Source organism: Capra hircus, chromosome 5, assembly GCF_001704415.2.
Source record: "Capra hircus breed San Clemente chromosome 5, ASM170441v1, whole genome shotgun sequence".
NCBI classification, from domain to species: domain Eukaryota; kingdom Metazoa; phylum Chordata; class Mammalia; order Artiodactyla; family Bovidae; genus Capra; species Capra hircus.
Window position 1 is genome coordinate 25,369,440 of NC_030812.1, and position 55,767 is coordinate 25,425,206.

The 55,767-nt window shown below is 50.1% G+C and overlaps 2 protein-coding genes across 2 annotated transcripts in view; both read left to right on the plus strand.

The window, feature by feature from the left end:
- The window catches only part of GTSF1 (gametocyte specific factor 1), a 14,105-nt gene extending 13,639 nt beyond the window's left edge, over positions 1 to 466 (plus strand). Inside the window, exon 8 of the mRNA XM_018049089.1 lies at positions 371 to 466. The gene's annotated coding sequence lies outside the window, so the exon portion shown is untranslated. The remainder of the gene's footprint in view (positions 1 to 370) is intronic.
- On the plus strand, positions 33,067 to 54,133 carry ITGA5 (integrin subunit alpha 5). Its single transcript, XM_018047641.1, has 30 exons — positions 33,067 to 33,532; positions 39,774 to 39,904; positions 41,471 to 41,583; positions 41,716 to 41,836; positions 42,019 to 42,080; positions 42,171 to 42,216; positions 42,483 to 42,608; positions 42,831 to 42,875; positions 43,011 to 43,054; positions 44,934 to 44,990; positions 45,165 to 45,217; positions 45,499 to 45,707; positions 45,983 to 46,174; positions 46,397 to 46,442; positions 46,616 to 46,717; positions 46,915 to 46,970; positions 47,102 to 47,256; positions 47,571 to 47,708; positions 47,839 to 47,906; positions 48,259 to 48,409; positions 48,495 to 48,587; positions 48,706 to 48,785; positions 48,876 to 48,956; positions 49,069 to 49,174; positions 49,526 to 49,678; positions 50,801 to 50,887; positions 50,998 to 51,111; positions 51,719 to 51,820; positions 52,331 to 52,453; positions 53,042 to 54,133. Exons 1-30 carry the CDS (start codon positions 33,168 to 33,170, stop codon positions 53,123 to 53,125), a joined length of 3,303 nt encoding a protein of 1,100 aa, XP_017903130.1. The 5' UTR covers positions 33,067 to 33,167; the 3' UTR covers positions 53,126 to 54,133.

The following is a 55,767-nucleotide window of genomic DNA, read 5'->3' on the forward strand; positions in this document are numbered from 1 at the left end:
AGATAGAGTATATGAAAAGAGAAAAAAAAATAAGTTAATTGGAATTAGTCCAGAATTGTCTGAAGAAGTCAGTTGCCTGGATGGTCAATTCTGATTTTCTCTTCACCCATGATAACTATTGATACAAGGACTGTATATTGATCTCTGTATAGAATGTTTTTAAATCAATGAACAAGTTTCTTTGTGATTAGTGATACTAAAGAGCTAAGGGTCAGAAGGTACTTGGTGTTCTGTCCTTGACAACAGATTCTTCCAGCAGACCAAGAGACCTTAATTGGGCTATAGTTTTGTGGCCTGTTGTCAGATGTAGTTGGTGCTTTTGTCACTGAAAGGAACTAAGAACTCTACTTTTTTTCTTGTTTCCTCACAGATGCCAGACCCTGGAAGACTCTTCTTCCTGCTACAGTGGGTTCTTCATTTTTTTTTCTCCTAATCTAATTATAGAAAGATAAACTGTCTGTGACTTTCAAACTGACAAGTACCTTTTTTTTCCCCTCCCCACTTTGAGTCCTTACTCATTTGATGCAAGAAAAAACCCTCATGCTGAGAAGAAATGTTTCAAGTAAACCATCATTGTAGATAGGTTGATAATTTGGTTAAGTGCCTGCAACCGCAAGATCAGAATTCATATCCCATTCCTCATTAATGAAACAGATCATCTAAAGTTACCTTAAAGGATCCAAGCAGGCAAGAAATTTGGACTGGAAAAAGTAACTGTGTTTGTGTTCTCTGACTCACAGGAACCAAATTCCTGCTAGCATTTATAGGAATGGACCTTTTCTGATTAGTGCATCTGTTTACTGAGTCTTTGATGTTGATAGCATTTATATATAGAAATATACCCCATTCTTATTTAGAATCCTTAGGACATCTTGTTCCCTAAACTTTTCTAACTTAGGATAGGTTTCTTTTCTCTTTCCCACATTCCAGCTAGAAATTGTATTAGCTGTCACGGTAGGTGTGGATTATGTAGGAGTGAAGATTAGAATGAAGAGGAGGAAGCAGTGTACATGTGGAGAAGCGATAGGCTTTCCACCTGTGTGTGAAATTTGATTAAGCTCAAAGTTGAAATGTGTGAAGGCCCTGGGACGTGTGTAAAAAGTTAGATTTCTGAAATACCCAAGGCTCTGGCTATCCTAGCATCTTGTTGGCTCTCAAAAGGAGACTTTATAATCTCCCGGGCTAGTTCTTTATTTGGTTGCTTGTTTGCAGATTTGGTGTGGTTTGAGTTTAAAACTGTCTGGCATGGGAAGGGATTTGCGATCTGGAATAGATAGGGACTCAGAGGAAGCATACTGACAAGTAATTCCAAAAGTGATCTCTTGAGCATTGTTTGTAGGGGAAATAGGCTCGTATGGAATGCTTCTTCCACAAGTTTCATGCAAAACAGGATTCTCTCCTGATGAAGCAAAGCTATCTTGTTTATTTAGTTCCAACTTCTGTAGACAGATTCAAGATAAGCCCTAATACAATAGTATTTCTGCTTCTGCTTCTACTGGTATAAATAAGTGAATAAGTAAACTATTTCTTCTGGAGAGGGTGGTGTGGTATTAAGGAGGAGGAAAAAATACCCATTATGCCCCTAATTCTGGTCACTTAATGTTTGTCAGTCAGCAGCTCACAACAGTTCAACTTTATTTAAAAATAGTTTTAACTGGAAAATATAAAACCCTTTTGATTTCATTTATTTGGGTGATGACAACCCAAACTGTCTGTACTACACTTGAAACCCAGAACTCCTACCAAGTTTAGGAAAAACAAGTATGAGTCTATTGCAAAGAATTAGCTAGTTGAGTATAACTCAAAGAAGGGATTAAATAGAAAAGAGTTACTTTGTGCTTTTTAAATATCTAGAGAGGCAAATTAGGCTAGCATCTGTCATTCATGAAAAACCTTATGTTGTTATTTTAGAAGGACACCTCTTTGCTCACCAGTTCTAGAACTTTACCAGCAATACATCTGACCTGTCAAAGTGTGAATAACACTCACTATAGGTGAATGCCTGCCTATATTAATTTTGTTAGCTCACAAAATAGACCACCCCATTGTCTCTTTAGTAAACTAATGATTAAAGCAGCCAGTTTGCTTAGGATTTTGGGGGGGCCTAGGATACACTGATTTGGATTTAGTTTGCTGGAGATTTAGGACATTCCCAAAAACTAGAGTAAAGAAGTGCCTTGAATTCTACTACTACTGTCAGAAGTTGGGAGGTGAAGCTTACTTATTTTTGAGACCTTTTTCAGAGGCTACCTTCTGTTTGGAATATAAACAGTGGAAAGTAAACAGTTGAATATTCTACCCTAATTTCAGTGAAGGTCAAGTGTTACGGTTAAAGGTTAAATGTAGACATGTTTCAGAAGCTTATCTTAGCCTTTGAGTCCTGCATTTTGATCTTATCCAGGAAGAAGAACATTTGCTTTTGGGAAGGTTGCCTTTCTCTGTGGGTATTCTAGAAGTGCCACTGTGATTTGCGAATGTTCTTACCAGGAATAAACGAATGTAGGTAGTAAATGATGCTTAGCTCTCCCGATAGCTGTACTTGAGGTAAACAAGGAGAGTATTCGGATTCAATTTCAAATAGCGCACTGCAGTACCCTTCATTGGTGAGACAGAACAGTAGCTGCTTGTGTTAGTTTCTTACACCTCTCCTGGCATTCCGAGAGTCCTTTATTGTACTTTTCACAATTCATATTACACTCCAAGGTAGACAGAAACTAAAGGGATGATATTATACTTCTTTTTACCATTTTTAAAGAGGCAGGTTATAAAAATCAAGGTGATTTGTATACTATGTTTTAAGTGATTGAAGCAGGACTGTCCTTGGGGAGAATATACCTCTTAGAAAATACATTTTCTTATGCCAGTTCAATGGGTAGAATAAGGAAAATGACTTAAATTCCATGAGAAAATTACTATAGTGACTGCTCATTCTTTTGACCACTGTCTTCCTGGTACTGTTCAGGTTCAGAACATACTCACATCCTACTTTATAGCTGTGGCCTCTTCATAAGCCACTGAAAACACATTAATCTGTTACCTTGTACCAGCAGTCTCAGCTGACTTTTATTCCAGCCATACCAAAGTCTGAAAAACACAGACCTGTGTATGGGGTGTGGGGGTGAGTATTTATTTGCCCTTGACACAGCAGTTCTACTGCCTGGTCCAATTTACTTAACTCTGATCAACTTGGTAACTGCTATAACAAATATAAAATCTCAGGTTGTTTACAGCCAGGAAGACCAGCGTCCTAGGCTGGACAGTAACCCTGGAGAAAAGCCATATGGTCAGCAGATTTGCATTCGTGTTTACCTTATTTAAAGGTGGTTTTTTGTGAAACAAATAATGTGAGCACTGTTGATGAACATCAAAAATATTCAATTGATTTACTTTCATCTACTTACATATACACATATATATGGAAGAAATAAATCTATGTTGTATTAAAAACTATTTCATATGAACCCAACCACGCCTCTTAATTTTTATTAAAATACTTGTCATTGAAATAAAGTATACTTTCCCAGCTCATCTGTTTCTGTCCTGTTTCCTCAGGCTTGAGTTTCAGGATTTCATCGGACAGGGTTAGGGGCTTAAATTATTTCGCTCCTTGTGTTGGTTTTCTCTAGAGTAGAACTTTATAGCAGAGGTGCAAACTGAAAGAAAAGTCTTGATCTTTAGACGTTTCACTGAGATATGCTTTTGTCGAATTGGAAATTTCAACAGAAGAGTCGGTGTTTTAGCTTTATAAAGCCTTGAAAAACAAACATTGATACGATTCTACTAGGTGTGTACATTTGATATCCACCTGTCATACCTCATATACTCAGAGCTGGAGGGGAGTTCAGAGAGCACTGATCCAAAGCTTCATCTGGCCTGTAAAGAAATAGGCCCTGTACCAATGTGTAACAGGACATATTTTTTTAGGAAAAAGAAGGATAAACACAAAATCCAAGATAGTTGTTATCTCCAGGGGAGAAGTCAGAAGGATAAGATCAGGAAAAAACACAGTGGTAGTCAGTTTAATTGGGTTTTGGGTTTCCCAGTGTTGACTATGCTTTATACGTGTGTATTAAACAATGTAATTTTAAAACATCTAAGAATAATTGCTGAAATCATTGCAGAAGGCTTACTGTAAGCAAACCACCGTTCTTACTTAACATTTTGAGTATTTTTAACCAACGGTAGGGGAGATAAAGGCCTTGAAAATTTTCTGTTTGCCTAGAATACCAAGTTTGTTAATAGTGTGCCATGACCATAACCTGGGACTTCTGATTCCTAAGGAGTTACTGCTTTGGGCTTCTATAGCCATTATGTTTCTCTAAATGTTGATTCTGCACTCAGCCTCTTACTCTCTCAGGCCACGTGTTTCCTCCTCAACTTGTTTCCATGTCTACCAGCTTGGACTGTGTGGTTAGTCACTTCAGTGGGCTAAGTCAGCACCCTGAGTTCCCTTGACCCTGTTGTTTTTCTGCTATCTCTGCTTCACCAGTTGTCAAATCAAGCGAAACGTACCATCTCTTACTCTATTCCCTCTGGGTTATCAAGCATAGTGATAGGAAATCACATAATATACCAACTGACTCCACTGCAGATGTCTGATTTTTTAACTCAAGCACTCATTCCTATTTGGCTTTTTTCAGCTTTACCTGGTAACTATTGTATTCTTTTTATTGTTCTCAACTTTATAGTCCCTACTTCCCACCCTTACAGATGGCTTTGCCTCTTTTCTTTGTAGAGAAAATACTGGTCATCAGACTTAAACTTCCTCTTTTTCCCACCCCTAGATTTGAATGCTTGTGACATATCTCAGAGGCACACTTCATCTCTAAAACTAACCTCATCCCTGTAAGATAGCCCTGCTGTTGATGCATAACAAATTTTCCCATAGCACCATGGATTAGAACACATATATGGCAAGTTACTTCAGTCGTGTCCGACTCGGTGCAACCCCAAGGACTGCAGCCCACTAGGCTCCTCTATCCATGGGATTCTCCAGGCAAGAATACTGGAGTGGGTTGCTGTGCACTCCTCCAAGGGATCTTCCCTGGGTTTAAACAAGTTTCTAAGGGTGAAGAATTCACAAGTGGCTTAGCTGGGTAATCCTGGCTTGGGATCTCTCTTATGGTTGCAGTCAAGATGTCAGGCAGGGCTATGGTTTTCTGAAGACTTGAAGTGAGGCTGGAGGATTTACTTCTGACGTGGCTCACTCACATATTTGGCAAGTCTGTACTGGTTGTTGGCAGAATGCCTCAGTTCCTCTGCATAACGGGACTCTCCATAGCGTGTTTGAGTGCCCTCACATGTCAGGTGCCTTCCCCCAGAGTGAGTGAGTTAAGAGCAAGGAGGAAGCTATAAATTCTTTAATGACCTAACTTTAGAAGTCACACTCCATCGTTTCCACAGCATGCTTTTGGTTAGGCTGGTGAGCCCTTTTCTTTGTAGGAGAAGTCGAAGGAGCATGAATACGAGGAGGCAAGAATTATTGGGGCTGTCGAAGGATGGCTCTCCTGCCTAACTTTTTCTGTCTTCCAATATCTTCCATAAGTTATTCCTTCTTTTCTCTCAATTCAATTTCTTTCTCTTTGTATGTTATATTTTTCAGTAATAAGTAAGTTGTCTTTAACTCTTTAAGCTACAAAATGGTACCGTTATATTCATTAAAAAAAAAAACACATAGCCTCTCCACCATATTAATCAGGTTCAGTTGCAGAAAACATCCATTTGAGCCAGTCTAAGCAGGAAAGGATTTGTCATAGGGCATTAAATGGATCACAGAATTGTTGAGGAGACTGAAGAAATTAACTCTAAACTGGACTTCCAGAAATAACAGCCAAAGACTGCTCCAGAAGGTGCTGCTTCTACTAAAATAAAGAAGCTGCCTGTTCAAGAAGCACACCACCTCTGCCACTGTCAGCATCCCCAAATGGATGCCCTGCACCCTCTCTTAATCCTTGCTGACTTTAGAAACATATGATAATGCATCTGATTGGCAGATCTGAAATAGTACCTGACCCCTAGCTACAAGGGATTGTGGGAAGTGTAGTCCAGATTACCAGTACCGTACACTAGACGAGTAGCATGTTGAGCAAATCAACATGTAGAAGCCTCCCCACTGCCTCTCTAATGTTGGCTTGCTTCTTCCCTTCAGTGCTAGATTTATTGAAAAAGTCTATACTTGGTCTGAAGTTCCCACTTACTCAATCCATTGCACTCTGCCCACTCTGTTCTGTCTCCACTCAACCTACTAATTTGCAGGACCAGTGGTCTATTTTAGTCCTACTCCTTTGAACATTCAAGGAGAAGCAAGTTGTTGCTTGTGGTAAGAGCCATATCAGTGTTATGCACAAAAGAATTACTTAAGGCCACTTTCTTTGGAACAGGCCTTGGACTTGGAGGCACTTAGAGCCTTGAGCTTCAGCTACTATCTGGACTTGCTGTTCCTCATATGTAACCTAAGTTAATGATGTTACTGTTTGTCTAGTCTTTTCAGAATTCTTCATTCAGTTAATCACCAAATTCTGGAACTTTGGTACCAAAGAAGCCTTCTGAAGCCAACCAGTTCTTTGTATCTCTACTGTCACTGCCTTATTTCAGAGCATCATCCCCGGTTAGACTGTTACGGCAGCCTCCTACGTAGTCTTGGAGCCACTCAGTTCTTCCCATTTCAGTTTATCTTCCACCTGCCTTCAAGATATTTAGTAATCTGTTTCCAGTTTACCTAATAATAATAGCAAAGGCTTTTTGAGCACTTGGTCTGTGCCAAGCACTGTACAAAACACTTCATATGCATTATCACATTCAGTTCCCCTATGAAATAGATATTTTAGGTCCCCACTTGGTAGATAAGGAAAGTGAGACTATTCAAAATTTGTGTATAGGCTATACAAGATTTGGGGAGAAGGCAATGGCAACCCACTCCAGTGCTCTTGCCTGGAAAATCCCATGGACAGAGGAGCCTGGTGGGCTGCAGTCCGTGGGGTCGCAACTGAGCGACTTCCACTTTCACTTTCCACTCTCATGCATTGGAGAAGGAAATGGCAACCCACTCCAGTGCTCTTGCCTGGAGAATCCCAGGGACGGGGGAGCCTGGTGGGCTGCCGTCTATGGGGTCGCACAGAGTTGGACATGACTGAAGCGACTTAGCAGCAGCAGCAACAGCATACAAGATTTGACCAGAATTACTTAGTTTCTACATGGAGGAACTGGAATTGCAGTCAAGTCTGCTCCCCTGCAAAGACAGTATTTCTTATTCCCACTACATTTCACAATTGCTCCAGCCTCATCTCTCCTGACTCTGTTAATAGTCTAGCCATAGTGAACACCCCATCTGTCTAACACACTGTACTCTTTAATGACCACACCTTGGTACATCTTGCTTCCTGAAATGTACTTGTTCCCTCGCCTTCCCAATGATTCTCCATTTAGCATATTCCACCTTCAAGTTCCAACTCAAATATTATTTATTTGGGTAACCTCTAGGCTCTCTGACCTAGGCTCCTGTTGTTCTCTGTTAGTACTAATTTTGAGTTGCATTATGATTAACTTCTAAATGCCCATATCAGCCAGTTTAGGAAAAAAAACCACTCAGAATTCCCTGGCAGTCCAGTGGTTAAGACTAAGCTTCCACTGCAGGGGGCACATGTTCAATTCCTGGTAGGACTAAGGTCGAAGACCGTGGTGCAGCCAAAATAAACGCTCTCAACATCTCGGTATTTTAAGCAGAAATGTAAGACAGTTATGGAGTGCGTACCAAATCCTTTGAATAGTTGGAGAAGCAGGCTGTAACTGGGACCTCTAGGAATGACTCCCAGAACACTACCAAACTAACACCAACAGAACTACAGCCTTGATGGCCAGGGGAATGCTGAGTGTGAGAACACGGCACCATAGTACCACCCAGGGATCCGGAAGCTGCTGACAAACAGGACAAATGACCCCACAACATATATAGTATCAGATTTTTTGCAGAGCTACTGACCAACATAAACATCCAAATGCATGGTCAGCAGAGGGAGGAAGAAGGAAACTGGATAATCAGAACCTGGAGGGTTGAGGGTTTGCTCTAGGGTGTGTTGGGGTTTTTGAATGTTTGCGTTCATAAAATAAGATTGAGGTAAGCCCTTTTTTGTTTTTTTAAAGGAAATAGTTATTTTCAAAGTTCACAGGAAAAGACACCATATGCCAAACTCTCCCCCTCCAAAAAAAAAAAAAGCCAAGACTTTTGTTGCTACTGTACTTGCATGAGGGGTTGGGGGAGTTGGGGGGCAGGCACAAACCTCTTGAGTAAAGTAGTTATGAAAGGAGTTAGAGAGAATGTTGAACTAGGAGTCCACACAGACTTATCTTGAATCTAAGACCAGCCCTTTGACCTTAAAACGTCCTTTTAACTCTGTGCTTCATTCCTCTCTTCTCTGACCTCCAAGATTCAATCCAACCCTAATTTTTGATTTGTTAGTTATTCAATTGAAAAAACATTTTGAAAATAAAGAGGAAGAAGATTATGCAACCATCTCTAGGGATTTCTTTATTTTTGATCATTCTGTAAAATTTCCCTGTTAACCTTAAAACATTCTTTGAGGCTATCCAGATGTGAGGAGAGACGCAGTGGGGAAAAAGGAACCTAGAAAGTAGAAGGGATTTTGCCTTCACCATATTGAATCAAATACAGCCTTTTAAAACACACAGAGCAGCTTCGGAGTTCCCTAATTTCCCAGTTTGGAGTTTTAGTTAATCTGTCGCCAGGAGTTGAAGGGGGAAAGAAATTCTTCAAAGAGCCATCACTGATTCTAGAGCTAGAAGGGCTCATCACAACCTCAAAAGGCAGGCTTGTTATAAAGACTGCATTAAAAATCATCCTCCTGGCTATGGTAGCTAGACCAAAGATTAAACAGAGCTTTCCCCAGGTCCCTGCTACCTCCTTTGGGCTATTTGAGGTGCTTGCTGTATTTTTTGGCCTTTTTTTTTTTTTCTTTCCCTGCAAGACTTGTCCTTCATTCTCTTGCTTCTCTGATGTAAATGGCTTTTCAGAGCACAATTTCCAGACAAATCTTCAAGTGTTAGCCAAGGGTCAGTTTGCCAATACTGTTTTTTGTTGTTGTTATTTCCTTCAAAATAAGAGACACCCGGCAGCGACTGATGCTGTCTTCAGGGAATGCTGTGGCATTATAGGAGCCCTGTGCAGCCCTTCATTTCTCCCCTGCTAATATGCTTCCTTAGTTTGCTTCAAAGCTTGTTTACCAACTCTATCTTAGTCCCCAGACTCTCCTCCCTTCACCCCGCCCCCTGCATTGTGCATTTCAAAAGGTAGAGAAAACTAACAGCCTCTTCTCAGCCCTCTCCAGTGAAGGCAGCAGAAACAGCAGGGTCAATATGTCAAATTGTACAGCCTTCTCCAAACCTTTGCCCAGAGATATTTCAGGTTAGCAAAAGGAAAAGCCACTTAACATATAGCCTCTTTTCCAAGGGCCTTTGACAGACTGGGAGGCTCAAGGCTGCCTCTTCCTTGTGTGCACGCATGTGTGCACGCATACACACACACACACACACACAGAGGTAAGAGTAAATAGACAGGGTTTAGTTCTTCACCACAGATGATAAACACCAGTATCACATCTATTGCTACACGCAGCCAAGATGGATGTACACATGAAGATTTGTTATAGTTACAGCCCTACCCTCAAGCCATTTATAGTCAAAGGCAGTGTTCCTCAAAGCATAATCCAAATATCACCTTCATCATAATTACTTGGGTGCCTATTTTAAAATGCAGATTGCTGGGCTTTGGTCCAGATTTCCTGAATCACGGTATCTGGAAGCAGCACTCAAGAATCTATTCTTCAAACACACCTTGTATAATTCTTAGGTACAATAAAGTTTCTGAAACCACATATTACTTTGAATAAAGGTTTTTTAGGAATTTACAAGGAAGATAATTACACTATTTGAGTTTTAAGGACCCAGGTCCTTAAAATCTGCACATTCACCACAAAGAGTATAGCCTAGTAGCGATTAAGAACAAGAGTATAATAAAGTGCAGTACCCAAATCATAAGATCATTTAAAGGTATAAATGGAAAACGCATTAAAGTGTTTAAGAGTGTCAAGTCAGCACTCAATACATTTCAGCCATAACAAGTAAACTGAGGGCACCTAGTACGCAGATGACATGATGTACACGACACCCGGCACAGGATTTTCCCCATCCACCGTCTTAACTCCTCTATTTCTTCCTTCTAAAATAGCAATTTCAAAGACACTTAAAGGACATCCTCCTCAGTCAAGGTCAGGCATCCAAAAAATAAAAAAAAAAAATGGCTGCTCTTAATCTGGGTAAATCACAATGCCAGCTGGGAAAAGAAAGTAGATTTCTAGATCTGCTGCCATTTGTTTGCCTGGCCCTATACCCTCCACAGATTGATATTATATGTCCTGATCAATTCTGAGCGTATTTATTGATGTCCCATTTTACCAATAAAAGATTCATTTGAGAGTTGTCACTACTTATAAAGGGCTTCCCCAGTGCAGTGTCTCAGTGGTAAAGAATGTGCCTGCAGTGTAGGAGATCCAGGTTTGACCCCTGGATCAGGAAGATCCCCTGGAGGAGGAAATGGCAACCCACTCCAGTATTCTTGCCCGGAGAATCCCATGGACAGAGAAGCCGGGTGGGCTACAGTCCATGGGGTCGTGAAGAGTCGGACGCGACTGAGCACACACACACTGCTTACAAATGACCTTCACCTCTGAAGATGCAGCCTGGGGACTCTAGGAGTTAACTCACCCAAGATTTCAGCATGGACGGGGTGATTGCTAGTGGGTTCTAGTGGCATTGTCTCTGCTAGGACATGGGAAGAGGAGAACAGCCAGTAAGTATGAATAGCACAGTGGAGGACTCCCCCACTTCCCCCCATAGCTCGATCAGGCAGGGGAGAGTCAAATAAGGGCAATCTAGGATTTCCTTCCGCCTCTGAGGCTAACAGGGACCCTGTGATCTAGAGCCAAGCATAATCCCATCTGCCTGCTGCTTTCTGTTTGTGGACATAGTTAACCTATATGAGGAGGGACATAAATTGCAACCTCCCTCCACCTCATGCAGCTGAGTGAGGGCGCAGGACTCTGTATTCAGCCTCTGAGAGAATTTTTGATAAAGGACAGCACATGGGGGAAATTAGCCTCCCTAGAGAACCAGTCCTAGGGAGACTCCCAGGTCTCCCTAGACTCCAGTCCTGAAAAGGCAGACTTCCAAGAGAGAAAACTGTAACCTCAACAGGTTCTGAGAAGGAAGAATTTAACCTTGGAATAAAGGTGGCATAATTGTGCAGTTTTAGTTAACTCTCCATCTGAAGAGATGACACAGGGTTGTCAATCTCCTTCGTGTCCAGCAGGTGGCAATACAGTCTAAGGTTGCCTGAGACTGCAGTGGAAATTACTGGGCAGTAAGTTCCTTCCAGAGAAGGCAATGGCACCCCACTCCAGTACTCTCGCCTGGAAAATCCCATGGACGGAGGAGCCTGGTGGGCTGCAGTCCACGGGGTCGCCAGGAGTCGGACACGACTGAGCGACTTCATTTTCACTTTTCACTTTCATGCATTGGAGAAGGAAATGGCAACCCACTCCAGTGTTCTTGCCTGGAGAATCCCAGGGACGGGGGAGCCTGGTGGGCTGCCGTCTCTGGCATCACACAGAGTCGGATACGACTGAAGTGACTTAGCAGCAGCAGCAAGTACATTCCAGAGTCTTCTGAAGCCTATGGCAGAGTAAGCAGGATGCCTTTGCTGCTCTCCACCCCCCAGCCATCCTAACCCACATATTTCACTTCCTTTCCTTTCACAGAAACTTTAGCCTGAGACTGTGACCTGTCATCTTCTGGCTAGGAAGGGGTGATACAAAGGACTCTATAGTAGGGGAAAGATGGGAAGAGGAGGATCATGGAGACATTTGAAATCCAGGATCTGTGCTGTTTACCACAGATTCTATGTTGACAGTGAGGTGTCATTCCTGCCCATCTGGAAATGCCAATATCCTTCTAAAACTCCCACACATACATGAATCTCAAAGGGACACAAACAAGAACTGGAAGACCAGGCAGGATTTAGCATAGGTATCCAACCAACTGTCTATCATCTGTGGATGCCAGGCACCAAGTTAATATATGGGTGGGCACCCTCCCTGCCATTGGGCACCAAGCCATGACATCCAGTTGGGTACAGTCAGCCTGCTAAGGCAAAGGGCATCCCAGAACGTTGCGCCCGTCAGCTTCCCCGGCACAAACTGAATGGAGCCCAGAACTTATGAAAGCCCTCCTCCGCACTGTTAGTTCCTCGCTGAGAGCAACAGGAGAAAGGGAGGCAGGGAACGGGGGTAATGCCCTACTTTACCTAAAAACAGTAGCAGGGGCTCTTTACTCTTCCGCTGGAAAAAGGAAGTCTGGAAATGGACCTTTCTGAATATGACCCAGAACTTGAAGTCAGAAGTTAAAAGGATAAAACAGTGTAAGATGGAAGTCAAGTAAAGGCAGTGCGATGTGACGGAAGGGGCTGATTTGGAACAAGGACCACCTGGATTCTATCCCTCATTAGCTGCATTTCCTTGAGCAAGTCATTTCTTTTTTTCTGGGCTTCAGTTTCTTGTCTGTAAAATGAGGATGTTGGGCTAGATGATATTTAGACTATCTTCCTCTTCCAACATGTGCTATTCAATTTCAAGAAGTCATTGACTTTCCCTTGTTGACCGTGAACAGTCTAGCATCAGAGACCCCCATGTGACCAGGCACAGTTTTGTCTAAGCTAAGGGAAGCAAGTACTAGAGGAGGGGGAAGTGAAAGTTCTGGGTTCCCAATGTCCCTCCAGATCCACTGTCTCCACTGCCACCACTAGGCCACAGGGATTTCCCACCATCACAGAGACTTGAAGATCAGAGGTCCAGACCTCCCAATCTCCTGTATACTGAGCAGGCTGGAGACTCTTGTCAACTTTGTGACTAAGAGAGTCTAAAACTTGTGTGTCAAAAAGAAAGTGGTGCTCATCTGGGTGACATCCATTGTATTACTATCTACGGAGTTTGGATCTAATGCAGATCTGTGTCTGACCCCTGCCCCACTGCCCCCAGAACTGCCCATCCTCACTCAAGTCCCCTCCTGCCCATCCACTGGGCTGACTGCTGGCTCTCTGGCTGCTGGTGCAGGGTTCACCCGGTCCCTAGAAAAGGACCTGTGCCTGAATTTATTCTGTGAAGAGAGGTATCCCTTTTCTTTTACTTCCCCTCCAAACACTATCTCACTCCTTTTGCCCAAGTGAGTTTCCGTAGGATATTGGAAATTCCTCATTTACCAAAGGAGATATACTTTCCAGTATACCCAGACTTAAGAAAATATTCCTTTGCAGAATGGAGAACAGGGAGTCTGGGGAGATTCCAAAATGACAAATAGCAGTATTTACTTGAGGCCTGAGTCTTACTCTCTTGATTTCCCCTCCACCTTGTCAGTGAGTGAGTGGTAGTCAATCAATCATGTCCAACTCTGCCACCCCTTGGACTATAGCCCACCAGGCTCTTCTGTCTGTGAGATTCTCCAGGCAAGAATACTGGAGTGGGTTGCTGGGCCCTCCTCCAAAGGAAATTCCTGACCCCTTGCTTTGCAGGTGGGTTCTTTACCACTAGCGCCACCTGGGAAGCCCTTCACAGCTCATACTCCATCCCATATTTGAATATGTTATAAGCTTTGGGGGAGGGAGATGTAATAACTTGAAGGAAAATAGGTAAAAACATGAATCCCTAAGAACAAATTTACCAAAAAAAAGAGTTTCACTTTCAAGGAATTGATAGCCTATAATAGTTATTTATTAACAATGGAAACAGTGACAGACTTTATTTTCTTGGTCTCCAAAATCACTGTAGATGGTGACTGCAGCCACAAAATTAAAAGACGCTTGCTCCTTAGAAGAGCTATGACAAGCCTAGGCAGCATATTAAAAAGCAGAGACTTTACTTTGCTGACAAAGGTCTGTCGGGTAAAAGCCATAGTTTTCCCAGCAGTCATGTATGGATGTGAGGGTTGGACCATAAAGAAGATTGAATGCCAAAGAACTGATGTTTTTGAACTGTGGTGTTGGAGGAGACTCTTGAGAATCCCTTGGACTGCAAGATCAAACCAGTCAATCCTAAAGGAAATCAATCCTGAATGTTCATTGGAAGGGCTGATGCTGAACCTGAAGCTCTAAAACTTTGGCCACCTGAGGTGAAGAGCTAACTTATTAGAAAAGACCCTGATGCTGGGAAAGACTGAAAGCAGGAAGAGAAGGGGATAATAGAGGATCAGATGGTTGGATGGCATCACTGAGTCAATGGACATGAGTTTGAGCAAACTCTGGGAGATGGTGAAGGACAGGGAAGCTTGGCATACTGCAGTCCATGGGGCTGCAAAGAGCTGGACATGACTGAGCAACTGAACAATAGTTATCTCTTGATACATAACAAATTACCTCAAAAGTGACTTAAAAGCAACAAGAAGCATTCTCTCACACGGTTTCTGTGGGTCAGGAACTCAGAGGCCACTTAGCTGGGTGGCTCTGGCTTGATGTCTCTCTTGGCACTGTAGTTAGCACATCAGCTGGGGCTGTAGTTATTTGAAAGTTGGATGGGGTTGGCCACTGCATGCTGCAAGGTAACTCACTCACTTCATGGGAGTGAACTCAAATTCTGGCAAGTGGGTGCTGGCTTTTGCTGAAAGACCTCAATTCCTTTCCACATGGATCTCTCCATAGGCCTGCTTAAGTGTCCCCCTAACATGGTGGCTGGCCTTCCTCACAGTGAATAAACCAAGAGAGAGACCAAGGTGGAAACGGCCATGTCTTTTATGACTTAGCCTCAGAAGTTACACATGTCAGTCCCAGAGTACTGTGCTGATCACACAGGCCAGCCATGATTCAGTGTAGAAAGAGAACATAGACGGGCATGGATTCCAGGAGATGAGGCTCTTTGGGCCATCTTGGAGTCTGCCTATATAAACTACCTTGGATATCAAAATTACCATAAATAATATATTATGCTAAACAAAAGAGGTAGAATATATATAAACCTGCAAGAAATTTGAATATGCCATGATGGGGCAAATTTCATAGTTTTTTACAAAATGCTGTTAAATTAAACAACTTCAGGAGATTCTATTTTAACTGAAACTTGGTTCTGCTTTACCTTTAAACTCCTTGAGAACATTCTTCAGAGTAGGCTAAGAGATTTCATGATTCCATTGTGATCTCAATCTTCATTTAAAGAATGTAGGCCATGCTGCTATGTCACAGAGACCGGCAAAGAGAAGGGTTCAGATAAAGTAACAGTCCAGAAGTAGATGGAGTAGGTAGTCCTTGACTGGTAAAGAAGGCTTGCATCACTGATCCAAGGTGGCTGCCTAGTCTGTTGCCACATCCCAGCAAGCAGAAGGAAGAGGAAGTAGAAGATGATCACCTTTCCTTTTTAAGAACATGACTGACAAGTGACACACATTGGTTTACTCACATTCCATTGAGCAGAATTAGCTGTGTGTCCAACCCCTGACTGTTAAAGGGACTGGGCGGAGTACGCTACCCAGCAACCATGAAGCCTGTTAAAACTCATTGTGTGGGTGGCAGAGTGGAGGGGTCATATTATTAAAAGGAAAAGGAGTCTAGATTCTTGGAGTCAATGCTGCTACACCTACAAAATATAGTTCTCTGGGGACAGGTCAGGTGACTGAGGTTGACAAGTAATTGGATCACATCTTCAGATACATTTCAAGAACTGGATGTACATTAAAAGCAGGATCGCAAGAAGTACTAACTTGCTACAAGACTACGTTGTTTTAGTTTGTTTTGTTTTGCCGTACCTCAGGAGGCGAGTGGTCTCTTAGTTCTCTGACCAGGCATCAAACCTGTTCCCCCTACAGTGGAAGTGCAGAGTCTTAACTAGGGAAGTCCTGGAAAGCTATCTTATCACAAAAAAAAAAATTATGGGACTTCCTTGCTGCTCCAGTGGCTAAGACTCCACGTTCCCAACGCAGGGGGCCTGGGTTTGATCCCTGGTCAGGGAACTAGATCCCGCATGCCACAACTAAAGATCCCTCACGCAGCAACTTAGACCCAATGCACCCAAATAACTAAATAATTTTTCTTTTTAATTTAAATTATTTGTCATAGAGTTCAGACACTAGTTTTATAATATTACTGTGTTGTTTACCATTCCTTTTTTTTTAAGATTTAGTTTATTTACATGTTTACTGATCTAGGCAACATGTTTGGCAATGGGAAAACAAAAGTAAACAAGATCCCCACAGAATTAAGTCTAGTGGGAGAGGCAATTAAAGAATGATATACCATAGAGTGAGGTAAGGGCTATGACAGAGAAATCTGGGGTACTGGGCTGGGGAAAAAGGAAGGCTCCTTGGAGGAAGAAATATCTGTGTTGAGAACTGACCTATAAAATACATTCCATTCCATTCAGAGACCACATCAGACTTTGAATAGATTTCAGATTCCTCAGACAAACTGAATGAGGCTTTAATATGTGCAGTCAAGCACTGTGGGAGGTAATTTTACATACAGTATATTAGTTTAATTCTCCAATAAATCTATGAGGAAGTTGTTTTGTCCATTTACAGATGAAGATACTGAGACCCAGGAAAGTTAACTTCCTAAGGTCACATATCTATTAAGTGAGAGAGGCAGCATTCAAACCCGGGTCTTTCCAGTATAGAATGCACTCTGCCTTTGTAAATTAAAAGTACATTAACAAAAAGCAAGAGGCAGGTGGAGAAGGGGCTGACAGAGGATGAGATGGTTGGATGGCATCACCAACTCAACAAAAAGCAAACATTAGCATTAGAAATTCTATATGGAATATGCGTTCATAAAATATTTTTAATTGTTTCTACCATATGTGATGGGGAAACAGTGGCTGACTTTATTTTTCTGGGCTCCAAAATCACTGCAGATGGTGATTGCAGCCATGAAATTAAAAGATGCTTACTCCTTGGAAGGAAAGTTAATAAAAAGCAGAGACATTACTCTGTCAACAAAGATCTGTCTAGTCAAGGCTATGGTTTTTCCAGTAGTCATGTATGGATGTGAGAGTTGGACTATAAAGAAAGCTGAGTGCTGAAGAATTGATGCTTTCTAACTGTGCTGTTGGAGAAGACTCCTGAGAGTCCCTTGGACTGCAAGGAGATCCAACCAGTCCATCCTAAAGGAGATCAGTCCTGGGTGTTCATTGGAAGGATTGATGTTGAGGCTGAAACTCCAGTACTTTGGCCACCTGATGCGAAGAGCTGACTCATTTGAAAAGACCCTGCTGCTGGGAAAGATTGAGGGCAGGAGGGGAAGGGGACGACAGAGGATGAGATGGTTGGATGGCATCACCAACTCAATGGACATGGATTTAGGTGAACTCCGGGAGTTGGTGATGGACAGGGAAGCCTGGCATGCTGCAGTTCATGGGGTCGCAAACAGTCGGACACGACTGAGTGACTGAACTGAACTGAAACTGAACCGTATGTGAAATAGGAGGGAAGGGAGCAGGGCACAATTTTTGAAAGAATGACATAACCAAGGACACAACATAAACTGATTAGAATCAAATGGGTCCAAGGTGGCAGACAAGTCAACTTCGATTAACCTTTGATTGACCATGCAAATAAACCTTGCTCCTCAGTATATGCTCATTGTAATACATCAGCAAGCTAAATGACACACCCAGAGGTTTCATGACAGTTCCAAGGATGACCATCACAGATCAAAAAGTGGGGCAGTGGCCCAATTCCAGGAAATCTCCACCCCTTCCCCCAAATAATTGGAATAATGCTCCCATTCATTAGCCTATGAAATTACCCAGCCCATAAAAGCAAACCACGCCACATTTCAAGGCAGCAGTTGCCCTCTACGATGGCCCACATTCTGTCTGTGAAGTGTCCACTTTTCACCTATCCCTTTGTCTCTCACTGAATTCTTTCTGTGATGAGACATCAAGAACCTGAGCTTCATTAGGTTCTGAAACCAGGTCTGTGATCTCAGTTGGAAGACTGTGGGTTTTGGCCAGGTTCAAGTCCTGGCCACATGGATTCAAGTCCCAATCTGAGATAAATGGTTTCATATGTACATCCAAATGTATTTTGTTTCTAAATTGCACAAAGATTTTGTAAATACCCTGTATAATTAAGTGGAAGACCATAGTCCAGACTGTGAGTGCAGGAATTCAGAACAGTGGGACATTACTGAGAATTAGAATGAACTGGGAAAGCGTATTCAGGGCTTGGGTGGGCCTTGATGAATGATACAGAGCATTCCAGACATGGGAAAGAGCAAAGATAAAGATAAACCCGGCGTAATAGTGAGACAATATGGAAACACTGAGATTCAAGTGACAAACAGAGGTTGTGTTGGAAAGAGGCTTTTTCTGGTCCTCACTGGTACAGGAGAAGGGAGGCCTCATGCCAGTTTACCCCCATTTAAGTGGTCCTGGTAGCTATGGCCCTAACCCCACCCCTTTTCTAGGAAAAAAAAAAAAAATTCTAGCATTCCCAAGATCCCCCTGCTCCACTATTATATTGTCACTTTGCTTACCAAGTATAGTATATTATTTTCTTAATGCTGGTCTGGGGCCTGTACCAACTGACAGACACACAGTCTTTGTTCCACTGAAGTTTCCAGACTAATGGGACTGCAAACAGACAATTCAGAGAACGGAATGGGGTAAACTTATTCCAAAATAAGAGCATCATGATTCCCCTTAAACGTCAAAGTGCTTATAGCTACAGCATGGAGGGGCCATGCCAAGCTTTACATGGAAGAGAAGAGTAGGCAGGGCTGGGATGGCTTCAGGCTGGATGAGGTTACCTATTCCCCCAGATCCCGATCCCTGTTCTTAGTCCAGAACAGTCACTTGGAAAAGGGCTGACAGAAGGGCTACTTTTCTTCCAAAGGAACCCTGCCTCTCCTGTCTCTCCCCACAAATAAGCACTGAGTAGGAAGCTGACCAAAGGAAAAGGTAGGAGGTGCTGTTAGGGTCAGACAGGACCCAGCAACCTGGACCCAAGCCAGCGGAAACCACCATTGTCTGAGTTGCTTTCTCAATTTCCTGCCCTACTCCCAACATGCATACCCCATCAGGCCTCCTGCTCCATGACTGTGATCCCCAGGTGCCGCCAAGTCTCTCCTAAAGTGAGAGGGAACACCCTCCAGACCTGTCCCCAGCGCAGAGGGGCAGCAGACACGACGCACAAAAGGCAGAGCACGAGGGAGGATGCTCCCAGATCTTAAAGGAGATCCAAGACACTCTTATCTCTTTCAACCCCTGCTCCTTTCTTCTAGTGCAGCTCACAGGAAGATCTGGGGTTTTCGGGCAAAAGTGAGCAGCAGCTGAAAAGGGGAAGAGCTGGATGGGGGCCGTTGTCTATGGAGGTATCTGCGCCTCTAGGCAAATCAGAGTGGTTTTATTTGTGGGGGAGAATTCGGCAGACCGGGTGTGCAGTGGGTGTGTCCTGAGTGGAATGGCGATCTACAACCCTCATAAGCATTTCTCATTATTACTCAGTTAAGATCTCTGTCCTCCCGGTCCTACCAGCCCTGACCCTGAGCGCATTTCACGACCCTGAGGAGACCAGACTCGAGGTCCCAACTGATTCCCATTCCCAACCACCGGCTCCCAGCTCCTTGGCTCCTCCCCCATCACCGCACTCACTCCTCTGGCAGGAGAGCTGGGCTTTTGGCTGGGAACTTGGCTCAAAGAGGAAATGGGCAGTTGGGAGGTGTGATTTATGTCTCTGACTTCACCCCCGACTGGAGCCCAAACATACTGACCCTCCCCTCAAGTGCCCTTTTGGCAAATGTCCTCCTCCTCCTTAGAAATCCCAGGCTTTTCTAGCTGGTCAGAGGTCAAGCAGGCGCACCATCCCACATTCACTACCATCTCCCTCTCCACCATCCCCCCCCCCACCCCCCCACCCCCCCCCCCCCGCAACTGCAACCACCATCCCTCCACCTCTGGCGGACTGGTAATGGAGGAATGCGTTGACTTCACAGTCACCACGGGAGGCAAGATTCCCCTATCAGCCCCAAACAATAGTGCAGTCCTTCCGTATATCTCATTGCCTTCTCTCCTGCTGTTGGACCAGTAGTTGGTGGAAACAAAGAGCCACTGTAGCTCACTGAGAATTCTCCCTCTGGCCTCCTCTTAAGCTCCTTTCACAGATTTAAGTTAACCCCCATGGTCGTTCCTGTCTCTAAAGACTTCTAAGAAGCATTCTCCAAGATATCAGAATGTCATTTTCTCCCTAATCAGTAACACGTCACGTGACCTTGATGCATATCTTCCTCTCCCTATTGTCAAGGGCTGGAAGGCCACACCCACCCTCCCTCCTGCTAAACCCATCTAGAAACTCAGAGCCAGCAAAGATCTTCCTGGGAAGTGAGAGTCCCCTAACTCCAGGGTCTCCCACCTTAACCCCTTAGAAAATCCCACTAGAAATCTAATTTCCCCCTTTTCAGCTTTTTCAGATTTCTCATCAACCAAATGGCCTTGTTAACTTTAGAGGGTTGTTAAGATGAAAGAGGAACATCAATCTGAAAGATATGCTGCCTCAGGGTTGTGTTTTTCTTTTAGGTTAAATGAGGTAATACATGTAAAATGCTTAGATCTGCACCTGGTACTTGGTAACAGCTAATTTTTCCTGTAATACCTCAAAAATAGAGGAGGGACCCAAGAGTTTGCCCTTCCTAGACATCTATAACTCATACTTTCATACAGCCTCCTCAAATGGGAAGCTCAGCTTTCTAGGTTTTCAAAGGGACACAGTTGAATGAATGAATGAGTCCATCCTCCATTCACTGTTCCGGGGTCTGGCCTTTCCTGGCCTGGCTGCTTTCTCATCACCCCCTGCAGAGCCTTTCCCCTAGAGCCCTGAGCTCATCCTAGTTACCAATGTTTGTTTAGTCCTGGCCCCACAGGAGGACTCCAGCCCCCACACTGGTTTTCCCCACTGAGTTCCCATAGAGGAATCTGCATGGGTTGGAGATGGAACTTCAAGGATAATCTAGTTCAATCCTCTTGGCTTAGAAAGACAAGAGGGACAGCAAGAAAAGCAGGCAGTCTTGCTTAAGCTGGTACTTCCAAGTCAAAGACCTGGATTTCTCCCAGGGGGTTCCTGTCTGCCCTCATGGCTAGAATTCTCATCCCTTTCTTTCTTTCTCCCTCTCAATGGGGAGAGTAAGTCACTATTTTTAACTGCCTAGAACATAAGCAAAGGCTGGAGAAGGGCTCGAGGAAGCCCTTCCACACACAGCCTATGGCTTCTTCATTCCCTGGCTCTTTCCTAACTTCCATTTCTCACGCCTCCTTTCACCCCCTGCCCTCCATTTCTTCCCTGCCCCAGTCACTTTTATTTAGTTTCTGTGCTAACCTGCATATCCTTTGCCTGTCACTCAACAATAAATTTTGGGTTCAGTTTGGTTTTGTGTTTTATTTTTAATGAATCAGTGGCTCTCTGGGAGTGAATAATCTGAATCCATGCAAACACTCCAGTCAGGCACATAGTCAGGCACACATGACCTGCAACTTCTGTGAGCATCCCCGCCCCATAAGCCATTTGAGCATTCTTTACGCCTCCACCAGTGAGTCTCAACTATTCCACAGACAGCAAAAGTGGGTGGTTTCTCCTAAGAGAAGCCTGATTGCTTGGGTTTGAATTCCAGCTCTTCTACTTACCCTAAGCAGGTTACTTAAACTGTCTGTGCCCAGATTTCCTCATCGTACCAGAGAAGTCAATGGTACCTCCCTCATAGAGTGTCAGTGCCAATTAAATGGGTTAATACATGTAAAGCTTTTAGAATACGTAGTATGTGCTATGTTAATAATATTTATGTGTATGTGTGTATGTGTTCAGTCACTTCAGTCATGTCTGACTTGCAACTCCATGGACTGTAGCCTGCCAGGCTCCTCTGTCCATGGGATCCTCCAAGCAAGAATACGGGAGTGGGTTGCCATACCCTTCTCCAGGGGATCTTCCTGACCCAAGGTTCGAACCCATATCTCCTGCATCTCCTGAGTTGCAGGCAGATTCTTTACCTGCTGAGCCACCTGGGAAGCCCAATAATATTTATATTTATATATATATATATATATAATATAGTATGTATAATAATAGCTTATGCTATTATTATCAATGTAGGAAAGACAATAACTCCAGGAAGCTGTGTCTCCATCCCCCACCCCCACACATACCTGGATCATGCAGCCCAATTCCCCTCTCTCTCCCTGGGATCCCACTACCCTTCTCCAAACCTGCCCATCTGGCCCCCGTGCAGTCTTACCCTTAACCAGCCCCCCTCTCTCCCCTGGGGCCCAGACCGGGGTGTTAGGAAGGGAAGGAGGGAAAATGTGGCCATTTTAGGGCAGAGGAGCTGTTGGAGGGGAGAGGGAGAGGGGGCAGCAGAGGAGTGGACCCAGAGTTTGAGGCTCCTTATTGGGAAAGGCCCCTGTCTGATTCTGTGAGACAGAGGCCAGGCCTGGGCACACAGCCAAGTCCAGGAGTGGGCCCCAGGCCCCGGTCCTGGCCCCGAAGGCAGCACCGGTGAGGGGATGAGATGCTTAGTTGCTCTGGGCCCTTCTCCACACAGTCACAGCACAGTCCCCTACCCCAGCCCCACCCCTCTGCCTAAACCTCTGTGGCCATTAAAGTGGCTGGATTCAGGAGCACCACCTCCCTAAGTATCAGTGTGTAGGGGGAGGGAGGGGCTCTTGCTTGGGCTGTCTACAGGACACTGCCCACCCCCCCACAACCCTACCCCCGTATTGCTACCTCCCTGCCACGTCAACCCTGTGAGCTCCTCCTACAGGAATTCAGCCAGTTCTGGGGAGACGACTGCTGTTAAGGGGGGGGCCCAAGGGTGAGTAACGGTTCCCGTGGGGATCGGGGTGCCCATGACTAATCAATGAGAGGGTGAGAGAGGAAACTTACATTCCTTGACTTGTAGGGCAGTGGATGGAGGTGGGAGGTGGGGCAGGGGCAGACCGAAGCAAGGACAGCCAAGTAGGGACGCAGAGAGGGAAGCCAGGCTGGGGTGGGGGTGGGGTGTCTCTCCAGCCCGGCTCTCTCCACATCCCAGGCTGGAGGAGAGTCAGCCCCCAGGTAACCACACACCTGGGCCCCTGCTTTGTCTGAGCACTTCCCATTCGCTGGCCAATGAGCCCCTCCGATGATCACTCTAGTCAGGTTACAGACCTTGAATGAGTTGAGGGAAGGGCAGATGGACATCTCATTTCCATTCCTCGGCCCCTATTCCCACTCATCGAGGGGTCCCCAGGCCCAGAAACCCAGCTTGAAAAGCTCCACTGTGCCAAGTTGAGAGCTTGCGCTAAGGGCATAACGGAGGAAATGAGCTGGGAGCCAAGGTGCCGTGGGGAGGAAGGAAGCCCGTCTGCAGCCACAAAGGAGTCAGGAAAGAGAGAGAACAAACAGCCAAGGGCTTCCTGCCCACCCTCACCCCTGCCTCCCCACCTCACACTCCCCACCAACCTCCTTCAGCCTGTCCCAGCATCTTGAGGCTGGGGAGAAGAAGGAAAAGGGTACAGAGACCCACCCCAGACAGCCTGTAACGCTTCCAGCTCAGCAGCCTTCAGGGCAGGTGGCCAGGGGCCGCTCTCCTCGGCATGCACTGCCCAGTGATCACCCGCTCCTCAGCCAGCCCGGAAGCCCCTTGCCCCTGTTTCTTCCACTGGGGAGGAAGGGACCCATTCCTCTCTGTGTTCTCTGCCTTGCTTTCTCTCAGCCTCCCGTTATCTGTGGTTGCAAGAGAAGACTATGGGTTAGGGAAAGGATGAAATGACAGCGAGGCAGGCAGCTCCCTAAGCTCCCACTGCACTGTGGAGGGAGCAAGGCGTCACACATACTGTGACACACACACCCCAGTTTTGGCCTTTCGACCACCCAGGACAGACACCCCCACCCACGCATACATACACGCCAACCCAGACCCAGCATGCTCAGGTGTTCAGACCTCACACACACACACACAGGTTTTCACCCCACATAAGCGTTCAATCACACTGCATCTTCCTTGTCTAACCAGTGCAAATGGTGAATGTTCACATGTATGGATAAAGAAACCTGGGCCAACTTGGGCCCAAAATCTATCCCAGCTTTGGCTCTTCTCCAGGCCTCTCTCTCCTCTGCCCTTGCTTCTCTCCCAGGGCATTTCCTGCTGAGCCCAGCAGGGGTAGGGTGAGAGGCACCTGAGGGTGGCCCGTCCACAAGCCCGCGTTGAGACTCAGTCAGTGATGTCTGGCTTTCTGGAAGCCAGCCCCCCTCCCTGAGGTGATCACATGGAAAATGTCCAGCTGTGGTTGCTTGGAGAGATGAGCTCAGCCAGTCTGAGTGGGGCTGGGGGCCTGGACTCAGCGTCAGACTTTCCACCTCAGACCTTTCCCCTCCCCCCGCCCCCAAATACCACCCCAGAGACTCAGGAGCAGGCAAGGGGCCAGAGGGACTCCTGACACACGCTTTCAGCCCTGCAAGGGTTTGGAGAAGGAGGCGGGCCACTGAGTGCCGAGCAGACCAGTCCTGGAAGCACCTCCGCTCTGTTTCATCTCTGCCCACCCACTTCAAAAAAAGAAACCCAGAGAAGAGGGCCACGCAGTGTGATGAGTGGGAAGGAAGCTGACTTCAGAAATCTGTGCCCAGGAGATGAAGGTGGGAGGGATGGGAACCACAGAAGGAAGAGTCAATTCAAGGACCCCCAAAATGACAAAGGATAGAGAAAGTCCTCAATGGGAAGGGAGTGGGGAGCAGACGGGCCTCTGGGTTCTCTGCCCATCCAAAGGCCAGAGGCCAGCAAGAAGTGTTCCCCTTTTCTGCCCATCTCCCACCACCCCTCGCCCCCGTGCTCTGCACCCTGCCTCCCTCTCTCGTGGTCCTCTCCCTCCATCCCCCCTCTCACTTCTCTCCTTCTTTCCTCTCCCCTTCCCTCCCTCCCACCCTCTTTCAAGGACCCTCTTTCCTACTTCCTCCACTCTCCGCGCAGCACTCCTGGCTCACCCTCTGCCTGTCCTCTCTTGGGAAGCCTCTCCCTATCTCTTTGCTCTTATTTATGTCCTGCTGCTGCTGCTGCTAAGTCGCTTCAGTCGTGTCCAACTCTGTGCGACCCCACAGACGGCAGCCCACAAGACTCCCCCGTCCCTGGGATTCTCCAGGCAAGAACACTGGAGTGTGTTGCCATTTCCTTCTCCAATGCATGAAAGTGAAAAGTGAAAGTGAAGTCGCTCAGTCGCATCCTACTCTTAGCGACCCCATGGACTGCAGTCCACCAGGCTCCTCCGTCCATGGGATCTCCCAGGCAAGAGTACTGGAGTCGGTTGCCATTGCCTTCTCCGTATTTGTGTCTAATCCCAGCCCAATTCCCCACCTCTTCTCCCTCTTCATTCCCCCCAGCACGACCCACTGAGCTTTATACATAGTTAGCACGCAATCCCCTGGAGAAGGAAATGGCAACCCACTCCAGTATTCTTGCCTGGAGAATCCCATGAACAGAGGAGCCTGGTGGACTACAGTCCATGCAGTCACAAAGAGACAGACGCGAATGAGTGACTAACACACACACACAGTGACTGACACACACCAAACATGTCTGCTGAATTGGATCACTGCACTTCCCGTGTGCTTTGCAGTTCTAGATACTTTGTGTGTTAGTTGCTCAGTCAGGTCGAACTCTTTGTGACCCCTGGAGCCTGCCAGGCTCCTCTGTCTAAGGGATTCTCCAGGCAAGAATACTGGAGTGGGTTGCCATTTCCTTCTCCAGAGGATCTTCCCAACCCAGAGATCGAACCCAAGTCTCCTGCATTGCAGGCAGATTCCTTACCAACTGAGTTACCAGGGAAGCCTTTGAATAATATACCTAGAAATGTGTGTGTGTGTGTTAGTCTCTCAGTCATGTCACTTCAGAGTAGACAGGTTTTTCATAATTGAAAGGTTGAAGCCAGGCAAGGTCTTACGTTGAGAAGGAACATCCTCTGAGCCTTGGTTTTAGAAGATGAATTTGCCTGCAGTGAGGAGGGTGAGCTGCACAGAGAGGAGGGCCTTTCTCTCCAGCTGTTTCCCCCTGACTCCTCCTCATCTTCACAGGCTTCCCCACCTGACCACAGCCTCTCTCTCTCTCCTTCCATGAATTACCCCTTCCTGCCTTCACTTTTCCTTCTCTGCACCCCCATTCTGCCCTCCCTTCTCTCAACCCCCCCTTTCCTAGAACATCTGTAAGCAATTGTCTTATGGGGGGGGAGAGCTCTTCCCAGCCAGCTGTGGGGGTGTGGCCAGCCTGGCAGGCTGGGTGTGAGGGTGTGGCCTGGAGGGAGGGCTGGTCTCCAGGAGGTAAAAGCTTAGAGCACCATTCCACCTTCCCCTCCCCCAGCCACTCGGCTCTCCACCGAAACCCCAAACTTTTCCTTCTTTCCCTGTCAATCTACCGCACGTTCCTCCTCCATCTTTGATCCTGAAGTCCCTAGCCATGCCCCCGACCCCACTTCTGTCATCTGGGACCAGATCTAGTCAAACCTAGACCAGAGAGGAGTCCAGGGCCCAACCTCTGAGCAGCTGGACAGCTATTGAAAGGGATCTAAGGCAAAAGGTCAGGGAGCTCCTCCCTTTGGCTTCTGCTTTGAGGTCCAATCTAAGGTTGAAGCCAGAGGTGAGAAGAGGTAGAGGCTGAAAGTGGGTAGTCCATTAGACCTTTGCTGCAGGTAATTTAGGAAGCCCCCTCCCCAAATATGACTGAGTGTTAGTTGCTCACTCATGTCCAACACTTTGTGACCCCATGGACTGTAGCCCACCAAGCTCTTCTGTTCATGGGATTCTCTAGGCAAGAATACTGGAGTGGGTAGTCATTCGCTTCTTCAGGGGATCTTTCAGACCCAGAGATAGAACCCAGTTCTCCTGCATTGCGAGCAGATTCTTTACCATCTGAGCCACCAGGGAAGTCCCAAAATACATATTAAAAATATATAATTACATTTATATATACATGTACAGTTTGGCCACGCCACACAGCAGGAACGTGGGATCTTAGTTCCCCAACCAGGGATAGAACTCGAATTCCCTGCATTGGAAGCACAGAGCCTCAACCACCAGACCACCAGGGAAGTCCATGAGAAGTCTGATATTTTTTTATATGTCAGACTAATAAACTGTATCCACCACTACCTTCTATTATATTGATATCTCAACTCAATAAGCCACAACCTTGAAGTCCAGAGGTTGTTTAAAAAAAAAAAAAAACTCTGTGTTTTTTTTTTTTTAATCTTCTAAGGCTTGGTTCCCCCTCCAGCTGCGGCTGTGACCGAGGGACCGTGCAGAGGAGCTCTCCCTGTCACTGAGCTCCTGAATCTCAGCCCCAGAGGCTTCTCATTGTCCCCTTGGGGCTGACATCTGGGAACACCTAGATGCCTCGAAGGGATCGATGTATATCCCCACTTACCCCCTAATTCAGCACCCCAACATGTTACATGTCCCTGAAGAGAAAGGCCAGGGGATGACCTATTCTTAGCCCTGTACACAATCCCTGGCAAACAAATGTGCTCATTACAAGGTGATGATGGACAGGGAGGAATTTGGAGCCAAGGAAGGAGTGTGTTTGTGTTTGTTTGCGGGTGGAGGAGTGAGACGTGCCAGAAGTCCAGAGAAGTCATGGGGAGGACTTGGGCCTTTTCATGAAAAGCAAGAAGGAGGACATGCCAACCCCCATCCCCAGCCCGACACCACAGTCAATTTACTGTGTGTTTAAGGACAGATGGCATACCTATGCTGTACACACACACACAGATTCCAAATTGATCAGAGATGCCATCATTGCTATTATCTTTTTTTTTTTTTTGGCCTTGCTACAAGGCTTTTGGATTCTTAGGTCCCCAACCTGGCCTCTTGGCAGTGAAAGCACAGAGTCCTAGCCACTGGCCCACCAGGGAATTCCCACTGTCACCTTTATAGAGCCAGAAAGAACCAAAGCAGGTGAAATAGTATTTCTGCATCTTGGGTGCAATCTCTGGCCCTCTTGCCTTCCTCCCAGCCCTTCCAATGCCTGAACTTCCTGTCTGAGATTGGTCATCCTTCCCAAGAGAGGGCTAGAAATGACAGGCAAAGCGTGGGGTGGGAGGGAATGCCTGGCTCATCCTCAGCTCCTCACAGCCCCAGTCGGGTGTGCAGTGGGAATCCTGGTGTTCCAGGTCCCTCCCTGATGGGCTCCAGATGTGCTTACATCTGGGAAGGCCATCCCAGGAAGCTGACTCTCCCGCCCACTGCTCCCACCCCGGATGGCTCTCTCCTCCAGCTCCCAGGCCCTTGAGCCCAGAAGCTCCAGACACTCCTCTCTTCTTTAAAGGTAGGCAACACAGGGGAGAAAAAGGATGGAAAATAATGGGGGTGGGGTGGGTGAGCAAATAAAATGAGGCCACTGTTTAGGACACCCCAGAGAATCTTATTTCCCTTTTAACTTCCTATGTGAAGTTGCTACATTTTGCTGTTGCCTTAAAAAAAAAAAAAAAAGCGAAAAAGTAGAATAGAAAAACTGAAGGTTTGGAAAAGAAGACACTAGCTCGAATGATGGAAATTCCTTCCTGTTAATCTGCTTGTCCTGGACCCCTGGGTCTTGTACTTTTTTTACCCCAGTGTTCCCTTAGCCCTGCCCTTTTCCCTCAATGCCCTTCCCCTAATCCTTGTCCCTCTGTCCCTCCCAAACCTAGCCTAGCCTGGAAAAATCCCCAGTTTGGTCCCTAATGGAAATACCTGAGTGCAATCTTAAGCCCTAGGTTCAGAGCCCTAGAGCAAGAGAATTCGAGCATCCCAGGACTGGTCTTGTCCCCAGGATGTCTAGCAAACATCCTTCATCCACCCCTCCAGTGCTCTGAGCAAAGTGGGGGTAGTAAGGGTAGTCTGGGTTTATTTTAGGTCGGGACATGGGGGAGGTGTTGCTCTCTGGATCAGACAGGGAGCGGGGATGGTGGGTGGTGACTCACAGATGATGGAGCCATCAGTTCCCCTAAGCAGAGACCTGAGTCAGGGTGGTGACGGAGCCTGAGGGTTCATATAGTCGGATCCTTTACTTTCTGATTTCTCTTGGACACACATACAGTGCAATACTCCAATTTTTTTTTTTTTTTGGTCTCGATGCAAGATCTGAGTTCCCCAACCAGGGATTGAACCCATGCCCCCTTGAAGTGGAAGCCCAGAGTCCTAACCACTGGACCACCTGGGAATTCCCTCAGCGCTCCATCATTAGCAGCATCCAGACTCAGACTCCTAGGATAACCAGGATCCTACTCTGTTTCCCGAGATACCCTCCTCCCACCATAGCTCCATACTCTGTATACCTATCCTTCCTTCCTTCCCCTCTGAGAGAACAAACTCCCTCTCATCCCCCCACCATGGGACAGGAGAAAAAGGCCCCAAGAGACACAAACCCAATAAGCAACTCTGATCCTTTGGTCCATTGAACTCTTCCCACTCTTTTTTGTATCCTATCACACTGAGAACATTAGATTTGTAACATCCCCAGAGTAAGTGAGAGAAGTTGCCCTGGCCAGAAGCCAGCAGCCTGGGGTCTCTGGTGGTCCCAGCTCTTTCCAGGCTGCAAGGCCTAAGAAGGTTGATACCTGCCTCAACACGCCGGCAGCCTATCTGTGCGCACTACCGGAAATATCTCACTCCATCCATGCCACCCAACCAGGCTTCTTACAGGCTCCATGAGGCTCAAGATTATTCCCTGAAACCAGGATATCCAGCCTCCATGCACTCAGAATTTCCAGGCAATTTGTGAACCTAGAAGAAGCAACCCAAGTCTTTCCCCCAGAGAAATCACACACACACACACACACACACACACACACACACACACACACACACACACACTCTTCCATCCAGTTTCAGAGGATCAGTGAATTGTATATCATCCTATCTTAAAGGTCTCTGCTCCAAAATCTTCCCCCTATAGAAAATCAGCTCAGTTTAATTTTCCAGTCTTTTTAAAAATTATTTATTTTTGGCTGTGCTGGGTCTTCATTGCTGCATGCAGGCTTTTTCTAGCAGCAGCAAGTGGGGGAGCTACTCTCTAGCTGCAGGCTTCTCACTGTGGTGTCTTCCCTTGTTGCAGAGCAGGGCTCTCAGTCGGTGTTCAGGGCCTTTGATAACTGAGGTGAGAGGGCTCAGTAGTTGTGGCTCCGGGGCTTAGTTGCCCAGAGGCATGTGGAATCGTCCCAGATCAGGGATCGAACCTGTGTCCCCAACATTAGCAGGCAGATTCTTAACCCCTGGACCACCAGGGAAGTCCCAGCCCAGTTTAGAGGACTAAACTAACAGTGCTGTGGGAAAAGCAAAGACTTTGGGATCAGTTGGGGTGAAATTTGGATTTGGCCCCTTTCTTTCTGTTGCTCTTGTCTTAGTCACTTCACTCTCTGAGCCTCGGTTTTGTAATAATAAAGCGGGGACCCTAATACCTCCAGTGCTGGATAGTTCAGAAGATGAAAAGGGATAAAAGCAGTTTAAAGGTCAAGCCCGAGGCCAGGCATATAGCATATGCTAAATAAACTGTTAATAGTCCTCACCTGTCTTCTCCCACCCTATTGAAACTTAGCATGGCTCCTAGCTCTAAAACTTTCACCTCTTTCCTAAACCCCTCTGTGGAAATGCAGTCTTCCTGGTTCTAAGCTCCAGCCTTCAGGGCAGGCAGGCTGGTGACAGCAGGAGTCTGGTGAGTGTCCTGTCCTTGCCCTTCACCCTCTCTGCCCTTCTGTCAAGCAAACCGTGATTAATAATAATCAGTCATCACAGCAAATCATTCTTGCTGAGCAATGAAGGGACAGAGGGTACCAGGGAGGTCAGATTTGAGAGAGGAAACAGAGACACCTGGAGACACACCGTCTGGTCAGACACAAGCTGAGAGATACACAGAGAAAAAGCTGACATGAGCTAGAGCATTTAGCGGGCAGTGGGCTAAGAGGAGACAGCATTGGATTTAGAGTCTAAACACTTAGGTTCTAGACTCACCACTAACTCACTGGCTAGCCACATGACCTTGGACAAGTCTCTTAATTTCTCTACACCCATTTCCTCTTCTGAAGGAGAGAGTTGGGCTGATGACCCCTAGGAAACCCCTCTTGGCTGAACTTTCTAAGCAAGCTACCAGACCTGGAGGGCTACGCTGAAGCAGCTCTAACTAGGAGGGGACCCCAAGTGCAGGCCTGACCCAGGGCAGAGGAAGGGAGGGCCAGGCAGAGACAGGCATGGTGCGAGGAAAGGCAGGAGGTGTTGGGGCCACTGGGAGAGGACTTATAAGGGCAGACAGAGCCAAGAGAGGAGGGATATTGGGGAGAGGAGAAAAGCCAGCCAGAGAATGACTAAGGGGCTCCCGGAGTAAACAGGAGCAGGGAATGGCCAGGGAGGGGGCCTGTTTGACTTGGCCAAGCTGGGGGGGTGGAGTGGGGAGGAGGACTGGGGCAGGACGCTATGTCCCCTGTCCCTCACCAAGGCTCCTGGGAGGAGCTGAGTCACACACCTCCCTCCCTGTACCCCTCCCTGCCCCCACCCCAAGCTCCCAGACCCTGGGAAAATCTAGAGAGCTTATGCCTGGTTGAAAAAGGAATGAGCTGGGTTCACACACACGTGCTCTGCTGGGTTATACAGGAGTCGGGCTTCATCGTGTCTCCTCCCAGAGAGGGTCTCAGCCCTCGGCTTGAGTAATTTTCACCTAGAGGTTACCTTCGCAGTAGTGCTGTGCTTTAAGATCCTGACCTGGAGATTCTTTGGGTTCCTCGCCTAAGAGAGGGTCAGGACCTGCAGATGTGGAAGTGGGACCAGAGCCAGCATCACCCCACGGTCTGACCAGCTGGCCTCTCCCTTGGGCTGCGCTGACTCTGATAAGGGGCTTTTAAAAAAACAGCTGGGTGCTTTGGGACAGGAAGTAGAGTTTGAGAAGACTCCTAGCAAAGGAAAAAGTATTGATTCTCCGCGCTTGTATTCTGAGTCCCCCAAGCCAGAGTGGGCCAGGGACTGGAGAAGAGAAGGGTCAGAGTTCCGAGGGAGGGGTGTGTATTATTCTGGAAGGGGTGGAGTCCTGCAGGAAAAAGACAGGAAGACGGCTGGAAAGGAGAGGAGGTTAGGAGAGAATCTAGGCCCCTTGGTCCCCCTCCCCCAGACTGAGATAAAGGCTAGAATTCTGAAAGGTGATCTCATCACACAGAGCCAGGACTGGGGGAAGGGGTGGGCAGGGGGGTCACTGCCTTCTCCTGCTACAGTCGCTTCCTCTACAGTCATAGGGAATCTTGGGAGAATGGGGTCCTGGGTTCCAGCTCCCAGGCCATAAGGGCAATAGAAGCCAAATGTTGGGCCCCTTTGCAAAACACTACCGCCACTGCCACCCCCACCCCGACCCCATCCCTTCCTACAATTTTCCAGGTTTGTAGCAATCAGGCCAGTTTAATCAAGAAGACACAGAAGGGCCAAAGCAACCCCTTCTTCACCACCACCAGGCTCTTGGTCAACCTCCAGATTCTAGGAAGGGACATTTACAACCAAAAAGGGGGAGGCTTGGACCAGACATCTCCTGGTGAATAACCGCAAACTCCTGGACTCCTGAGTTTTCAATTCTAGCAACTTGGGGGTGGGGCGTGGGGAGCGGAGAGCACTGTAGGTCCTCCATCAGATCAGGCTGACTGGCAGCACTTTGTACCTCAACTCCTGAGTCCCAAATCCAGCTGGCTGGAACCCAGGCACCCCGTGGCCCCGGAAGGCAAGGGGGAATCCCAGTTGGCCAGCTGCCAGAGGTGTCTCCTCTCTCTTTAGACCCCGGAGTCTCCTCCCTGAATTAGTGGGGGAGACCCCACACACATATTTCACACTCCCTCCGCCCTCCAGAGGTGATTCCTTTCCTCATTAGGAAATTCTCCACTCCCTTTTTCCGACTCCTTTTCCGAGCGTTTACGTTGTACATCTGGAAAGGATGCGAGAGGAAGGAGGGGGAAGCAGAGAGAAGGAGGGGGAGAACCCAAACCCGCCCAGTCTGACCCAGTCCAGACAACCGGCCTCCAGCTGGGGCTGGGGCGAGGGAAGTGGAGAGGTGCGGCCCCCCCCACGCCCCTTCGGGGTGGGGGGCGCGGGCTCAGCGTTCCAGGGACCCAGGAATGCCCCCCCGCCCACCCCCCCGGCAGGCGGGGGGAGGGCTCAGCCGGGAGTTTGGCAAACTCCTCCCCGCGTTGAGTCATTCGCCTCTGGGAGGTTTAGGAAGCGGCTCCGGGTCGGTGGCCCCAGGACAGGGAAGAGCGGGCGCTATGGGGAGCCGGACGCCAGGGTCCCCTCTCCACGCCGTGCAGCTGCGCCGGGGCGCCCGGCGCGGCCCCCGGCTGCTGCCGTTGTTGCTGCTGCTGCTGCCGCCGCCGCCCCGGGTCGGGGGCTTCAATTTGGACGCGGAGGCCCCGGCAGTGCTCTCCGGGCCCCCGGGCTCCTTCTTCGGCTTCTCGGTGGAGTTTTACCGGCCGGGGACGGACGGGTGAGTTGAGGAGGGTTGGCGGCGGGCTGGCGGAGGGCGGGGGTGCGCGCCTGGAGACTGGGGGCGCGGCTGGAGTCTGGAGGGGACCGAGGCTTGAGTTTGGGAGGCGGAGTTTGGAGGAACTGGGGCTGGAGTTGGGGGCCCGCGCTAGAGTTGGGGGCCCGCGCTGGAGTAGGGAGGGGACAGTGGCCGGCGTGGTGGGGGGGTGGGCAGGAGTTTGAGAGCGATCAGCGGAGAGACGTGTGGGGTGGGGAGAGGACACGAAGCTGCAAGCTGGAGAAGTCTGGGCAGGGGTCTTGCGGCCAAGAGAGAGGAGGGCGCGGGAAAGGAGAGCAGAGGGTCTCTGGTTGAGACTGGAGAACTGCGGGGACCGGAGGCGGATGGGGACGGAGAGGGGGCGCGGAGGCCAGGAGGCTTTCGAGAGCACTGGGGAACCCCGGGACCCCTGAGGGCCATTGTGCTCAGAGAGGACGAGACGAAGCAGAATGAGCTGTATGGTGTGTGTGTAGTAAGAAGGAAGTCGGAGGCTGAAGGGGTCCCGGAGGTTAAATGGGGGCCAGCCTCATCCTCCCCTCCCCCCCTCAACTCAGACTGGGAAAGACCCGGGAGGGGGATGGCGGCTCCCTCCCCTTCCTCCTCGGTCTCCTACTCAGCCCGCCACCCCCTACCCCATCTCTGTTCAGACGCGGGGATCCGGGAAGTTGGGAGAGTCCCGGGACTGTGGTCCTGGGGGGCGCTGGGGCTGGGGGCTGGCTCAGCCAAGGGCGGGTACTGGGATGTGTCGGGAGGGGTGTGTGTGCGCGCGTGAAGGGGGGTGGGCGGTTTCCCTCTTCCTCTAGCTCTTGGGAGGAAGAGAAAAGCTGATTTCCTGTAGCTAGTCGGCTGGAGCCGAACTGAGACCGGGACTTCTGGGGCTGGGGTCGGAAGCTGGGGAGACGCGGGCTCCGAGGGCCCAAGAGCGTCAGAACACAGGACCTCAGCGACCGGGAAGTCTCCAAGGAGGATCCCAGTTCCCAACTCAGCAGGGTAACAAGCAGCCTGGATCCTGTGTGCCCACAGGCTTGGGGAGACAAGCTGGGCAACATAAAAACAAGGGTGTTTGCTTAAATGTGGAGAGTGAGGTGTAGTGAGAGGGGAAGGAAGCTGCTCCCGGGCTGGGACAGGGACTCCCGGTGCCAGGTGACTGATCTCGACCTCTGGAGGAGTTCTCTTTCTACGTCTCTGGGCCCTGAGCCCGCCACTGCTCCTCACCATCGCCCGCACCACTGCTCTTCACCACCAGCACAACCACTCCTGGTGTCCGGGTTTGATAGGCTCTCTGTCAAGGAGGTGAGCTGTTTTTACACATGCAGTCAGCTGGTATCTACTCATCCCGTTCCTTTTGGAGAAAAGGGGTTAATCTAGGTAATTCCACTTGGGTACAGGGACAGATTTCTCCTTTGTCTGGAGGACCTGAGGATGGGGAAAAAAGAAAGATGGTTAGGCTCCAGCTGTTGGTTCTGGACTATTCAAGGTCCCCACCCAACCCCCACCCCACCCCCCTGGCCTCTTGCCCAAACCCCATTGCATCACCCTGGCCTGGAGTCTCTGCCAGGCCTGGCCTCCCCAAGGCCCCCTCAAACTGCTTACCGCAACCCTAATGGAGAAGAGAAGAGGGAGGGAGGGGATGGGATCCTTCCCCACATCAGGGCACCAGGGCTGGGGTCAGTTATCTGGCTCTTTACCTTCCTCTTACCCAACCCCCACCTAACAAGAGTGTCATCTCCCTTTTAAAACATGCCTCTGAAGCATCTGGACTTTCACACATTCCAGGTTCCCTAGGTGCCTGTTTGGCCCCTGGCCTGATCCTGCAGTCCCCAAAGCCCTTTTCTAGAGCAGGACCCAGCATTCTCAACCCCTCCCCCTCCCCTTCTGCTCATCTCTCCTCCCAAGAGAACCCAGGTGTCCAGCTTGCACACCTCCCCCTCTCATTTTCTCTGTACAAAGCACTCTTAGAATAGGACTTGGAACATTCCACCTCCCCAGTGACCTCCCTCCCCACCACAGCTGGGCCTCCAAGCCCTCCTCCCTGCAGGGGACAAACATAGCCCCTCACCTGGGGCCATCGCTGGAGAGGGAGGGCCTCGGTGTTCTCAGCCTCCTCCCTCACCTCTCACGGTGGAAACTGAAAGGGCATCAGAGGGCAGGGTAAGCAGGCATCAGAGGGCAGGGTAAGCATGGAGAGAAGTTCCACGGTAGGAAAGGGCCAGGCTTTAAGTCAGGTTGAGCTGGGTGTGCATCCAGGCCCCACCTCTTATTTTTTGTGTAACCTGGGGTGAGCTACTAAAGACTTAAATCTTGGAACCTGATCCTCTCCTGAAAATCAGACACCTACCTTATGAGGCTGTTCTGAGGACTAACTGAGACAATATGTATAAAGGGACCTGGTCCACAGAGGGTGATCAGTATACATGGGAGGCCTGACTTTCATGAGGTACCTAATTTCTGTTTCTGGTTCCCTCCTCCCTGCACACCACCTAGTTCATCTAAGTTTCTCACTATTTCTTCCTGGCTTTTAGTATTTGCTTATAGCAGTACTAAAAGCACATTTCTTTGCATTTTCATACCAGTTTTTCTGTTGGATCATTACAAAAATCCTTGCCTTAGACAGATGAAGCTTACTGTCCCCATTGTGTGTATATATATGTATATATATTTATATTTCAGGAGTTATGACTGTGAAGGTTATGAAGGTTAGAACTAGAAGTCTGTTTAGAGACCATCCAAGAGCAACCCATCATCTTACAGGTAGAGAATTCAAGTCTTGGAAAGGGGAAATCAGTAACTTGGCCCAAGAGGTGCACTTAAAAGGTGCACCAGCCTTAGCCTACCTCCTTAGCCCTTTGTAGTACTGCCACAAGTAGAGGCAACTCTTCCTCCTCAGCCAGCCAGGCATCTCCCTGGAGAGTACAATGGGGGACCCAGAACCAGGTGTTTCCTCTGGCCTGGCCAGGGCTGCTGTAGGACCTGCAGGAACTGAGTCGGTCCATTTGCTCCTCTCCACCCCCGACCTTGTTAGGCCATCAGAGTCAAACAGTAACCATGTATTGAACAGGAACTTGGTTAATCAGAAGCCTGACTGGTGAGATAGTGGAGAGGAGGGGACAAATTGGCAACAAGGTAGACGAGGTAACAGGACTCCCAGCTTCTGGCTCTTCCATTGGAAAAGATTCTGAGTGATCCTGGACATGTGACTTAACTTCTCTGGGACTTAGTTTCCCCCTCTGTACAATGAAGACAGGGGACTGGATAAGCTGTATTTTTTGTTAACGTTTTCTTTCTTCTTTTCCATCTTCCTTTCTTTCTTCCTTTTCTTCCTTCCTTCCTCTCTTTTTCTTTCTAATTCAAATGACATCTTACCAGGGCATTCTACATAAAACAGAGACAAGAGATTGCTCTGAAAGAAGGGGAGCAGTGTCAGGACCAAATTGGCTTCCGCTTACTCGATGTGGCAGCCCTGAGGCTTCTCCAAGAAAGTCTTCAATCCTGGAGATGCCCTCCTTGGCGCCTTCCAGCTGGGGCAGCCTGTGTCTCCAAGAACCAAGTCTAGTATACCAGGGTTCTGAGGCTTCAGAATAAATTATGGCAATTACTTTTTCCCTTGGTCTCCATAGTTTGGAAGAGTTTATCTGCCAAGCTGCGCTGAGGAAGGAATAATTAATTCCTTTTTCCTGTTTTTTATCAACTAGAAGTTAGAACAAGAAGACATCCATAGCTGCCAATCAGAGCTTCTGACCAATATGAGATAACCAGGTTCCCCACAGGAGTCGATATAATTACAGCCCAAAGCAAATACACTTGAGGTTTTAATTAGCCTGGGCTGCCTTATCAGGTAAATGCATGATTTCCGTTAGGCTTTCTGAATAATGAAAATAGCCCAAGGACCCTCTGTTGTTACCTTCTTGGACCCCTAGTAGGATCCATCTGCTGTAAGATTTAGGAAGCAGGAACCAGGAGTGGGAGAATAAGGATAAGCTATGTGAGGTGCCACGCCGGACACTGGGTGCCTTGCTCGGCAATGGGGGAGGGCACTATTGACTGGACTTGGAGGAGATGGGAAGGAAGGGCCATGCACCCTCAGTTGTAAGCCACAGGCGGTGCGGGGCAGGTCTGAGTTGGGATCTGTGTCCGTCGCCTGCATGCCAGATCCCTTGAACCTTCACTCAGCCACAGCCTAGGCCCCTGTCCCACAAGCCTGGGGGATTTATAAACCTTGTAAGGCCCCTCTCACACCTCCGCCCCCTCCACAAACTCCAGGCTTCTTCCTCAGGCTTTGCTTCCCCCACCCAGGGAAGTGGTGGGAGAATCGGGGGTGGGAGTAGGGTCCCTTGGCCAAGGCCTGGAAGAGTATCAGAGCTCTGGAAGACTTTGAGGTAACCATTGCAACCTCTTCACCCAGAGGAAGCAGGAAAGGGTATTCCCAAGTCTCCACTGAGCTCGTGCCTGACCCAGAACTCCTGTACCACTGCTGTTTTCTGGAGCTGCCTCTGCTACGGGGGATTGCACCCCTCTTCTCCCCCAGCCCTGGGGCAAGGCAATCTCTCCCCAACACCAACCTCACCTACTAGGCCTGGCAGCCAACCAGGTCACTGTGCCTCTGAGTAGCCAGCTCCCACCCACCCCCAGCTGGCTGTACCGCCTGAGTGAGAGGGGTGGGGCCCAGCAGGCGGGTGGGAGACAAACGGAGAAGTGAGAGGTTGGAAACAGACAGGAAGCCACAGGCAGTAAACATTTCCTGTCCCCAGGGTAACCGAGGCTGGCACCCCACCCCCCATCACTCCAGGAACTCTCACTCCGGGCCTCCCCTCCTGTTGCTCTGGACCCTTCTTCTCCCTGCTCCGTCCTCATCCTCTGGTCCAGCCACCCTCACTTCAGTCCTTTGGAGCCGCTCCCTCTGGTGCTCCCATCCTGTTCCTCTTGGACACCACCCCTTCGCCCCTCCCCTACTCAGTGTGCCTGCCACTGTCACCCATCCTGTCTCCCAACCCATCCCCGTGTCTCACACACCCCTGATTTTGTGATCTCTATCATAACCTCAGACTTGGGGACTCCCGGTAAGAAAGGCTGATGCAGGGATCCAAATATCAAGAAAAGGGTGGGTGTTGGGGGTGCTGAGAGCTGAAAGGGGCCAGAATCCAACAGAGATAGACAAGCCCAAGATGTGAGATAGAAGAACAAAGGGGGACAGACCTAAAACCAGAGCCAAGAGCACAAGCAGTCATGGGGCAGAGGAACAGATTGAGAAGCAGTGCCAGAGGCAGATACGGGAGGAGAGCAGAGGCCAAGGCTGGCAGGGACACTGGGTCAGTTGCCCCGGCTGCCAGATGCAGTCCTCATGGGAGACTCTGGAGGAGAAAGCCCAGAGGGCTGCCAGCTGCACTGAGGCCTTGGAGGCAAAGGACCCAGAAGTGATAGAGGCAGAGCCAGAGGCAGGAAGATTACCCAGGACCTTCGCTGACACCACACCATTACAGAGGACCCCCAGCAAAGGCAACCTCCTCCTCGTCCTCTCAGGGGGAACGAGGCACCGTGTCCATAACTGAGAGCCAGCAGAGCGAGATCTGAATTCGGATTTGAGGGATGGTGTATGGGAAAGGTGTTAAGAGGCTGAGACAGAGATCCAGTCGGGATGGGGAGGTCCCACCAGAGCCCAAGGTGAGGGCAGGCCCAGGCCCCGGGGAACAATCTGTTCTCACCATCCTCCAGGGCCTCTCTCCTCTTCTACTGCCTGATTTCCAGGCCTCACATTTTCCTCCTACACACCCCAGGGCCGGGCAGCCGGACGCCTGGGTCTTGCCCAGAGAAGGGCTTTGGCTTGGGAGCAGAGGGTAGGTAAAAGGACTCTGGGGTTCCAGGGGCTGCACCTCCAGTCTTCGCAGGTCCATAGGGGAGATGGGGAAGTTGGGGTCCAGGCCCTCTGGCCCCAACCCCTTCCCAGAATTGACTCTGGTTCCTCCCTCTAATGACAGGGGAAGGTAGGAAAGGAGAGGGTCGGGGGAGGGGGAGGAGGGGCTGTGTTAGTGACAGCGGCACATGGGAACCGCCTGACTCCAGCCTGTGCCTCTGGCATCCGTGGCATCTTCGGAGATATAAATACAACTCGGGGGGCATCTATCCCACCCCCAGCCAGCCCCTCCCCGCCTGGGGAGACTGTAGAAGAGTTAGGAGCCCCCCTGAAATGCCTCTCCTTTCCTCTCCGTAGGGTCAGCGTGCTGGTGGGGGCTCCCAAGGCTAACACCAGCCAGCCGGGAGTGCTGCAGGGCGGTGCCGTCTACCTCTGCCCCTGGGGCACCAGCCCGGCACAGTGCACCCCCATTGAATTTGACAGCAAAGGTAACCCGCTTCGCAGGTCGGGGAGGGACTAAAGGGTGGGACTGAGGCTGGGAGGCGGGGCCCAGGCGGGATCTGGAGCGCGGGGCGGAGCCTAACCAGCTCCAGGGCCACGTGCTCCCGGGCTCTGGGACTCCAGCTCCGCGCAGCAGCGGTGCAGCGGCTCCCCGTGGCACTCACACCACGTTCCCAGTCCAGCCCAGCCCAAGGAGGGCGGGCATGATTCAGAAACATGTGGCTCTCATTTTCCCTGAATCACCCACACTCTGGGAGGCCAGGGCAGTAACACAGACAAAGACAGGGAGAGTCACAGAACCTAGTCCAATTCTTTTAACTAAGCACAGACTAAGTGATAATGCGTGCCAGGCTCTGTGCTGTGTGCTGCAGGGGCTTGAAACATGATTAAGCCACCGACCTCAAGGAGCTTAAGGTCCCGAGTAGATGCAGAGATGGACCAAGGGAGACAGGCTGAGAAATAGTAATAACAGCTAACACTTGAAGAACACTTGCTATGCACTGGGCAACGTTGTTGGCACTTTACACATATTAACGCACTTCATCCTTTGAATGAGGGCATGAGGTATTATTATCCCCATTTTATAGGAAATGGGTTAAGTAACTTGTCTAAGGTCACACAGCTAGTAAAAGGTGGAGCAGGGATATGAACTTGAGCAGTCTGGCTCCATAGAGCAACTGGGGTGAGGGGACAAAAGAGGAGAGCATCAAAAGACAGAGACAGTGAGGGAGGGGTGGTGTAAGAGCACAAAACCAATTGATTTTTTTTTAAGTATATATTTATTTATGTGGCTGCATCCAGTCTTCATCATGGCATTCGCGTAGATCTTTCATCGAGGTCCACGGACAGGCTAGTTGTGGTGCACAGGCTTAGTTGCTCTGAAGTGTGTGAGATCTTAGTTCCCTGACCAGGGATGGAACCCATGTCCCCTGCATTGAAAAGTGGATTCTTCACCACTGAACCATCAGGGAAGTCCCTGATTATTAGTATTTTTTCAATCTGAAAGACAAGTGAGAAGCAAAGGAATAAGAAAGGCTGTCTTAAGAAAGGCAGAGAGGGCTTGGAAGGATAGAGACAGACAGACAGACAGATGCATGAACACACACACACACATAGACAGGGCAGAGATCCAGAGCTGTAAGAAAGGTCCAGGTCATAGAACAGGTGCTAAGACACAAGCTCAGGTGTAGACACACGTGCACCCAGAGGGTTGCCCTGTCAGGAAATAGGCATTCTTCCCCACCTTATCACAAGCATCCTTGTCCCAGGTGGGTGAGGAGGCGAGCACACCAGGGGACTGCAACTCTAGAAACCCCAGATTCTGTGTGTGTGCACCTGTGCATATGTGCACACATGGGTGTATGTGCACACGTGCAGCAGCAGATGAGTCAGGCCACAACAAGCAGACTGTAAAGACCCTTCCTCACTTTCCCTCTCATGAGTCATGGGCTCAGGGCTTGCAAGTGCTGAGATACCCCTAGGCTGAGGGCAGGGGCTGCTCTAAGGCTTGGCTGCCCACAGCTGGCATGACCCCACTTTATCACTTCCCCAAGGCTCTCGGATCTTGGAGTCCTCAACGTCCAGCCCAGAGGGAGAGGAGCCTGTGGAGTACAAGTCCCTGCAGTGGTTTGGAGCGACAGTGCGAGCCCATGGCTCCTCCATCTTGGTGAGGGCCCAGCAGGCTGAGTGCCATGATGGGCCAGAGGGGTAGTGGTTGGGGATAACAGCACAGTGAGGAGGGAGGGAAGAGAGGCCCTGTGGACTAAACCTGGCACCTCCTCCTCCTGGGCCCTCCCAGGCCTGTGCTCCCCTCTACAGCTGGCGCACCGAGAAGGAGCCGCAGAGTGATCCCGTGGGCACCTGCTACCTCTCCACAGGCAACTTCACCCGGATTCTGGAGTATGCACCCTGCCGCTCAGGTAGCGCAGGGGTGGCGTGAGTCCCCACAGTCCCCCACCCCCAATGGCCTTGATAGCCCACTCTCTGGCCCAGGGAGTTCCTTTCTAGGGCCCCCTCTCCCCTTGCCTTCCCCAAACTCTCTGCTGTTTCCTGCCTGACCCTTCTGTGCAGAGCGTCTTCCCAGCTCCTTCTCCTCTTGCAGATTTCAGCCAAGAAGCAGGGCAGGGTTACTGCCAAGGGGGCTTCAGTGCCGAGTTCACCAAGGTGAGAAGGGATCTGGGAGGAACCTGGCTGTGGGTAGTGGATGCAGGGGAATCAGGACCAGATGCAGACTCACCTTCTTCCCCTGCACAGACTGGGCGTGTGGTCCTGGGTGGACCAGGGAGCTATTTCTGGCAAGGTGAGTCCATCCTCCACTGTCCCTGCGTCCGTCTCCCGCACCCAGCCTCTCATCCCTCTCTCAGCCCAAGACCACCATCCTTCCTTCCTCTGACCCTGTCCCAGTACTCCTCTTCCTGTCCTCTGAGACTTACCTGTCCTCTCCCACCAGCCTCCAAAAGCTTCCCCTCCTTGAACCAGACTCCTGAATGTCTCCCCATCAGCCCCCAGTGCCCCAATCCCTGCCACCTCCTTCTCCGGCCATCCCCTCTTTATCCCCTTCTCCAGGCCAGATCCTGTCCGCCACCCAGGAGCAGATTGCAGAATCCTATTATCCCGGGTACCTGATCAACCCAGTTCGGGGACAGCTGCAGACTCGCCAAGCCAGTTCCATCTACGATGACAGCTACCTGGGTGAGTGAGCAAATGAGTGGGAGCTGCGGGGGAAGAACCTGGGGAGGCCCCTGTCCTCACTCACCCCTCGCCTCCCTTCTCCCACCCAGGCATCCCCAGCCCCTGGCCCCATGTGTCATGTGTGGGTTGACTATGAAGGCTCAGTAGGGGTGGGGAAGGAATGGGCCAATACAGAGGGGTCCCCAAAGCAAGAAACCTAATATCCATCCACCTGTCCCCCAGGATACTCTGTGGCTGTGGGTGAATTCAGTGGTGATGATAGAGAAGGTGAGTGTGTCCCCAGGCTGGGGCCAAGGGAGGGGGCAGATGAAGACCCCAGATCTGGAGCCCCAAGGACTGAGACATTTTTGTCTGACTCCCCTTCCCCTGCCCTTAGCCTGCAACCTTTTCTTCCCTTTCCAGACTTCGTTGCTGGTGTGCCCAAAGGGAACCTCACCTACGGCTATGTAAGGCCCAGCCTGACCCTCCCTCCCCTCACCCCCTCCCCTGCCTAATCACAAAGAACCATGCATGGTGATTTGGGAGGGTTCAAAAAGTGGACCAGAACACAGGCTCTTGGGTCAGACCAGGGTTCAAGTTCTGGCACTTACTCTGGATGAATCTGTGATTTATTCCTATCCCACTTCATTCTGTAAAAATCTGAGTCTGCTTAACCTCTCTGAGCCTCACTCTTCTCTAAATAATGGGATAATAATAGTTCTGACCTCACAAGGCTCTTGTAAGGATGAAGTGAGATAAGGCACGTGAAAGTACTTAGTGAACTCTTAGGCAGGGTACAACTGTAGTTGTTATTATTAGACCATGGCGAGTGCTTTAAAAAGGATATAGATAAGAATGCCATAGGAGTCCATTCAATTACCAACATTTATTAGGGCAAGGTATGAGATAAGAAGATGAATAAGACATCACACCCCGTCTTGTAGGCTTCTAATCAAGTATGTAAGATAAGACATACATATGATGGTAATCTAGCTTGCAGCTCTTATGCATATGCCCCTCAGTGCATCGGGCGCTGTCCACTCGTGATTTCTATTCTTCCCAACAAGCTTATCGGGGGAGATATTACCAGTCACATTTTACATATGAGAAAGCTGAGACTCGAAGAGACCAAGTAAGTTAAGATCACCCAGTTAGTAAGTGGCTAGACAGAGATTTAAAACCAGACCTGTCTTATTCCAAAGTCAGCATTCTTTCTGCACTAACATAAATTTCAGAAAAGTGGTTAAGATGATACAGCAGTTTGGGGGGAGTAAGAACCTCCTTTCTAGGGTGGGGATGGATCAGAAAAGGTTCTGTGAAAGGCCAGAGGAGATGAGGAAACACAGCATCCTAGACAGGAGCATGAGAAAAGCGTGGAAGGAAAGGGAAACAGTTCAGGCCAGTTTAGCATGGGCTGACTGACAGTGGAGAGACTAAAGAGAGACTGGGGGAGTCCTTGGTGCTCCAGTCGCTATGAATCCATGCTTTCAATGCAAGGGGTCTGGGTTCAGTCCCTGAACATGAGGGAACTAGATCCTTCACGTCACAACGAAAGATCCTGCACGCCACAACTAAGACCCAGTGCAGCCAAACAAACAGAAAAAGAGAGGCTGGGCAAAAACAGGCTGGGTGCAGAGTCTCCAGGGCCTCAGAGGACCAGCCAGTAAGCTGAGATTGGGCCATGGCTGCAGGGAAACACCACGATTTCCCAAGCCAGCAGTGTCCCTCCTAGACCAGCTCTAGGGTGATCAGTCTCGGTGCCGTGGGGAAGGACACTGGGGGGAAGGGAATGTCCAAGGCAAGGGGAGACCAGGGCTTTCTCCAGCATTCCTTGGGGAGGGCTCACACCAGAGGAATAGCAGCAAGACTGGGGAAGAGAATGAGGAGTCAAGAGACCAGTAGAGCCCATCACTAAGGGGCGACATGGGCGAGACGTGAGTGTATGTGGTTTGGGAGGGCTGGGGCATGAGGCTTCAATCATTCAGCTAATAATTAGTGAGTGTCTGCTCTCACCAAGCATGACTTTAAGCTCTGGGGAGAAAGCAAAGAACAAAACAGCTCCTGCCTTCACTGATCTCACATTCTAGTAGGTAGATCAGATGCACAACAGACAGATAAGTACGGAATCTCTCAGTAGTGGCTGATAGGTGACATGGAGGAAAACAATGAAGTCCACCTGAGATGGAGCTACCAGTATAGAGATAAGACTATGGCGAAGGCAAAGCAAAGAAGGGAATTACGGGACAAGTGGTCTGTGTCTCCAAGGAATGACTGCCCCTGAGTATCCTGCACCCATCTGTCCTCCATCCAAGTCTGGGACCAATGGGTGTATCTCCTCATCCCCAGGTCACCATCCTTAATGGCTCAGACATCCGGTCCCTCTACAACTTCTCAGGGGAACAGGTGAGGACATCCCCTCTACAACCCAGCTTGGCCCTCTGCCAGCCAAGCCCTGGCCCTGAGTCATAAGCTCAGCCCAACTTCTCAGGCTCCCTGGAGTCCCTGACTTACCCCCACAGCCCTTGTTGATTGACTCCCCGGTACTGACCCGCTGCTGCCGCTCTGTCCCCCTACCAGATGGCCTCCTACTTTGGCTACGCAGTGGCCGCCACAGACATCAACGGGGATGGGTGAGTAGTGGAGAAGGCACAGCGGTGCCCTCCCCAGGGGTGAGGAGTGGGGGTGGGACAGAAGAATTGAAGGAGAGTTCCTCTCTGGATTCTCCTCCTGCCTGCATACCCTCAGCTCAGGGGCAAGGAGAGAGCTGAACGCCAAAGGCCAGATCTCAGGCCTCTCCCTTGGGTGGGAAACAGCCGGGAATCCAGGATGCTTGGGCTTTCCTGGTGCTGGGACTGAAGAGGGGATGGGGAAGGACAGGGTCTCAGGATGCCGATGTTTCCCCCATCCTCAGGCTGGACGACTTGCTGGTAGGGGCGCCCCTGCTCATGGAGCGGACAGCCGACGGGCGGCCGCAGGAGGTGGGCAGGGTCTACATCTACCTGCAGCGCCTGGCTGGCATGGAGCCCATGCCCACCCTGACCCTCACTGGCCAGGATGAGTTTGGCCGGTTTGGCAGCTCCCTGACCCCCCTGGGGGACCTAGACCAGGATGGCTACAATGGTAAGCACGCTATGGGCTCGAGTGGCTGAGGAGGAGCCAGGGGCCTGAGTCAGAAGGGATCTGGGGAGAGGTAACTGTCAGATAAGATAACCAAGACCTCCCAGCGTCTCCTGGAGGATTTTAATCCCAATGTCTAGATCTTGGGGCTTGAAGAGTTTAGCATACTGGGAATGACAGATGGGAAAAACAGGATCCTGGGTCCTGGGGTCTGGTGGTAGAGATTTGAACTCCTGGATTCCTGGCCTGCTGACTGGTGTGTGTTGTGTATTTTGCAGATGTAGCCATCGGGGCTGCCTTTGGTGGGGAGAACCGGCAGGGAGTGGTGTTTATATTCCCTGGGGGCCCAGGGGGTCTGGCGTCTAAGCCTTCCCAGGTTCTGCTGCCCCTGTGGGCAGCTGGCCAGACACCGGACTTCTTTGGCTCTGCCCTTCGAGGAGGCCGAGACCTAGATGGCAATGGATACCCTGGTGAGTGGTGCCCGAGGCCCCTTTCACCTGAGAATTCCCTGGTCGCAGACCCCCTAGCCTCTCTAATGCATTTGCCTAAGCTCCTGGGTGCAGTTCTAGGATGTGCCACCAGATGGCGATGCCCCCTCACTTCAGCCTCCTTGAAAAAGCAGCCAGAAAGGGTTGGGAAGAATTCTGTTTGGGGGCCTGCTATATGGGGTAGTTTCTTTTGATTTCTTGCAGATCTGATTGTGGGGTCCTTTGGTGTAGACAAGGCTGTGGTATACAGGTATGAACTCGGGCAGGGGATAGCCTGGGAAACACGGGAACTGGGGGATTTCTCAACAGGGCTGAGTTTGGGGAAGTGTACCAACTGGGATCCTGGAGCTCGGGCATCGGCTTCCTGTGCCCGCGTTCCCGAGGAGCCTTAGTTCTTTGACCCCCCACTTTCACTCTTGGCAGGGGTCGCCCCATTGTGTCTGCCAGTGCCTCCCTCACCATCTTTCCCGCCATGTTCAACCCAGAAGAGCACAGCTGCAGCTTGGAGGGGAACCCTGTGACTTGGTGAGTGGGGGGGTGGAGGAGGGAGATTGCAGGATAGAGTTTGGGGGTACCTCATCTGTGCCTGGAAGTGGGGAGGGTGAGCAGGCCTTTGAAAGGGGGCACATGGGCCCGTCCCAGTCCGGGTCTGTCTGGGAGGCAGGCAGAGAATACAATGCCTGTTCCAGGTGAATACACCAGCTTTCCTTTTGGTCCTCTAGCATCAATCTCAGCTTCTGCCTCAATGCTTCTGGAAAACATGTTCCTGACTCCATCGGTGAGGGAGACTGCATGAACCTTTCGGGCACTGGGGCGGGGGTGGAAGGGCTGGGGACCTGGGGACCTCTTTTCTCTCTGGATAAATTAGGAGAGGGGAAGATGCTGCTTAACGTACATGCACGGCCACAGGCTTCACGGTGGAGCTCCAGTTGGACTGGCAGAAGCAGAAGGGCGGGGTACGGCGGGCGCTGTTCCTGGCCTCCCGACAGGCCACCCTGACCCAGACCCTGCTCATCCAGAACGGGGCTCGGGAGGACTGCAGAGAGATGAAGATCTACCTCAGGGTAGGGGCAGGAGGGCGGGGCATGGACTGGCTTGGGGAGGGTGGCCACATAGAACCGGGGACCCCTCCTGAAGGGAAGAGGACTGGGAGATTCCAGTGAAGGTCCTGGGTCTTTGGGGGGCTGGGGCAGAGTGCCTTTCTGTCCGAGGAGCTGGGAACCAGGCTGCCTCAGAAGCAATGAGCGCGGTTGTTGGGACACCTAAATTCTTGAGGGTCTTGCATGGACAAAAGGAGATGTGAGAGGATGAGGAGCAGGGTCGCCAAGTCCCCTGTGTCCCCTGACTCTGTGAACCCTCCCCCCCACCGCCGCCCCAGAACGAATCAGAGTTTCGAGATAAACTCTCCCCGATTCACATCGCCCTCAATTTCTCCCTGGACCCTCAAGCCCCAGTGGACAGCCACGGCCTCCGGCCAGTCCTACACTACCAGAGCAAGAGCCGCATAGAGGACAAGGTGAGGCAGGGTGGGGAGACAGGCCAGGAGGAGAGGGGCCTGGGCCCCTGGGGACGGGGCCCTGGAGCGGGGAGCTGACAGCTTGGGAGGCAGTCGCAACTCCCCCTCTCACGGCTGCCCCACTCTCCAGGCTCAGATCTTGCTGGACTGTGGAGAAGACAATATCTGTGTGCCAGACCTACAGCTGGAAGTGTTTGGGTGAGTGAAGGCTGACGTCAGGCTGGGGGGTTCCAGATGCTGAAGTCGCCTAGCAGGACACGTGGAGCTTGGAAGCACCTGGCACGTGGAGAAGAAGAAGAACATATCAGCTGGCTGTGTGACCTTGGGAAATAATGCAACTTCTCTGTATACTGGGAATAATAGCATCTATTTCTCTAGCTTTTTGGAAGGATTAAATGAAATAATCTACATAAACCATCTAGCCTAGTGCCTGCCATAAAGCTAGAAGTCAGTGAACGGTGTCTATTATTATTATATTATTATCGTTATGGCCCATTGTCTGGCTTGGGGATTAATTCTCCACTGTCCCCGACCCCTGTGTCCCCTCCAGGGAGCAGAACCACGTATACCTGGGCGACAAGAATTCTCTGAACCTCACCTTCCACGCCCAGAATGTGGGTGAGGGTGGAGCCTACGAGGCAGAGCTTCGGGTCACGGCCCCTCCGGAAGCTGAGTACTCGGGACTCGTCAGACACCCAGGGGTGAGTGAGGACCCACAGGAGGGGCTTGGGAGGAGACCCTGCCAGGGGGACACCGAAGCCTTACCTGCACCCACCCCACCTCCAGAACTTCTCCAGCCTGAGCTGTGACTACTTTGCTGTGAACCAGAGTCGTCTGCTGGTGTGTGACCTGGGCAACCCCATGAAGGCCGGGGCCAGTGTAAGTCTGGGGCCATCTCACGCCGAGCTGAGCTGGGGGGAAGGGAAGGAGGGCCGCAGTTGGTGTGTGGCAGACGCCCGGTCTAACAGCCCGCTTGTCTGTCCTCCCTGTCCCGCAGCTCTGGGGTGGCCTTCGGTTCACAGTCCCTCACCTCAGGGACACGAAGAAAACCATCCAGTTTGACTTCCAGATCCTCAGGTAGGGAGGGGGCGGGGCAGGGGCAGAGTCCGGCGCAGGTGGCATTCTGGCTGGGCTCTAGCACCATCAGAGTCTCTCCTCGTCCCACAGCAAGAATCTCAACAACTCGCAAAGCGACGTGGTTTCCTTCCGGCTCTCAGTGGAGGCTCAGGCCCAGGTCTCTCTTAACGGGTCAGTGCCCGGGCAAAACAGGGCGTCTCTGGGAGGGGAGACGGACTTCTAGCAAACGAGGCATATGAAATGGGGTCCCTTCCACTGTCCTCTAAACCACCCTGCTCTGCAGGGTCTCCAAGCCCGAGGCAGTGCTATTTCCGGTGAGCGACTGGCGTCCCCAAGACCAGCCGCAGGAGGAGGGTGACGTGGGCCCTGCCGTCCACCATGTCTATGAGGTGCGCGGGCTGCTGGGAATGGAGGGCGGGGCTAGAATGAATGACAGGGAAGGAGGAGCCAGTATGAGTGACAGATGGCTGGGGCCAGCCTGAGGGGCTGAGGGGAAGAGGGGCAAGGGGGGTAAAGGCCTGGACAGGATCAGTGAGAGACCAGCCAGCTGAGTGACTTAGAAGGGGAGGATGGAGCCACCTCCAGGAGGGTTGGCTGGAAAGGATTTCTTCTCTGCCCATTGACTTCTTGCCTCACTCCTGAGACTCAGAGCAGAGCAGAGTGGGCCACTGGGACCCGGGTCTCAACAGGGAAGAATCGCTCCCTCCCTTCCCATGATGACTGTGCCTTCCTCTCCTCAGCTTATCAACCTGGGCCCCAGCTCCATTAGCCAGGGCGTGTTGGAGCTCAGCTGTCCCCATGCTCTGGATGGCCAGCAGCTCCTCTACGTGACCAGGGTCACAGGACTCAACAACTGCACCACCAGTCACCCCCCCAACCCAGAGGGCCTGGAGGTGAGGGGCCTGGGGACTGGCCGGGAGGTGGGGGGCACCAAGTCGATGGTAGTTGGGGAAGTTCGCAGGGACCTAGAAGAGCTAATGAGGATGTGCCTGGAGCTAGGGCTTAGGCCACTGGAAGGCAGTCAGAAGTCCCACAGACACCTTGAGGCCCTGGGAGGGGAAAAGATTGTTTTAAGCACTGCATTTCTGTCTTTCTGCCTGAAGTATCCTTCCCTGAATCCATGTCCTGGCATACTCCTAGGGCCCAGCTCAGCACCACCCCTTCTGGAAAGCCTTCTTCAGACCCACTCCCCTAGACCCCAGTGTCTGTTTTAAAGTTCATTTTATTCATAGACAACATTTAAATTAAATGAATGACTGTACAGAACCATGTTACCAGCTCAGGGAATATCACAGGAACCAAAATTTACAAGGTCCCTACTCATGGAGTTAGAGGAGGGTAAATAAACAATAAGGTTTCCCAGGTGGTACAGTGGTAAAGAATCTTCCTGTCAGTGCAGGAGATGCAAGAGAGGAGAGTTCTATCCCTGGATCGGGAAGATCCCCCGGAGTAGGAGATGGCAACCCACTCCAGTTTTCTTGCCTGGGAAATCCCATAGTTAGTGGAGCCTGATGGGCTCCATGGGGTCACAAAGAGTCAGACATGACTGAGCAACTGAGCGTGTGCACACAATAAAAAATAGAGAGAGGAACAGATATTGAAAAGTGCTGAAAGTGCAGTGCTCACATGCTGGGGTGGGGTGGAGCTAGGAGCGTCTGAGCTGGATCATCAGGGAAGACCTCTTGAGGAAGGAACAGGTGAATTGAGTATGAAAGATAAGGATGAAACTGCTTGTGAAGACTCAAGAAAGAGTATTCCAAGCAGAGGGAACAGCTAGTGCAAAGGCCTCAAGGCAGAGACAGTGCCCTAATTATTTATTGACACATCGCCTCCTCCTAAACTCCAGGGACCAAATCTTACTCATTTCAACGACGAGTTTCCTGCCTTGCCATAGGAGGTGGTCAGTTGCATGGATGGAAGACCAGGTCAAAGCTGCTTGCAGACCCCAAATGCAGGCTGACTCAGATGCTGTAATGAGGTGGGAGAGGCAGCTAATGGTCTCTTTCCTCTTCCAGTTGGATCCCGAGGGTTCCCAGCACCACCAGCTGCAAAGACGGGATGTTCCAGGTCGGAGCCCTGCCTCCTCAGGGCCTCAGATTCTGGTAAGTTGTCCTGAGAATGAGGTCTGGGCCCAAGTGTTGAGTACCTCTGTGGGTCCTCAGAGCCACCAGAAGGGCAGAACTCACGGTTCAAGCCTCCTATTTCTTCCCAGAAATGCCCAGAGGCAGAGTGTTTCAAGCTGCGCTGCGAGCTAGGGCCACTCCACCGGCAAGAGAGCCGAAGTCTGCAACTGCATTTCCGCGTCTGGGCCAAGACTTTCCTACAGGTGAGGGAGCCTCACCTCAGTCCTGACCCCTGACCCCTGACCTTCAGGTCTGCTGGACTGACTCCCGCTTTCCCCACTGCCCTAGCCACCCCTTTTGTGACTGGGACCCAGACATCCCCACTCCCCTCCCTCACTGTTGTTTGGACAGGGCTGTGTGTGCTTGGCGACACCTAGTGGCCTCACTGGGAGCGACAGCTTCCCTTTTCTGGCCCATTAGGAGTGGAGGGCTGGAGGGAGACCAGCCGGCAAATAAGGGCAGAAAGACAGAGAGGATGAATCCATCGTGGAGAGGCAAGCAGATGTATGAACAGGAAATAGTAGTCATTTGTTGAGTGCACACTATGGGCTAAACATTGTCCTAGGTGCTTAGCCCATATTAATGACTCAAGAAATTTTTTTTCTGTTAAACATGCCGTTATCTAATTATCCACTGTTCAGTTATAACTATTTAGTTACACATTTATTTTCTCTTATAAGGACTATATAGAGAGATTCAGAGAGTGAGTTCAAAATAGGGAAAGATTATAACCAGAGCCAGAAACTGGGGAGCCCGATGTCCTCCAGATGCCAAGAGGGGCCACCCTGAACACCTTTCCCCCACCCACAGCGGGAGCACCAGCCATTTAGCCTACAGTGTGAGGCCGTGTATGAAGCCCTGAAGATGCCCTATAAAATCCTGCCTCGGCAGCTTCCCCAAAAGGAGCTGCAGGTAAGTCTAAGGCCAGCAGGCTGGGCCGTGAAAGACAGAGTTCTGGGCCTGGCACGAGGACTACATGACGGGCGCTGGCCCGATTATGGTAACTAACATTGACTGAGCGCCTGCTGTGTGCCAGGCACTGTGCTAAGTCCCGGGAACACAGCGATAAACAAGATGGACAGGGCAGTGAGAAGACTGTGACAGGGTCAGCATGTTTAGACCACATCAGAGGGGACTTGAACACACACTTGCAGAACTGGGAAAGGCTGTCTGGAAGAAGTGATGTTTCAGCAAGACCTGAAGACTGCATGGGATCTACCAGGCTAACCGGTCAGGAAAGGAGTCTTTTCTGGGGAGAGGAAATGAGCAGGAGTGAAGGCCTGAAAGAAACAGTAATGCACATTTTAGAAATTTGAAGTTCAGAATTCTGTTAGCCTAAAATGGGAGTGGCAAGTGGGAGCCAGGTGTAGGGTGGGAAGAACCAGACGGCTTTCCAGTGACGTTTCCTGGCTTGCTCCCCAGGTGGCCACGGCTGTGCAGTGGATCAAGGCAGAAGGCAGCCACGGAGTCCCTCTCTGGATCATTATCTTAGCCATCCTCATTGGCCTCCTGCTGCTCGGTCTGCTCATCTATATCCTCTACAAGGTCAGCCACATCCTATTCGACTTGGCCTTCTCTCACCAGGTTCTGCCCTTGACCTAGCACACTCCCTAGTAGCTGCCTCCAGACCCGTTCTCCAGCCACACGCATCCCCTCTGGACACTGCCTATACCATCCCTTCTTTCATTCTACAGCCCCTAGCTTAGAAAGAGTTCTCTTGACTCAAGCTGATAAGTTTACCAATACTTTCAAAATCAAGGTGACTCACACATGTGGCCAGTGTGTGGCACATGTGTGTGTCACCTCCACCAGAAACCCATGGTAGCAATCCCTAACTGATCATACTCTAGAAATAGCCTCAGAATCCTTCCCAAGAGGCAGCCACTTCTAGGCAGCAAGACTTCAAATCTGTTTGCCATCCCTGGCTTAACTGTGGGCATTTTTACAACACCAAAGCAGCCCAGCCTAAGGCCTCCTGGCCCATTAGACCTCTTGGAGAGGTAGTCTTCACAGCCTGAATTTGGGCCACTTTTGCAAGATGGGGAGACTGGAAGCACTGAAGTCATCTTTATCCCCTCCTGGGATAAGATCTGCAGAGAACTAACTCAGTTCTCCCTCCTTCCTTCTCATTAGCTCGGATTCTTCAAACGCTCCCTCCCGTACGGCACCGCCATGGAAAAAGCTCAGCTCAAGCCTCCAGCCACCTCCGATGCCTGATTCCTCCCAATCTTGAAGGGCCAGTCCCCCCACCCTCAGTCTACTGACAGGGAGGGGGCTGGGCGCTTCCTGAAGGTGCTGAGGGCCAGGGAGAAGCTCCTCTCCCCAGCCCAGAGACATACTTGAAGGGCCAGAGCCGGGAGGTGAGGAGCTGGGGATCCCCTCCCCCCATGCACTGTGAAGGACCCTCGTTTACACATGCCCTCCTCATGGATGAGGGAACTCAGATCCAGGGACAGAGGCCCCAGCCTCCCTGCCACCTTTGCATTTTGGAGAATTTCCTGAAAACACCTTGGAACCAGAACTAGGGGATCCAATCCCAGTTCTCCGGCTCAGATGTGGCACCAGGACTTCCTGTCCAGCTCCAACCCCGAAGAGATCTGTCGTCGGCCTTGCCAGAGATCCACAGGAAGCCCCCAGCCAAGAGCCTGGAACCTGGGGAGCGAGACATGGCAGCTCTGGACAGCCCCCACCCCGGTGGGCCAACAAAGAACACTAACCATGGATGGCACCCCAGGCCCAGCTCAGGACAGATCCCACACCAGGATCCACGCTGGCCCAGAAGCAGCTCCAAGGGGAACCAGAACTTTCACAGGGCCAGATCGAACCTGGGGCCGGGGCCTGAAGTTCACCTGGGACCCAGACTCAGACGTTGGTAACCTAACTAGGCAGATCCAGGACATTTGAGCCTGCTCCAGACCTGGGCCTGGAGACCAAATCCACCTCTGACTCAGGAGAAGTCAGGAATTGCCCAGGACCCTGAAGGGGCCATGATGGTAACAGATCTGGAACCTTAACCCCGGCTGGACGTAGGCCCTCTCAGTCCTCCGCAGAAAGGGGAGCCTGCTGTCCCGGGCCTGCGGGTTTGGGTTCTGCCCACCAGCTGCACTGACGCTGCCCCTCCTCTCCCTACCCAACCCTCCCCTCACCTCGGCTCCGGACACCCGGGACTTATTTAAACTCTGTTGCAAGTGCAATAAACCCGGCCCGGTGCCCCCACTGATCAGAGCTGGAATCTGTCCTCTCCCTACTCTTTCCAGATCTTTCCTGGAACCAGGCCTCTTGGTGGATGGGAAATGTTTCTTGCAGTCTCTTTACACTGGGAGCCAGGAGTATGACCCCCAGGAACTGTGGAACTAGTTTTGGGGGTTACCTTTTCTTACATGGAAGAGATGATGGAAGGGGTGAGAGCAGGACTTGACTCCTGCCCATCCCCCAGCCCCACCAGATCTGATGCCAGCGCCTCTAAGAGAACAGAGAGAGGAATTCCTTCTCTTTGGATTTGAGGGTTAGGGAAGAATACGAAAGGAGAGGTCAGAGCTGAAGGTGGAGGAAGGTGGCCCAGAAGATTCACTTGGGCTTCCAGAAATTAGAATAATGAAAAGGGTTGAGAGAAAAGGCCACAGAACGAAATCAGAAGAAAGCCAGTTGGGTTTGTGTTTTGTTTTCATTACCCATTGTATTCCGATGGGTGCTGCTGCTTTTGCTGCTAAGTCACTTCAGTTGTGTCCGACTCTGTGCGACCCCATAGATGACAGCCCACCAGGCTCCCCCGTCCCTGGGATTCTCCAGGCAAGAACACTGGAGTGGGTTGCCATTTCCTTCTCCAGTGCATGAAAGTGAAAAGTGAAAGTGAAGTCGCTCAGTCGTGTCCGACTCTTCGCGACCCCATGGACTGCAGCCTACCAGGCTCCTCCGTCCATGGGATTTTCCAAACGAGTACTGGAGTGGGGTGCCATCTCCTTCTCCATGAGGGAATGTTAAATAGTTTACATACATTATCTCATTTAATTTCGATCAAATTAAATGTGTGAGGCAAGCACAATTAACCCCATTTACACAAGGGGAAATTGAGGTCCAGAGAAGTTATATAACTTGCCCAAGGTCACAGTCTAATTCAGCCTTGCCTGACTGTGAAAGCCCTATTCTTAACCGACATGACAGACGGTTCAGGTCTTTGACGATGAAGTGAGGGAACCCCTCAGCATCCTCTGTCTCCTGGAGGCTTATCTTAAACTAATGTCCAGCAAGAGCATGGGGAGGGGTGCTGAAATTCAAATAGGATTGTTAGAGGCAAACGTGTCTATGTCCTGCTAGACTGAGGTCAGCCACCAGAGGGCAGCACAGTCACAAATTTATGGGAATTTGCAGAAGGGAGCCTATGTATGAGGTCCTCACCCTCTTCCCCCATCAAGACAATTCTTATTAACTTAGGCTCCTGCCTCGCAGTTTTAGCATGATCTCAAAATATGTCTCCTGGGAGTTCATACCTGCTCTACACTCCAATCTTCAACTTCTTAATAATTCTGTAACTCAGAAACTTCTTCCCAGAACCCATAAATGAAGGACTATAGGGAGGGCAAGACCTGATGAGGCAACGAGCTACCCAGTATTTCCAAGGATGACAGCTGTGGCATAGCAAGGCACTGAGACTTCTCCAAGAATGAAATCCCATACTCGCCTTCTTGGGGGATGGGTGGGAATGGCAACAGCCATACTCCAGGGGCCAAATCTGAGATTTACACTATGATTAGGAGGAAATGAGGAGGGGAAGTGGGCTGTATTGGGCTGGTATCATGGGTGTGTCTGTAGTTAGTGCCTGTACCTTTGAGTCTCTGAGAATGACAAGGTCTCTCTCAAGG

Coding starts and splice junctions, on each gene's coding strand:
- ITGA5 (XM_018047641.1), top strand. CDS start 33,168: ATGCCCCCCCGCCCACCCCCCCGGCAGGCGGGGGGAGGGCTCAGCCGG. Junction 45,708..45,982: donor AGACCAGGATGGCTACAATG/GTAAGCACGCTA, acceptor TGTATTTTGCAG/ATGTAGCCATCGGGGCTGCC. Junction 48,786..48,875: donor TTTGACTTCCAGATCCTCAG/GTAGGGAGGGGG, acceptor CTCGTCCCACAG/CAAGAATCTCAACAACTCGC.